Genomic DNA, 72,089 nt, shown 5'->3' on the forward strand with positions numbered 1-72,089 from the left:
GCAGATTAGAATCAACAACACGGTTAGGGATTATAACGATCCCATGCGATTTTTAGAGGGGAATATACTTAACCACGGCAGCGAGTCTCGTAGTTGCATCAGACATTTTTTTCAGCATCGGCTCATCTGTCATCCACTAGTGGCTGGCAACCATTCTATCTCTAGTGACGCGGTGCCGTGCACGCACCTACTACGTGCTGTCGAGCCGGAGTTAAGGTTTCCCTTAAAAAGAGCGACGAAGCCCCAGATCGGCGTTCTTAAAAGCATTTACTCCCACGTTTGGCTGTCGTCATGTTGTTTCGAAAAGATGATGATGATAGGCTGCCAGTTAGCTGCTCCGCGCCAGTACGTAAGTGAATTGACGTCATTGTCGATCGCATTTGGGAGAGCTGGCAGGGGCTGGGAGGAGAAGGTACAGGATTAGGGGTGGGTAAAGGGAGGCAGGAGGGGAGGGTGGGGGGCGGGCTTACCTCGTGTGAGTACCGCAGTCGCCGCCGATGCCCGCCGCGGGAAACGCTGAAAGGCAGATAGCCTGCCGGCACATGCTACAGTGGTATCGATTCTGGTTTGCGTCAGAACCTAGACGCGAGTGATCGGTGGGGTTGGTAAAACGTCTTTAAGCGCGTGCAGCCGCCTTTCACGTGAGACTGAATTATATTAGAAGTTGACGCTGACATTCGCATTTCACCGCACTGAGGCTACAGTGATACCAATTCATGGAATAATAATATATACAATCATAGTGGTAATACAGGTCTGGTAAAATATCAAAGGAAAAAGATTAGGAACAGATCAGATCCACAAAAACTAAAGCAATAGCCATAATTTATTTTGAAGATCTATATTGTTCCTGATATTTTTCATTTATACATGGTAATATGTATATTAATTCCACATCGAAACAACCAGCACTATCCATTTTAAAGACGGTCATTATCTCTAAATTTAGTGTTAACTGGGTGGTTATCCATTCCTCGCTAAAAAGAAAAGGAATTGGTTATCAAAGGAAAAAGATTCTAAAACAATGCAGTCAACATAGAATAAAGCATTGGATGTGCAAATTTTTTTATTTTCAATGGATTTGCATTGCTCCATATATTTTCTCTTTGATGAATAATTGCAGAAAAATCTCACATGGCTACATTGAATAATTAACCTTCATTTAAAAATCGTCAGTCCTACTGCTGGAATTAACTTTATGGTTTTCCATTACCACAGAGGGGTTTATATGACTATCGCTGAACCACACTAGAGGATGGTATATAATTTACTTTTTGCTACTTGCTACAAGGAAGTATAAGTTATTATCACCATTGATTAATGCAATTAAACGATGATGAGAAACAAACTTTGTAGTGTCCCACAGTTGAAAAAATATGAGTGCACCCATTCACTTAATGGTCGAAAAGATTCATGTGATGAATTATTCATGATGATCCAATGTATCTACTGAATTAACTGCCAAAGAGAGTGAGAGAAGAGGCAAGTCTCCTATAAATGTAAAGAGGCTCAACAACTAATTTTGCCACATCATGAGGCATTTGAGACATGATGGCCTGATGAGGACAATCATCAAGGATCTAGAGAATGCAAAAAACAGAAAAGTAAAGCCCTAAATTATTTGTTTTTCCAAAATTAAAAAAGATGCAATAGAGAAAAAATACATGAATATGAAAAGATTTTCCACTAGGAAAATATAGAGGAGAGATTTTGCAATCTCAGGAATGTTGGCTGATGACGATCCTATTAGAAAAATCGAATAAGAGACAAAATCACTGCACCATCTCAGTCTTCTCTCCCTGACAAGCTACATTTAGTCTCTGTTAACGTATATGGACAACGTTTCGGAGGTGATAGAACACTCCATTATCTCGGCAGATGATTCAGCTTCACCCCAAAGACGGAGATAGTGGAGTCATCAATTTTAACTGGGTCAAGCCTACCTTTTAGATTTGAGAAAAAACGGTCCAAATCAAAGTTCATGGGTTTCTAACACTGGAAGACAACATAAGCTTTCACATATCCTCAAGGAATAACTTTTTAAAATACCTTCACCCGCAGGTATAGCATAGAAATTTTCACAGCTTATAATTACAACCCTGGAAATTGATCTAGTATAAAGAGTTACCATTTTCTACAAAATTCAGATTTTACAATAGTTTCTGTGGCTGAGGTAAAAATAATAGGAGATATTACACATTGCTTTATCACACAGAACAAGTGTCCCATCCACTGTTCTAATGTAAATGTTGGCACAGCATATCTGGGTGATACTAAACTGGACTGCAGGGTCAACACCACCTGCCTTGTGTCATAGAGATGTTGGACTATTGATAGATTTGTATGGTGTTTAGCAGCGGCATAACTAGGAATATGCTTTGGAGGGGATAGGATGGCCTGGGGTGATGACCCCCAGGGGCGCAGCCAAACATTAAGGCTAGGGGGGGTTTTAGGCACAATTTATACTTAGGGGTGTGGGGGTATTGCATACCCGCCAGGGTAAGTGGAAGTTACGGGGGCCCTCCTCCAGAAAATTTTGAAGATTAATGGTTCAAAATGGCGAGTTTTACAGCTTTCTGAGCGATGTTTGATTAATCCTAACACTATTCTATTAGTAATACTAATCCATTTAGTAAACTGGATTAAATTAAAAAAATTCTCTAAGCTCTGGGGGGGGGGTTTTATCCCTTAAATATTCCCTCTATTATCCCTTAAAACCCCCCCCTCGCTGCGCCACTGATGACCCCTCCCCCCCAGGTTCGGGAAAATTTTTGAAAAATGACATGCCTAGAAATACATTTTACAGTATTTTTGGCACCAAAAATTTAACTTTAAGAAGATGCAATTATTATGTGTAAAAACTGGACAATATTTTTAATATTTTTATTTCACTGAGGCTTTGGGGGGGGGGGGGGGGTTAAGGGGATATAGTATATAGTTATGCCACCGGTGTTTAGTTACAATAAAACAGCTTTAGATAGCACATGAAAAACAAATAAGAATAAATGATGAAATTATACGCTAATAATGGAAAATAAATACCAATTAAATTCTTAAAACAAGGCAATAAGAAAAACTCTAAGCTAAATGAAGGAGTCTTCGGTGAATACCTACTGAAAGAGTACAAATTGGTAGAATGCTATAGTGATATATAGTCAGAAGCAACTGGAGCAGAACTTAACATGGTTTTCTCTTATTAATAACGAGGCTGATTTTTTTTTTCTATTTTATATTTACAAGGCCCATTTATTTTTTCTTGCCGAACCACTTTTCATCAGCTTCTCTTGTCGAATGTTGTAGATACTATGTTCACTTACTCATGGTCAAGATAATTCTCAAAACAATACCCTCTCTTGGCAATGCATTGCAGGAGGGAAAACTGGTCGCTTCAGACAGCCCAAGATTCATAGTTTCATATTTTCTTTGAACATGATAGGCTCATTTAAAGTCAAAATATCTCTCCCATGAAATTGCAAGTTGACTGTGAATTGGATATCATTTTTAATCACACCTAGTAAATTCATCTTCCACCACATCACGAATTCCACCATTAAATTCACTGAAACTAACAAGCGTGAAGCCTTTCAAATCAGTCAATGGATTACCTCTATCCACTCCCTCTGAAATAATATTCCCATTCCATGTGGTCAAGGAAAGACTTTTCATTAGGGGTTTGATAATTTCTACAATAGTTAAGGAAGACTGACAAAGGAACAGATGACCAACAGAGGACTGATCTTCTAAATAAGGTAGGGAGCCACTCTATATGTGGCCTGCTTTGCCAGCTCTCATTTACTGCCCATGAACCAATCCCATTCATACACTTATAGTCACCACTCATGACTTCTCTTTGAAGTTGAGACAAAAGGGACTCCTAGGCTAAAGTGAGAATCTTGTCTGACAATTCCCTGTGAGTCAAAAGACATCAGGCCAAATTTGGATGATGCAACAGCAGAGAATTCACCTAGTTTTCACCTTCGGGACATTGAGTTGTGGTGACTGATATTACAGGGCTGTTCCATCACCTTAAGATTAAGAATTAGGAGGATGCCAGAGCAAGCAAAACTGAACAGACAAAAATAGTCAACAAGGCTTGGAGTCCCTATAGATTTCATACAGCGAACTGTACAACAATGCACCGACCATGGCAGCTGTCCACAGTGCAGTATCAATACCAGCCATTTATTTTAGGTCACAAAGCCACAGCTGTCCAGAGTAGATCACACACAAAAAGTCATTGGAAAGCAGTGGCGGATACAGATGGGGGGTGCGTGCCCCTCCATTGCAGGTCCACCTGGATTGCCAAACTTAGCAGAACCACAATTGTGGCTTTTTATATCATAAGATGGCATTGTCTTTTATACGTGTATACTCACTTTAATTAAAAATTTCTTTTACTCTGCCTGTGGCTTGTTTATTTTTTATTACGATAAAAGTAAAGGCAACTCAAGATATCTTTTGTGCACCCCCCCTTGAGTGTTTTCTAAATCTGCTACTGCTGATATTACAGGGCAGTTCCATCACATAAAGATTAAAAATCAGGATGCCAGAGAAAGCAAAACTGAAGTCAAAAATAGTCAACGAGGCTTGGAGTCCCTATAGATTTCATACAGTGAACTGTACAGCAGTGCGCTGACCATGGCAGCTGTCCACAGTGCAGTACCAATACGAGCCATTTGTTATTTCAAGTCACAAAGCCACTGCTGCCCACAGCAGATCACAAAAAGTCTGATCATTGGAAAGTGACATAACATTGATGTTAAAATTTCTGCATGGTGGCTGTAGTAAAAACATTTTCTATGCTTGAACATTGATTGCTTGGGGTGAGGTTTCTCAGAGATTGTACTCCTGTCCCTTCCAAGGTGGCTTGCACTTGGTGGCCTCTGGGTAAGCCGTAGCACTCATTGCCAATCCTCAAAGCATGGATCTCTACCCCCACAAAGATAAAAGAACTCCCAGTTTACTCCTTTCTCAGACAACTTGGTGGTATGCAATGCCACTCAGCGACAATTTCCCTCCATTGAGACAAGTGGCTCTCAAATATTTTGCAAATGCATATATTTAAACACTGTTTATTGAGCAGGTAAAATAGAAACTTATATTGTAGAGCCACCTCAAGGGACACATTTTTCTAGGAATGATGGGTCTCTCCCTCCTGTCCCTATTTATAATCAACTTCAGGGGATAGCCAAGGACAGAGGCTGTAGCCCAACCAATGTTAAAATTCTAACAAGTCAAAAATGAATTTTATCTTTTTAGTAACCAAATGAATAGAAATATGAGGAAATTGTCAGCATTGGGAGGGTAATTAATGAAAATTTTAGTCATTACCAAATGAAGTTATTCTTCTATTCCATTGGTTTTAAAAACACTCAAAATAACAGCACTCTTTGGTGAGGGGAGAAAACATAGTCTTGTAATTTACACAGCAACCACCAGAGAGACTCGTCATCCGGTTCATGCAGCAGAGAATCTCCTTTGCTACTACCGAAACAAACCCAATGGAGCAGCAGTTACAACCTAGTGGTTAATGCATCAATCATGAAAGCACCTCTCATGCAATCAAATGAAACTTCACTCATTTTTGGAAACCCTGGGAAATGTAGCAATGATGCACCCCAAATTTAACTTTAAAGCCATTAACAGCAAAGACACCTATGTATCTACTGTCCTAAACTCTGACTGCAATACAATGCCTTCTTTTAAAATTATGTGTCACCAAATAGGTGCTTTGAATGACCTTTTGAACGGGAATTTATTATGAAAAATATAAAAATGTGCAAATAAAATTCAAGTTATACTTAAAAAATGTGGAATCAAGAACGGAAAGTTATGTTAGCATTATATTCCTGCTTGTCTATTCATTCTTAGCATGTAATGTATGCCCAAACTCAAGCATACACAGTTTCTGTGCCTACAGCAGGGTTATAGGTAACAGAATATATCAACCAATGGATAAAAAGAACACTTGTGCTCTAAAAGATTCTCTTAGGACATTCCATGCTCTCTCTACATCATAGAGTGACCCCAGAAACATTTTACAGCATTAATGCTCTAAGAGCCACTGATTCAAGGGTGCTGCCTTTGACCACAGAAGCTTTACCTAACAATGACTGTGGATATCAACATGTGTTTACACCTAGGCTTTCTACACCAGTCTCCTCTTCCCTTCCTCATTGAATGACCAGTTGGCCACTGTATAATTTAAGGTATTTCTTTAGAATACTGACAACATGGATCCAAACTTGGAACCTTACAAGGATTCTCGTTAAGGGATTTATCACTGGGCCCGTGATAATAATGAAGCATCAAATCCAAAATTGGTAGTATGTGAGGAGACTTCTATCTTCCGAAGTCACAGACTTCCACTCAGGCAATTCCCAGATTAAGATTTAAAATAGTAAGGCAATCAAAGATGCAACACAATACTTACATTTTATACATTCACTGATATTTTACCCACATCATCGAGAAAAATTTTGAAAATTTCGTAATTAGCAATCCCAAGGAGGATCGTAAGATTTTTTGGCTATTAAGGTAAGACAAGTTACCAATTAGGCTATCACAACCAGCATTTATTTATAAAAAAAAGATTCCATTTTTGACCAAAGAAAAAGCATTAGCGCATTAGCATTTATTTTGTAGGAAGTTCCCAAAAAAATGAAAATAAAAAATAATACATCAAATTTAATTTCTTATTTGTAGAATTCATGTTCAGATTCGTCTTTCTTAATATTGTTCTTGTACCCTTTCTCAAAGTCCTTCGCAAGAACTATGTAGCGATTCTCCCTGACCGCATGCATACCAGCCTGTAGAAGAGAAAAATACATATAAAAGCCATTGAATATGTAAATCATCTGTTTAAGTGTAAGAAACTTCATCAACCCCCTTGGCATTTTCAGGAATACAATCATTATGTTCTCTGCCTTTAAGCAGCAGTATCATTCATTACTGCCTTTTTCATAATTTAACATTGCTGTAAGAATGAAGCGTTAATGATTATTTCCAAGTTTAACATGGATTTCATAAGCCTTGGTGGCTATTAAGCATCAATACAAGCCAGAAAAATTTTTGGGCAGTTAAACTGGATTCGACAGGGAGGTTATACTTAAAATAATGGCCAATATATTTGGTTTTGAGCATTAGCTGGTAGTATGAAATTAGAGTAACTTTAGAGTAAATCAACATACATAAATAAAGAGAAAATTTTACGTTCTTACCTCTTGACAGATGGCATTGATATCAGCGCCTGAAATACGGTCTGGACGTGCCACATAGTCCTCAAGGTCAACTTCATCACTAAGGTTCATTTTAGTGGTAATTGTGGAGAAAATAAGACGTTTTTGCCTTCTATCTGGTAGGGGGAATTCAATCTTTCTGTCAAGACGACCAGGCCGCAGAAGAGCAGGGTCCAAGGTATCGGCACGGTTGGTAGCCATGATCACCTGATTAACAGAAGAAAATTACTTTCCAGTATTCTGAGAAGTTAGGCTAACTGACAAGAAATAATGATAAATTTTATGCATCTCACTAACCTTAACATTTGTAGTTTGGTCAAAACCATCCATCTGATTCAACAATTCTAGAAGGATTCGCTGCACTTCTCGATCAGCACCAGTTTGAGCATCAAATCTTTTAGTTGCAATGGCATCAATTTCATCAATAAATATAATGGCAGGAGCATTCTCTTTGGCCAGCCGAAAGACATCACGTACCATTCTTGGACCTTCACCCAGATATTTTTGCACAAACTCAGATCCTACAACTCTAATGAAGGCCGCTGAAACATTAAATCAAAGACATAATTTTAATAAAATCATTAAGGTAACACATAGTAAGTGTAGATGCCAAAGCATGAACATTTCATCACTTTTTAGCAAATGATAGGGCATTAAAATTGGAATATTTTGTACCACCGCCTCAAATATATGAAAAACAAATAATATTCAATATTTTATAATTTTGGGCCAAAGCTTTCTAAATTTTCCAAACTGCCACAGTCGGCTGAAACAGAAAGAAAAAAGTTGGGCATAACCTTAAAAATACTTTTTTTGAGCAACACAGTTGAAACTTTGCACATGCATCCTCAAATAACTTGCGCATAATACGCTGCATTTATACTTTTATATGCTTGTGCATAACTTGTGGGATCAAATTTGAACCAATTTTGCGAAAATTGCCCATCTCCGATTGTCTTGGCAAAATTACTGAAAGTGATATTTTAGTGGACACTCCAGATGGCAAAAGCCATCAATCCATTAAATAATACAGGTCCAGACTTCTTAACAACCTATTTCATAATAGCACACTAAATGTGAAAGGATAGGCCTTCCAAGGGGACAAGATGAGTAAGGAGTGTTTTACTGTCCTCCTATGTGCTAATAGGAGAGCTAGGAGAAGTTGCCATTGTTTGTTTTGGCAAATACCGTATTAGCACGAATCTAAGACGAACACGAAAGACCCCCCTTTTTTGGAACTCCACTATGGGAAAAAAAATTTTCTAGGGGAAAACGTTCAATGCGGGGATGTTTGGCTAGGTTGCCTATGTCCCAGGAAACGCAGGATTTTTGACGCATAATGACAGGAATAGTAGTACTTGATCGAGACACTTAGGTCTTATTATTGATTCGACTAAAAGTTTCTTTGGAGGGGCCATGGTCCGAAGACCAATAAAATTAAACTAGTGAAAATGAAACCTGACTTCATTAAACCCACACGGAAAACACTCGGTGGTATGAAGGCAAGCCACCCTGGAAAGTAGGGAACCAATCGTACGAGCTATGCTATCGCGTTCGGGGTACACAGAGTATACTGCTGAGGGTGAAGCATGGCCATATGACTGCGCCATGAAATTTTTTGTCCCAAAGATACCCATGTTTTTCTAATTAGCGTAGCGCCAGATGGGCGGATGAATTCGGATTGCTAGTAGGGAGGAACAAAATATCCTGAGAAGATATCCCTTCGTCAGTAACTCTGACAAGTGAGACTTATGGTATAACTCGTAAATTGACAACTGATAATAACCTGATATCCTGTTTTCGGAAAAAAATGCCGCATTAACTGCCGAGAAGCTCAGCTACGAGGATATAGAGTTTCCCCAAAAATCATTATCGTATTTTTCCAATTAGTTCCTTGCAAATACTTAAATAACGTTAGAAATACGTCGTGCTTGGTCTCGTTCTTTTTTGAATTACGAGCACATTGCAAATATTTCAGCCCAATAAAAGTATAATACCAATTGCCGAAATTCATTGTTAGACACCCTTTGAGCTAATAGGTGATTCATGCAGCGGTTGGCCTCCAGAAACCGGGAAATTTGAAGCAGGTAGGCTGAAAAAGGTCAGTGGGTGAGAATAGGGGGGACGTGAAACGCGTTTTTATTGTTCTCGTGTAACTTGATATATTTTTCGAAGCCAAGGTCTTCGTAACACGATCCCTGCGCTAGGTCGGACCTTTTGTTTGATTTTGGAGAAGAGGAAAGCGTCAGAGGTGTGAGGCGAGTGCTGAATGGAGGAGGATAGCGGATCTTGGGAAATGCGCTTATGTCACTATCCCACGGCTTTGAGCTTCTCCCAATGGTTGTTTCATTTCGTGGGGAAGATTTAATCTATGTGCCTGTCGTTATTAGCCATACATGACACATTGTATTTATTTCGTCTCATGTTCGTCAAAAGATGGATGCGGGAAAATTATATGTCGGGACCACGATCTTCAAACGATCATTGTGGGAAAGCGATACTTCAGAGATGCGAGAAAAAATTACATTGCCTATATGGAACTTTATTTGGAACCAGAAACGGCGAACGATGAATGCGGGAAAATGATCAATATGGGTACGATAGATCGGGATTCCACTGAATAACTTTTCTTTTGAAAGCGGGAGTGTAATAACTTCTTTTCTCTGCCATCGTAATACTCTGAAAGGCAACTGAATCGATCTCTCTAATCAGAGGCAAATCATGTTGCCTTCTCATCGTTGCTCTGAGAAAAATGCAACGACTTTGTAGCAGTTTATTCCGCGACGGCATTGAGGCTTTAACGTTACAATTTAGGTAAATTGTAACCAATCACACGAACATTTTGTGAGTTGATCGAGCTTTAACTTGAATGGAGCCGAACCCAGGGTAAAGTAGGCAATCTCGCGGACACGGCAGAAGTGCACCCGGCGGCTGATCGGCATGCACCGAATTTTTGCCTGCTGCCCAAAAATGGAAAATGTTTTCTTTACTTGAATGCAAAATTAAATATGCTAAATTACTGTTAAGCTATTTATGACGTTGATTTTTCGTTGTATAGCTATCAGGTGGCAAACTCAGGTGTCCATAATTTTTCCGACGTAAATTATGCAACCCGATTGACGTCGAGAATTTTGCATCCGATTGTAAGACGAACCCTCTTTTCTGCAGGAGTTAGGAGGAAAAAAAACCTCGTCTTAGATTCGTGCAAATACGGTATGTGGTCACTGTCATAAGAGAAATCTTTGCAAAGTTGATTGCACATATGCCAGAGACCCCTGCAGAAATTGGTTCTTCAGTGCAAATCTGCTAGGTGAGTAAGTGTGTCCGTCTTCTGTCTTGGATACATTTCTTTTTCTTACCCCTTTTTCAAATCCTTTTGTTCTTCACATTTCAATCACTTCTTTGCCTTTTCCTACCCAATACTTTTCTATTACTGCTACCACTCCTTGCCCACCAAAAAGTATGTCCCTATATGGAATTATTTTCTCAACTGCTAAATGGCAATAGAATGCTCATAGAATGATAGAAAATAAATCAAAGAAGGTGAATGTGAGAATGCAATATTAACCTGTAGTATGATGAGCTACAGCCTTCGCCAACATGGTTTTTCCACAGCCAGGTGGCCCATACATGAGCACACCTCGAGGAGGATCAATACCAATTTGCTTATACAGCTCAAAGTGAGTCAACGGCAACTCCACTGCTTCTCTGATTTCTTGCTTCTGCATATCCATTCCTCCAATATCAGCATACTGGACATCTGGTTTCTCATCTACAACAAAGAGGGAAAATATGTTATAACAGTAAAAATGGCTGGCATTCAAGGACTGCATGCATACTCAATGATGAAAACATGATGGACCAACAGAAGGACTCAATCATGATACTACTGATACTACGTGATTGGATCTAATGGATCAAAAGGAACAGGCTATTGTAGTATACAGAGAGTTGGAGAGGAAACTCTAGGGCCAAGGATTACAAAAAAGTTACTTATTATCATTAATGATAAGTTTTAATGCATAGGTATTAAAAAGTAAGGATTTAGAGGAATATGATGGCTTCATTTATAAGCATCATATTTGTGGAAGATTATGGAAGAAAGGGTAGAAAACTGGCATAAGTGCCAAGGATACCAAAGTTTAACAACCCATCCAACACACAGAAGGCTGAACTTGATCAAGAGTTACAGATAAACATGAATTCACTAGAGAAAGTGTCAGTAATTCAGAATTAAGATTAATAACAAGAAATAATTTTGGTAGGATAGGATTTAAAACCACCTATCTTGCTATCCTCAAAGAAATGGATATAGATACCATCCATCATTGAAAAAAAATTAACTGGATCACGGGAAAGATCCACAGAGAAAAAAATCATCCTTGGATATCCCGGTCAAGGCGGATGATTTTTTTCTCTGCAGATCTTTCGCACGATTGTGCATTACAGGTGACTCTCGTATAAGTTATCACCGTGGCTAGTCCCGGTATACTTTAAACTGGATCACATTTAGATGCAAAAATGAATGGGTGAGGAATTTGTGGAGAACACAAAATTTGAATGAAAGGTGCTGGTCCTGTTAGACCATCCAACCTCCGACTGCCCTACCCCGATTTCTGTGGCGTTGCAACATCTGTACAGTTATCGGCTATTTTTTCTATCAATTTGAGGTTTGAGACTTGCCCAGCAACTCCCTGACCCACACTTTGCCCATCCTCAAATAATTTAGGAATTCATTTCCATTCAATTCTCGAAGTAAATTCATGTGGGTGAAACTTCAAGCAGCCACTTCTTCGCCCATACCCTTTATCTTTTTCTTGATGTCATCAATGAGAACCTCATAGGCTAAAGCGAAATCTGTTTTTTGATTTTTCGAAAAATGTGGAACCATTGCCAACACAAGCCGAACCCAACTTCACTCCACGCGATCACGTGAACTGAGAAATATTTGGCAAGTTGGTCAGGTTGGGTGGATTGGTTTGGACGTCAGTAGAGCTGTCCCCACAGGGATGGTTGGGGAGTTTGGTCGTGTCGGGTGATCGGGTCGGAATGTGTGTAGTGCCTTTAAAGGCAATCCTGGAGCCCAACAAATTCACAGCATCAGCAAAATAAGCTAAGTTGCTCGGCCAGCAGATACCTTGGAATACACAGGAGGGTGTAACAACATCAACTTATGAATGAACTAATGCATTGGGGCTATTGATTTTCACTGTGAGAAGCTCAAGACACAAATAGCTCAATGGATAAAAAACAAAAAACAGAAAAAAATGGTTCCAACTATTTGAAAATAGATCACAATCAATAATAAGAAAATTGCAAAAGAGCATGTTTTAGAACATGTGTCTAAGAGTATGAAATTGTGACTAAAAACAATGTCAAGTAAAAAGCATAGAAGTTAATCAACTTCGAATATCCAACATCAAAAAGTCCCACCCCTGGTGAATGATCAGTGAACCAGGACCCAAGGAGAGCCCTCTGAGGGTTACAAAACACCAGGGGCGGGACCCAGTAACTTAACTGATAGGCCTGCGCACTCGGGGAGGAAAGTGGAAGGGAAGGAAAAAGGATGGAAGTGCAGCCACATAAGAGCCCAACGATGCCTAGGGATAGGGCAGGGAGAGGGATGGAAGGGCAGGACGGGAATACCCTCGCCGCTATAAAAGCGACCAGAGCCCATTACAAGCGAAACTATAATTTAATGTTTCTGCAGAAAGAAAAAAAATTTCCTATGAGGAAGGAAATTTCTAAGATTTTCCGTAGATGAAGGTAGAATGATCAGTATTCTTTGCTATTATTTTGTGGGAAAACAGGCAAGTTATTACAAATATTAAAGATAAAACAACTTGGAAAAAGGAGGCATAGACCCGAGGGAGAGAGAATACCATACGTTCACCTCAAACTTCTCCAATGAAAATCAATTACAGGCGGTCCCCGACTTTCGTACACAATGCGTTCCCGAAAACTTGTACGAAAGTCGAATTGTACGAAAGTCGAACCATTGACTTCCATACTAATTAGGGGTTACGTTCCAAAAGAGCGGAATTTACGTACTAAAACCTTTTTTTCACGGAATTCATTTCAATTGACTTAATTTTAATAATATATTAATAAAACTCCTCAAATCATCTAATTTATTTCGAAAATACGCAGAAAATGCAAATATAAGTTTAAAAAACAAGAACTCTGTTGGCTATCGAGTGAAACTTCCTCTTGGCGTTTAAGTTGACATTCCCCTTATTACGTCCACTATATATAAAAGGACATATCAAGTAGCATAAAAAAATGTATTCTTTGAACCCGCACTCTGGATACCTTTTAATTTTTACACCAAAATTCGATATTTGGCAGGTGACATTCGTGATCGCGTATATTCCGCATGTTATTCAAAAAAGACAAAATACAAACGAAATTCGGGTGATATTTCGTGCAATATCATTGCTGAAGGTTTACATGAATTATACAGCACTCAAACGAAAAAACACAATTAGAAAGAAGGTCTTACTATAGTTTTATTGAAAGCTATTCGATGATGTCTAGTCAACTTCTTTTGAAAAATATCTTCAATGAAGGCTTTCCTCTTCTCTTGATAAAGGAGCCTATAGCAGGCAGTCTCTCTCCCAAATAAATCACCTAGATCAGAGTCAATTACCAACAATTTCCTTCATTATATACGTTCATATTGTTCGCATATACTGCCGATACTGCAATTTGAAACAATTGAATGTTGGGATGCGCAATAAACATAGCAGGAATTTTAAAAAAATTACGGACCAGCGTCCGAAAGTCCGAATTTAGCGTACGAAAGTCGAGTGTACGAAAGTCGAGTGTACGAAAGTCGAGTGTACGAAAGTCGAGGACCGCCTGTATATCTTGGTCTTCGAAATCTCACTTAATAAATACTTCACTAAAAACATAAAAATTCATAGAACATAATGCTAACCTAATACATATGCATTAAAAGGTCACAGATATTGGTTATTAATGTCCATCAAACTTTAAAAAAATATAAAAATCAATTCTTAAACCCAATTTGACAAGACTTACCTGCCTGCAGCATGGAAATGGATGAGTCAGCTTCTGGCGGAAGAACATCCACCAAAGCATTACTATGCTTGTGAAGAGCAACACTTGCAGAGGTTTTAAGCAGTTCTCGATCAATAGTTGATAAAATTCTGACATAGTAATTAGAGCCTGAAAATAATAAAGCATAGAATGAAAAACATACCTGGCTGAACTACATATGTACGAGAGGGGAGAAAGAAATTTTCATCCAACAAATTTCCCAAATCAAAGTGGTACGATGAAAGCTCTATCTGTTGATTTTAGAGCCATTACTAAAACTGGTGACTAGCGGCTTGTGATTTCTTTAGTAGATATTATATAAATGAAACACATACTACAGTAAAACAAGGATATATGATAAGAAATAAAATTCAATTAAAAGTAACTCATTACACAAGAGCCATGGAGAAAATAATCTAAAAAACCATAAACTAAATTATGCTTGCCCACATTAAAGATAACAACATCTCTAATAGCTTCTGGGAGGAGTTAACATACTACCTTTCATTGATGGCTTTCATAAAATTATAGCAGCAAGGTAACATGTTGTCGCAAGACACATATAAATAGTAAATTAATTAGTAATACCAGTTGCTTTAGCCTCAACAAAAAAGGCCTGTCCTAACAAGTTACATTAACCCCTACGAGTTGATGTCTAAATGAACTTGTGAATGAAAGCAAAAGTGCACCATGTAACCACCCAACTTGTATGAATGCATGAACAGAAAATAGGACCTGCTCTAATTTGGATCATGCATTCATTCATGTTCCATTCAGGTCCACCAAAATCGTTCATGCATTCAAACATTAACTTGTATGCTTAAATGCATGGGGTAAACAGGCCGAAACATACATTTCCAAATTTACAAACTTTAAAGCAAAATTTAACACAACTTTTCCACCTTCGATTTTGATGCATACTTATTACAAAAAAACATTGTAATCATCTACTAGTACAGTTTCTATTTTGAAAGGTAAGATTTTTTAATGAATAATTTTAAATAGTCAAATTTAGAGTCAAAAATCAAATTTTCTCTGAAATTAATATGGAAATCAAAAATTTTTATGGACTATGTATGACATAGCTTCAACCTTCAAATTTTATTTGTACTTACTAAATATTTTAAATCCACATTCCTTCATTTCTGTTAGTATTAAGCCTATAGTAATCAATATTTCATATTTTTCATAAATTATCATCTTTGTGCCTTGTGGGATATAGCACCACTCAGGCTCCCAACTGTATCTATGTAACTAATTGATATACGCATTCAATGGAGAACTTGCACAGAGCAACAACCTCGGGCACCACACGAAAGCACGGTATAATATGCTTGGAGTAACAGACAATCAGTCGAAGCATATTCCATAGCAGGGAATAATTTTGACAATGCATCAACATGACTTTTCCCATTTTCCTAAACTATAAAAGATTAGGTAGAATTTATCACCTGTTGTACTTCCTACTATTCCAGTGTTCTGATCTACAGCTTCAAGGAATTGCCCAATCACCAATGGCACACTCTGAATCCGCTTCACCTCTTCCTGCGCATGTAAATACTCCTTTTTTAGGTTCCTCTGTTCATCTTTAATATACTCCTCCTGGACAGCCAAAAACTCTAACTGGCGCTGTAATTTCTAAAAGGAGGAAAAACTGTGTCAATGACCATCGGAGGATGACATGAGAAAGGGCTCACTGAAATTCATGGTTACTACTTACTTTATATTTTGTATATAAATCTTCTAAATCGAGCTCTTCATTTGACGTTGTAGTAGAACCTACGGTAGGCCGACTATCAGGGCTACTTTCCTCCTGTAAAAGATATAAATTAAAACTTGAAATTGCAAAGCCTCCAACACAAACATTCAAAAGCACACCACGTACTCCATATAACAACAGAATCAGGATAGTAATAGCGAAATCGATACATGTGCTTCAATATTTCAGCAATTAACCAATGACGGAATTGTAAATCATTTGAAATTTCTTACTTTTTCGGGTATTGCGACCACAACCTCTTCCATTTTAGCTTTCTTGTCAGTCATGAACAAATGAATATCTGATATTAGAACAAATGAAGATCTAAAACAAAAAGAAGATCGCCACGCGCTCTCCTCAACTTTTGTTTACGTACGTTTGTTTTTGTTTGGTTATTCTTCTTACTGTTCTTGACGGTGTTAAACTGTTTTGTTGTGATAAGTTACGTAAATTTCACGAATTTTAGGTTGTGAACATGAAAACTAGGTTAATTTTGAAAGAGATAGGAGTGCATTTTGTCATAAAATGAAGACTCGATTAATTTGAAGTTTCTACTGTATGCTAGTGGTATTGTATTTGTTATCATGGATGACATATGTGAGAGCGAAGCTCTTTTGCCCCGGACTTTGAGTTCTCGGCATAAACCCTGTCGCGGAGATGGTGGTTCAACTACCGACGAAGATGATTCTTGTGGGCGTAATCACGACTGGTGGGATGATACCAGTTCTGGATCAAGTTGTAGCTCTTATTCATGCTCGGATTCTGACTATGAGGATCACAGGTAACTACATGTAACTTTTCTTAAAGTATGAATAAGTTTCTTGCAATAAATAAATTCATATTGAACATAATGATCCCCGCAGGTCAGACATCGAATGGGAAACTTCAGTTGACCCAAGAGGTGACGTTTTTTATGTCGAATCAAATGTACCGTTGGTGCCGAACCTGAAAGTGTCAGAAGATCCAACTTCTAAGGGTTCATCATCTTCGAAAAAGAAGACTTCGGCAGGTAAATATTCATCTATGAATAAATGCCCTCAACGCTTTAGCTCCTTTTGATTATCAAGAAAGGAGGCCCTATAAGGAACTGGATAGTGTGGGCTCACCGCCAGCTGTTTTAATTCCTTTTCGTCCTCTTTTCAAAGCACTGGGTTAAACAACATACTTTGCAGAGGAACTTATCTATGTTCTGGGGCTATAATATATTCCATACAACTAGAGATGGGGTGTAACGAACATAAATTCTTTCGGAAATGAGAATTTTCAATACATTTGTATTTTGTATCGCATATCCAATCTCTGGAATCATCTTAAATTGAGCAAAAAAATACATATTTACAGATTATTTTTTGAAATACTTAGTTTAGACCAATTTCAATTATACCGCTTTCGATCGACTAACTGTTGATTATCATTAAAGGTATTACTTACTGGTTCAAGTAGACTTTCAAGGAGCATTTTGAAAAACCACCCTGCATGTCTCCCCAACCCAAATTGATCTTCTCTCTTCAATTCTCTGCAAGGCCTATTTATTTTCATTCCATCTATGAATCCTATCCTCTTCCCTTCCCATTCCCTCCTTACTTGGCAGTGTATTGAGGGCTAGAGCCATTGCCTGGGACATTGCCAAAGGAGACCATGAGGATGGGTCGTAAATGGCCTTCGGTACATCCTCAGTACAAAGAGCTTAGGCTCATTGTACTAAGGATGGAAAAATAAATCAAGTGTTTTTTTTTAGCCTTGGAACCTTCATGATGTCTTTTAAAAGACAAGAACCCCTCAACATTCTTCTATCTAAAACTGTTTTTAGCATCCCCTCCATGCTTTGTAGTCATTCTGTCCAGACCCTGAGTCTCTGTATATCCTATTTCAGTTTCCTCTTCTTGCCCCCCATGTCTAGCTTTTTGATGTTCCATTCTTCTGTTCTTTGATGCAATTTTTTTAATCAAACCTCACTACTTTGGTCTTCTTATTTCGCCTTACTTCTTTTGTCTTACTAATTCTTGTGACACATTCCTAGCATATAATGCATCCACCAGTGCCTGCATGCCACTCCCTGGCTGGCTAATCAATGCCTGATGATCTGCGGACTGCAATGAGTTAACATCAATCCACCCAGGTTGATTGGCTGTATGTGATCCATTGCCTAAAGTACCTATTAAGTATTCAGTGTACATATGTTCATCCAGTGGCGCAGCGAGGGGGGGGGGGTTTGGGGATAAAACCCTCCCCAGAGGTCAGAGCTAAGTTTTTAAGTTTAATCCATTTTACTTATTTTGATCAGTATTACTTATAGAATAGTGCTAGGATTTATCAAATATTCCTTAGAAAGCCGTAAAACTCGCCATTTTGAACCATTATACTACCAATGTTTTTGGAGGAGGGCACCAGCAACTCCTGCTTACCCTGGTGGGTATGCAATACCTCCACACCATAAGTATTAGTTGTGCCTAAACCCCCCAGCCTTAATTCCTAGCTGCGCCCCTGTGTTCATCTGTATACACTTATATCAGAATCAAATTTCTCTGCCTTATTTTTCTTGGCTAAAATTACGGTGAACCTCTTGTGATTGAAGTTGAGTGATGAATAAGACAAATAAGCTGTTTCCCCTAGAACCGAAATTATTCAAGATGCCTTAGGGTTTTTCTCACACTTTTATTTTTGGATTACCTCCTTCCTTCCAACCTATTCTGCTCTTGTAGCTTGTATTTTCTAGAGGCAGGTCCCTGAATTTCTTAATATGACACTGCTTATGTGTTTCATTGTGTCTATAATCAATAAAGAAAGCTTTCTCAATACGTATAATGTTGGTAGTAATTAGCTAGCTTTTATATTAAGAGAAATGATTATTTGATAAATTCTTTTATTGGCTTTCATGGTATTCTGTAATAATTTCAAGTAAAATTTCCCAATCAGTGGCCATATATTGTGGTTCATAAATGCTATCTTTACTTAATGGGTACTTATAATTTTTAATAATAAAATAAAAAAATTTCTTTGACCTTTGAATGGCGTAGCTCTTTATTGTACCGGAAATATCTGGTGCTTTTACTGTATGAAGTTCTCTCAGGTCTCCTTGTCCTTGGGATATGATCCTTTCCGTGTGGACAAGGAACATGACAGACCTTTAATGCCAGATACAATAGATTCTATCACCTATGGGAACTGATGAATTCCGTCATCTAGAGGAATCTTATCCAGTCAAGTATTATATTTTCCCTTTTAAAGTTGAAAGTAAGAGGTGTGCAGATTGACGATTCTCTCCATTTGTTACCTTTTCCAGCAAATACATAATCCAAAATGTTTCTTTTTAATCACTGATGAACAGGTCGCCTGGTCGGACTGATTTCTTACAAGAAGAGAGCAAATAAGAAATTGAAGGGCTGGCTAAGAGATGGTTGGAATTCTGCATCCAATACTAGATCTGAAAACTCTGCCCGAAATACAAGCACTCGTGGCAGTCGTCAAAGTAGTAGCGTGTGGCCTAATCGAGGGTCTGCTCAGGGTAGTGGAGGAGGGAACAAGGTGACCTTTCGTGACTCCCAAGAAGGGGAAGCGAGGGAGGTTGGCTTGCATGTAGACCCTGGCCGAAGGAACTTGGGAAGACGAGCTACTCTGTGTGAGACATTGCTGGGAATAGTGCCTGGTGTTTTTTCCTCATCAAATGCCACCATTAGTGAGAATGATGGAGAGTTGCAAGCACTTGTGGATGATCGCATTATGGTTGCCGGTTTTGTACCTGATGGAGAAGCTATAAAAAATAGGAGTATAAAAATAGGTAATTACCAAAGATTGTGCATGTTATCTTGAATACCTAATAATCATTGCCCTACTTCCGAAAAATATTTCAATTTCATTTCTTATGGCATATTTTTCAGTTAGTTGCTTTGGTACAAGTTAGCTTATGGATAGAATAGTAAAAAATGAATGGAATCACTCTTCATCAGATTCTCAATAATATCTTCCAGGATTGATAAAAAAACCCTCAAATTATGAAGTAACATACTTTAATAATCCATTCTCTTTCATTATTTTTGTTCTTGAGGTGAAGGGGCCATCGAACTTGAAAATTTTTTTAAAGAGCAAATTTTTTGTTTTCATATGACATAGGCACCACTTTTTAATTGGAGTTGTGTACATATTTACCTGTGTCATTTCTCTCACATGATAAATTTTTCCCTTTGACAAAATCTCTGTTTTTTTAACTAAATATTCGTTGAATCTAAGAAAAGCAATTATGCATGTTTGATAATCACCACTCTCATTCCCTCAAAATTATATGGCCCATTTAGCAAGAAACGTTTGAGTGTGTCTTATCTTTTTATCTTTGAGTGTATCTGTAGTTTTAAGTGTGACCTCTTTTGTTCTTAAAACATTCGCTGCTGAGTGGGACCCACCGGCAATGGGGGGGTCATAGGTGGACGTCATTCTGTGTGGTGTGACCTAAAGGTGGGTCTTGCCTATGTTTATCTTCTAGACACTGCCTAAATGCTGCATACTTGGCATCCTTCACTAATTGGAGTGGGTGGAAGAACTTGGGACGGACACCATTTGGGCCCACTGCTGATATTTAATACAGTAGAGAGGTTTAAGTATTCCGGGACTAGCCACGGTGATAACGTTTACGGAGTCACCCGCAATGCACAAATAGTGCGAAAAATCCACAGAGGAAAAATCATTCGCCTTGACCGGGGTTCGAACCCGGATCCCTCGATTTCTGCCCGAGTGCCAGTTAAGCTACCGAGGCGTCATTCTCCCCTGTGGAAATTTGTGGAATATACCGGACAAGGTGGTATGGACTGCTGAGCATATTATGCGATTAGCAGTCCAGGTCGTGTGCTAGGCGCCACTGCCGAAGAGCAAAGCCCGAACTTTGAACACAAGAGGTGTTCGCTCTAGACTTGTTTAAGTATACCGGGACTGTACACAGTGATAACTTTTACGGAGTCTTCCGCAATGCACAAATAGTGCGAAAAATCCACAGAGGAAAAATCATTCGCCTTGACCGGGATTCGAACCCGGATCCCTCGATTTCCGGCCGAGTGCCAGTTAAGCTACCGAGGCGTCATTCTCCCATGTGGAAATTTGTGGAATATACCGGACAAGGTGGTATGGACTGCTGAGCATATTATGCGACTAGCAGTCCAGGTCGTGTGCTAGGCACCACTGCCGAAGAGCAAAGCCCGAACTTTGAACACAAGAGGTGTTCGCTCTAGACTTGTTTAAGTATACCGGGACAATACTCGGTGATAACTTTTACGGAGTCTTCCGCAATGCACAAATAGTGCGTAAAATCTGCAGAGGAAAAATCATTCGTCTTGACTGGGATTCGAACCCTTATCCCTAGATTTCCGTAGAGAGGCTCTTTATTGTGAGTTCCTCTCAGTGATGTGGCTCTAGTTTGTAATACTTTAAGGCTTGGTACTTGGTGCTGCTAATTTCTAGGCCTTCAAAACCTGGATGTTAGACTGAGGCGTGTCAGACAGAGCAGCCTTGGAGAGGAAGGTGGTGCCATTCCTATTTTTTTGAAGTACATATATTTGTCAAACTCTATGCTGGAGTGACACTAGGGAGTAGGGTCTGATAAAACTCTCTGAATGTATGCATTTAATGTAAAATAACATGCTGACAGGTTTTCTCTGGTCATTAGTAATGGGCTAAATTGGGCATAGTCAGCTGTTTCATGTTGCACTGCCTAGTCTGGATAGAGTTTGACCCACTGGTGGGTCTCACTTAACTTTTGGTCACACCACATAGATTACCCTTTATAGATTAGACACATCAAGTCTTTTGACTTTAAATCCTATGTCCGCAAAATAGCGATGGCTGTAAAGTGGGGAAAATATTAGATTTCCCGTTGCCTTGGGAGTCTGTTGTGATCCACTGGTGTGTCACACCACAGCGAATGTATTAAGTGAACGGAGATTGCATGCTCCTGAGGTAAGATTAATTATATCATTGTCACTTCAACATTGCATTTGGTATGCAGGTTGAAAATCAAGAATTAAATTTGCACTGTAGTGTCATAGTATGTACATAATTGGTGAGCTAATGCGTAAGTAAAAATGTAATTTTTGAGTTTTCAGTGTAATTTAACTCTTTAATTTTTTCTCGATCTCTGTGATATACATAACATATATTATCTTTGACAATCAATAGTAACTTTCGATTGAATGGAACCTGGTCATACCCTACTTAATGCAGCAGGAAACTGCCCAATATTTTTTTGAAAACTATGTTACAGTAAGAGCTGATAGTGTAAAAGGATAAGAGTTATCAGGGAGAGGAAGTGGGCACCCCTCCAAGTAGGGACATTGTGGTAATTTCCTAATTCATCAATTCTGAGATAAGCAGTACAAGTTCCTGGAGAAGATTCACTGAGAAGCTTGCATGAATGCAAGTGACCTGCTTTAAATTAACCTTTTCAAGTTTTAATGTTCTCATTATTTGACGATAATATTTACAGCTGAGAAGATGTACATAATGAATAGTGTTTCCTTTAATTTTATTCTATTCCCTCAAAATTCATAATTAAAAGCACACTTAAACATAAATTCATAAATAATTATTAAGGTCATCATAAAATATAAACAACAAATGGTCATTTCCACATTTAAATATGGAACTATACTCTGACTATGGTTTTGGCACTTCATGTCATTATCAAGGTCACTTAATGACAGTTACCCTCCATTAATTAATTCAGTTCATGATTATTAAACAGTTAGTGTTGCCATGAATTTGTATGATGCTTATTTCACTATCAACATATGCATTCCAGGGGATTGGTTGAGGAAAATTGATGGAACAGAAGTTACATTCAAGACCATTGATCGCTTCCTGTCCAGTATTATTTCCTCATGCACGGTAAGATAAATATTGATAATAATAATTAATGTAAATAATAAAAACATGGTAATAAAAATTAACGTCAGCTGCTGTTCTGTTTTAGTATGTATTTTTTGATTAAGGTTTGCATAATAATGTAATGGTGCATTTCTTTGTGCTGTATCGCCGTAGGGGCCCGTGAATTTCGCGAGACGCGATATCGCGAAATAACGCGAAATTACACGAAAAAACGCGAAATCGGTAAATAAAAACGAAATTTCGCGTTTTTAGGTGGATTAGCAAAAAAATCACATCAAATGCGTCATAATCTATTGAAGCCTAAGCCTTCATTGTTTAACGCTGCCGACGTTCATTTGCTGTATCTCATTACTATTCCAAGGTCAATTGGCTCGTTTAGTCTCACGCATAACGCATCCGCTTAACATCGCGCACTGTAGTGATTTTTCCGCCAGAATTTGCCGTTAAATTTATCACAGCCTCTCTTTTCGATTCCCACCTATCAATCCTGAAATATTTAGAATGAGGCGCTTTCTCACCTGAAGAATTAGATATTATGAATTAACAATGTGTGGAAAGAAACTTAACGCGGCCGCGGAAGAGCGGAAATACAAGCTCACGCGCCCGGTACGCGTCAATGTCGAGCAGTAATTCCGGTGACTCACCGCGACGCATTAGACAGCGTTATTGGATAACTTGTTGCAGGAAAACCTTGAGTGTGGGTCTAATGTAACAATTTCGTTGACTTAAACACGGCCGCTGGCAGGGATCGGGCCGCCGTTCATGGCACGGTCCACAGCGTGGCAGAGAGTCGTCTCGTCTGAAAGTGGCCTGAATTTCACGGCGCTGTGACGTGAACGGCGGCCGGCGAAAAGTCGTTTTGTCAGAAAGCGGCCTCATTGTAGCACTGCCTGTATTTCACGCCGTAGACGGCACACCGCCAGATTGAAGTGACCACGGCGGCCGTCAAGGTAGTATGGTTATTTGAAAGCACAGAAGTGCTAACAGTGGGGGAAGGGAAGGAAGGAGCAGAAAGGATAGGAGGAGAGGGGGTTCTCCTTATTAGCGGATGGATCGTCGGATATTCGGCTCTCCACTGAGCTTCAATGCAAAAAAAATCATTTCGACATTGGCCAAATCTAATATCTAATTCTTCAGGTGAGAAAGCGTTTCATTCTAGATGTTTCAGAATCAATAAATGGGAAATAATTTTTCAGGTTTCTTTGAATCCGATTATGTTTTGTTAAGTGTTCTTCTTTCATTGCCTACATACTTGAACCATTCATATACCTTGAACCAATATAAGTTGAACCATTTCTTTCATTTAGTTTTATCAGAAATTTTGTACAATCAAAATTGTGTTAAATGTTATGCTTAATAAAAGTATAAGTATTCATGAAATCTGTACCATAAAATAATAAAATGCCTATAAACGTGGGAAAATTGTAGCATTATAATAACACCACCAAAATTTTCTACAACACCGAAATCACATGGTTTTAAAACGAATTTTAGCAAAAAATAAAACCACTTTCACGGACCTCTTATGTATTGGTAAAATGTGTGAGTGATTGGGTGCATATTTGGATTTTTAATATCATTATAAAGAGGTCAGTAGGAGTCACTTTAAAAAATTGCTGTGTTCCCAATTGTCTGGAGCTATTTATACTTTCTTACTTATTTTAATGCTCATTCTCATCCCTCTTAGGTACCTGAGTTGCTTTATGTGTTTATCTCTTTGATGCTGTGTACCACAAGTATATTATCTTTTGATAATGAAAAATTCCATTTAATATTTTTAGTTCTTCAAGTGGTAAAAGATTATTTGCTTAAATCTGTTATCGCTGAAACATAAATTGACAATGAAGTCCTTATGAAGTTTGAGTAACGATTGCTCCTAATACTTGCTCTAATAAATTATTTTCTCCTTTTTTTAGTTGAAGCTCACTCTTCAGAGAGTTGCTGGTTGTGATGTTACTGCAGATTTACCTCATGTTATGAAATCAAAGGTAATTTCCTTCCAATTTTAAGTAAGATTGAAGCGAATTAAAGTATACAAGTTTAATTCTTCATGTGTCAAAAATGAAACCATTTAGTTTGATGTCTGTCCCATAAGTCCTAGCAATGGAATGCCACATCTCCCCCACATTCTTGCATATCACAGCTTCTGGTGAAAAAAGTGGTGAGGTGTTGGATTAGGAAAGATACAAGCTATACTTGCCTGACGACAGTAGCTGAGTGAAAAATTTTCTGAAGTTGAGTTCAACATTTTTCTCTGAATATTTATCAAAAAATAATATAAATTTTTAGTTGCATTGTGCAATTAAATTTTGAAGTGGTTATGGGAAGTTTGGGATTTCATTGGGTAATGACGAATGCTAAGAGTATCTGTCAATAGCCTCAAGAGATTGAACAAGAGGTACTACGTGAGATCTAGGGAGCCTATAATCCTAAGGAGTAGTATTGGAAAAATGTGCCTCTGTAGGAATATTCTCTGGAAAATTCTATTGAGATTGTATCTTTATATTCAATAAATAAATTTCTTTTACGATCTGAAGTTTTGGGACAGACATTATTTGCCTGGTACATCTATCCTAAACAAATCAATTATTAATTTTCTATTCAAGCCTCTGGAGCAGTCCAAGCTGGTTCGAACACTTACAGGATCAGGAGCAGATGACATCCGGTCCATCATGATGGGTTTGCCAGTTGGACTGCTTTATCTGACATTCCCTTCGAGAGAAAGAGGGAAAGAAGCAAACTTGAGTGGTGAAGAAGATGAATTTAGTGATGTCATTTATTGCTATCCTCCTGGACCCCAAGCAAATCCTCTGGCTCCCCTCCGCGGGAGTTTTCTTACTCTGAATCAGTTGGTTCCTCAAGTCACTCAGTCTGCCCCTATCAGGTTGGTGTCTTCTTCCTCGGAATTGACCATAACCAGATTAATACTGAGTCTATAATATAAGGTAAAGAAAACTCATGCAAGTATATATGTAATCATTATTCATGAAAAGCTATATTTGAGAATGTTGACCAGAGCATATTTACTTCTTATCATTATTCTTGAAATCAAAATATAAATTGTAGGAAACGTCTTCATTATATACATATATGTATTAGCCATTTCTCATGAAAAATAGTTGCAATAAATTATTTAGTAAATAATTATAACGTGTATCAATGATACTCAGTTAATCAGTTTTGTTCATCTAGATTCTATTTCTCATTTTTTTATTGATGCATGAGGATATTCATCTAAATTTGGGGTTAGCTAACTGTGGTTGATGCAGCTATTAGATATAAGTTTAGGTATTATAATCGCAGACAAACATTTGGATGTTCCACAGATTTTTATTGACCTACCATGGGTTCAACAAACTATGCCATTCTTGCTTAGGTTCCCATGATGCATGGGTTCCGGGTTCTCCAGCACGTTTGTTGTTTATGAGTGACAACATTTTCAAAAGACATCCTGCTTTCGTCTTCAGGTTGAAAGTGAGAAGCCTTAATTTTTTGTCGCCTTAAATAGCAGGCTGTCCTTTTGCTGAGTACTGATTGAACAGCATTCTCTTCCACACATTGCGGATTGGATAGTCATGGTCTCATGGGTGCTCAGTTGATGCTTCACTTCCATACAAGATGGTAATGCATTGGTATCATGGCAGCATTGGAGGAAGGGAAGGGAGGATAGTAATTTTCCCATGTTCTTCCTTAACTTCTCAAATGTCTTGGACTTCGTAAGAATCTCCTCCCAGTATAGGATTGCAAAATTCTTGAGTAGGTTTCCATGGTAATGCTCATGATGAATGCTATGCCATTTTCAAGGTTTTCATGGAGATGGTTTGTGGAAAACTCGGTCGGTAAATAAAAATCTTTGGACCGTAAAAATGGTTGTCTGTGATTACAGCACCTGTCACATAGTTTCACAAATTATTGTCATACATATATTCCTAAGTTAGATGTAAGTTGGTTTAACCCTTTGGGTAATGAAAGTGCACATAGAGGAAATATGTTGCCTAAATTTTATACATAAATTATCTCCTTAAATATGAGTGAGTTTATGTGTCTCATATGTAAGTTTAGGTATTTGTGCCTGATATAGTTATACCAATATTAACATGGGGACGACAGGCATCTACAAGTTGTTTATCTGTGGTTGATATATTGTACAAAAATTCTCACATGGATCATATATTTGTTTATATTCTTGCAGCTTTCTGTAGTGAGGTGCTCATTCTGTTTTTTCTTTTGACATCTTTATTTTCTTCATTTGTGCAGCTCAACTATACTACTGAAAGGACAGAAAACTCACGTAGTGTATGCTTCTGAAGGATCAGAACTCCTGTTGGTCGCTGCTCCTGATAATTGGTGAGTATGAATAGTTCTTTGCAATTTTATTTAAAGTTTCTTTTGTATGTTGTGAGCTCTAAATTATTGTCCAGCAAAATGCTGCTGTATTATTTTATTCATTGCTTTCATTGATTATGTTTGTTACAGTTGTTCTATTCCTGAGGCAATATTGCTGACTGAGGAGCTAATAAGTGCTCTGCGTTTTAGTGGCCAAACACTTAACAGGTATGACATGCATCTAAGGATCAAAACTTCATGCATTAAGTTTTGTATATTTATCTTGCTTGTAGTCTTGTTAGGCGTGCTCTTGCTCATCTTAACACCTCTTGGTCCGGCTCCTTTTAAACTAGACTAGCCATTGGGGCCGGTCATATTATATGCCATAGGCCTCAATATATGTTCAAACTATTATAATGTCGATAAAAAAGACGTCAATAAGAAAAACTTTCACAAAAACAAACAGTAAAGCTACCTGAAGACGCATAAACCAGAACTAGGTCGAAATAGTTCCAAAAAAATCCGTAGAGGTCAGCAGGAGACTGCACTGCATGAAAATGTAAAAACGCGTTATCGGCACATAAGCGCTGGCGGCGGAAACACGTAAATACACGTATGCGGACCATAATGTGTTAATTTTCTCTCCGGACTTATCTTTTCATCTGTTTATTGTCGTCACCAAATCCCAAAACATGTGCACTAGTTAATAGAACATTAACTGTTGATGTTATTAGTTGTTTCAGGCATGACTTTATGGAATCTACTTAATGTGAAGAAAAGTAAAGAGAACTTTGTAATTCCAAAATAAATTGTTTGTCGTAAATATTTGATGTACACCCTAGGTTTCGACATGGAGTGTCATCATCTGTGGCCAGACCAGACCTAGGCTGTACGTTAAATATTTAAGTGGAATTACAAAGTTTTCTTTATGTTTCATAATGATTGTAAATTATAATTTCCTGGTAGTGCAAGTGGTAGAGCTCCTGGCACAACATTGAGAATTTCTGGGTTCAAATGCGAGCCACTCTTTTGATGGGAAGTGTGGTGGCCCAGTTATTTGAGTGTCTGACTCTAATTGTAGGGTCCTGGGTTTGAATCCTTGGTCATGACTTAGGAAAACCCTGTAAAATCATTGGAAATGTGAGGTCACCCACTGGCCTCAAAGGAATTGAATTGAAATTCACATGCCTATAGCTTTCTGGGGTGAGCTCTACCCTTTCCTATCCAAACCAACCCAGGGTGTCTACACTCAGTATTAAAAAAAATAGTTTCCAAATTTCGAGAAAATACTTTTTTGAGGGAAAGTCTGTTGCACTTTTCAGTTCACCTTCAACCGTTTGACGTGGCATACTTTTTAATTTTTTTTCAATCAATGGAGGGGGATTTTAAATTTCTATCTTTTCCAAAAATATTAATGTACTAGTCCAAAACTTTTTGATTTCCAAGATTAGGCTATTGTATGGCTAATTTGAAGATAAGTTTATCTTACTGTCACCAGTTTTACTTATTTTAAGGAGAATATAAATTATAGTCCAATCCTATGATAATCCTATAATGAACCTGGTTAAGGTCTTTGTTTTCAATTCTGTACAGACCGTAGACTTTCAGTGTCCCCTGTGGGTGTGCCTTTTACTGTTTTCGCTTTTATGATTTTTTTTAAATTTGAAGCAACATTCCACGAAGAGCTGTAAAATCTTTTTTTCAGGGCATTCTCTGACCCCTCCCTTAAGCCTGGATTAGATCGCCACCTAGACATGTTTTTCACCAGGGTTATTATTGGAGGGTTTTGGAGTAATACAAAGTTATCTAATGTTTGCACGGAGCTGACATCAAAAGCTAAAGTTTCCTCACCTCATCTTTTTGAAGAGATCCTGCCTGCAAGCCACTTCCTATCCATGCCACATGATGTGCAGGTATGTGAGTGATTTTTATAGAACTAAGTTTATAACTAGTCAAAATCGTCACAAACAAGAGGAAGTCTAAATCACCATATCCAAATTATTCAGATCTCATCATTGTGCTGCAATAGGTTGTGTAAGAACATTGCTCAAACAGCCCACTGCTCATTGGATAGCACCCTGGGGACTCTCTCGGTGAAAATGTTCCGCATGGTCAAATCTTCTCTAACAATACAATTCACAGTAATTTTAGGGATATTACACTCATCTTCCATTCTTCGAACACCCAGACATCTTTCACAGTTATGCATGTTCAACCTTTTCATCACAATTTTGGTTGGAATATGGTGTGAACAGGCATTCACATCAGTCTTATCATTGGTATCCCCTCCCTGAGCATTGTGTGTCAATAGTTAATACATGGTATAATCACCATAAGATTCCCTCAGTATGGAAGTTATCTGCGCACCATTTTTCTTGAGATTGCAAAAGGTAGAAATAACCAAACTTGTGAATTCCACTTATAGTATTAATTTTAACATGACCTGGATTTCAACACATAGTGTCATCTTCAAGTTAAATCACAGAGTTCCAGTCCAATACATGTTTTCAAAGGGTGTGGGCGAAAAAAGAATTGGAGGTGGGAGGGAGGGGAGGTGGTGGTGTTGATTGGTTTATTTATGGGTGTAGGGAGGGTTTGGTCAGTGAAATGGGAAAGAGGGAGTGGGTAGTGTAGAGGTGGATGGATGGTACATTGCAGCCAGGCCCGGAACCAGTGTGGGGCAGAGGGTGCCCCTAGTGGCAGATTTCAGACTGCGGCAAAATATGAAAAGTTTAATTCAAAAAGTTAATTAATTTTTTAATTTTAAGAATTAGTAATAATTATGAATTATTAAAAACTTATATTTATGAAAATTATTAATAGAAAACATACGGTGTGTGATTTCAACTACCACATCTAAAAAAATAGCTTACGGATGTATTTTATTTTAGTAGTGGGGGAGAAGGGAGTGTGGTAGGATCTGGGGAGGGAGGCAGCAAACTCATCTTTGCTCCCCCTGGCAAAACTTCCAGTTCCAGCCCTGATTGCAATGATGGGTAAACCGTTGCGTCCTTGTGCATCATTTGCTGGTGGCTGGCTCCTGGGTCACGTCACCACTGAGGGCCTATGCTAATGCTCCTCATGCAGTAAAGGAAGCACTGTTGAATGGAATGGGTGGGGCAAGGTTTAGTCCTGCATTTGACTACGCCTGTGTGTGGGATTGGAAAGCAACGAAAAGGAGTTGTTGGAAAAAATTTGATCGTTAACTGATAGGGCCTTATTTTGGGCGTGCTGAATATTCTCGGGTGCTTTAAGTGCATCTAATCTGTGTTCCTTATTCTCAAAATACAGGATCTCAAAATGAAAGTGTAATTTGCTTGTTACTCTATGTGTTTTGTTTATTTCCATCATGGAAAGATTTCACATTATAACCCTTAAAACTAGGGATGGGTCGAATAGTAGATTTCTCGAATTCGAATATCGAATTCGAATATCAAATCATTGCTCGAATATTCGAATACCTCGAATTTCGAATACCTCGAATACTAAACTTTGAATGTGAGAATGTTTGACTAGGTCGCCTATGCAGCAGGAAACCCAAGATTTTGGCGAGTAATTGTGATTGCCTTTAAAGGATTCAAACAGGAATTTAGCTGATTAATGAGAATATTTTAATTTTATGTAAAAAATAGGGTAGTTTCCTTCATCAAAGAAAACGAAAGGCATTGATTGTGATTCGTTACCTACCATTGGTGTATTCATAATATACAAATCATTTGGTTATAGAAAACCGGTCTAGACCAATGGCAATGGTCAATTTTATCCTCATTTGAAAAAGGCCACATTGACACCCATGTGATGCCACTCCACTTGACATCACAGGGACCTAGTTTCTACACGAGAGGATAGGAGTTTTACATCGCCTGAGGTTACTAATGCATGAATGAGGCACAGAGCTCAGGGAAACATGTCTTAGTAATCACTTATTAAAACTGGCTAAGGTCGGAAAGTTTTCTTCGTTTGATAAGGTAAGGTTTTGTAAGGTATCAGCGCTCTGAGCCTCGCCCAAGGTCACCTCACAAGGTGGGAGGGGGAACCAGAAATGCGTCACACGGACTTTTCCCCATCATTCCCACTAACGCGTTGCGTTTTCGCGCGCTTGAAAATTTTCACTTTTAATTTAATCGCGAAAAATAGATGTCGTCCAATAAAAATCTAAAAGCGTTTAATACGTACTCCAAGAGTATTAATATTTCGATTTAGGCAATAAAAAAGTAATAGGAAAGCACCCTATTTGAGCATTACGCCAAAATGCTAAGACCCCGTCGTATTTCTTCGTCTTTCCGGCATTTATTTTCCTGCTTAAAATGCTTAAATTAAGTCTTAAATATGTCGTGTTTGGTCTTATTCTTTCTTAAATTACGCGCATATGACTAATATTTCAATCCAATAACAGTGTAACAATAATTGCCGAAAGTCATTGTTAGACACCTTTCGGGCTAGTACTCATGCAGCAGTTGACCTCCAGAAAGGGGGAAATTCGAAGCAGGTTGGTAGAAAAAGGTCAGCGGGCGAGAAAAGGGGGTGGGTGCGAGACATGTTTTTATTTTTCTCGCGTAACTTGATATTTTTTTCGAAGCTAAGGTCTTCGTAATAAGATCCCTGCGCGAGGTCGGATCTTTTGTTTGATATCGGAGAAGAGGAAATCGTCAGAATAGGTAAGGCGAATGCTGAAGGGAGGGGGAATAGCAGATCGTGGGAAATGCGCCAATGTCACTATCCCACGGCACTGAGTTCCTCCCTGTGGTAGTTTCATCTCCTGGGGAAGATTCAAAGTAAGTGCTTGTCGTTATTAGCCACAAAGGACACATGTTAAACACCTCGCCTTATTTTTATCAAAAGATGAATGCGGGAAAATGGTCAGTGGGGGAGAAAGAGTGAAGGGTGAAACGCGATTATTATTTTCCGGTAACTTTATATTTTTTCGACGCTAAAGTCTTCGTAATAGGATCCCTGCACGAGCTGGGACCTTTTGTTTGATTTCGGAGAAGAGGAAATCGTCAGATTGGGTGGGGTGAATGCTGAATGGAGGGAATAGCGGATCGTGGGAAATGCGCCTATGTTGCTATCCCACGGCACTGAGTTACTCCTGACGGGGGACACCTGGGATTCTCGGATTTTTTTTACCCTATCAATTTCGGTTCCCCATGTCGAACTCTTTTCACCGCTCTAAACCGCGAATTTGATATAGTTCGTCAGCTTGCCTAAAACGGCGCTGCATGCACTAAACGACTAGAGTTCTCATTTTTCTGAGTCAACTACCAATGACGTGCGAGCGAAAGAGTATGACGCGAAATTCAAAGTATTCGAGGTATTCGAGACGGTACCTTTGGCATAACTATTCGAGATCTCGAATATCGAATACTTTCTGGTATTCGAGGTATTTGAGTATTCGCGGATACTATTCGCACATCTCTACTTAAAACCGTTCAATTTGGTCTACATAAAATTTTGTCCTGAATTGCTGGGCCTTCAAATGAGGCATTTTGTCCCAATAATAAGCATCTAAAATTTCTAAGATAAATTTTTCACAATTGAAATACCATTTATCTTCTATTTTATTTTATAGTATATACTAGAGATGTGCGAATAGTATCCGCGAATACTCGAATACCTCGAATATTAGTTAGTATTCGATATTCGAGGTTTCGAATAGTTATGCGAAAAGTACCGCCTCGAATACCTCGAATACTTTGAATTTCGCGTCATACACTATCGCACGTACGTCGTTGGTAGTTGACTCGGAAAAATGTAGAGATATGTAGTCATTTAGTGCTCACAGCGCCGTTTTACGCAAGTTGACGAATTACATCAAATTCGTGGATTTTAGCGGTGAAAAGAGTTCGACGAGGGGAACCGAAAATGGTCGGTGAAAAAATCCGAAAATCCCCGATTCCCCCCACCAGGAGAACCTCAGTGCCGTGGGATAGCAACCTTAGGGCATTTCCCACGATCCGCTATCCCCCTCCATTCAGCACTTGCCTCAACCACTCTGACGCTTTCCTCTTCTCCGAAATCAAACCAAAGGTCCCAGCTCGCGCAGGGATCGCATTACGAAGACCCCTGCTCCGAAAAAAATATCGAGTTACGAGAACAATAAAAACGTGTTTCACGCCCTCCCCCCTTTTCTCACCCACTGACCTTTTTCTGGCTACCTGCTTCGAAGTTCCCCATTTCTGAAGGTCAACTGCTGTGTGAGTACCGCGGGATACTTATATTAGCGCATTTCCCAAGATCCGGTATCCCTCTCAATTCAGTACTAGCCCCTCTCCTTCGAAAAAAAAGGTCAGAGCTCGCGCAGGGATCATATTACGAAGACCTTGGCTTCGAAAAAAATACCAAGTTACACGAGAACAATAGAAACGTGTTTCAGGCCCTCCCTTTTCTCCCCCACTGACCTTTTTTTCCTACCAGCTTCGAAGTTCCCCATTTCTGTGGAGGTCAACCGCTGCATGAGTCATCTATTAGCACAAAAGGTGTCTAAGAATGACTTTCGTCAATTGATGTTACACCTTTATTGAATTGAAATATTAGTAATGTGCGCGTAATTTCAAAAAGAATAAGACCAAACACGACGTATTTCTGAGTTTATTTAAGCATTTTACGCAAAGAAATAAATGTCAAAATAGGACGGAGACTTAGCATTCTGGCGAAACTCGATATGAGCAGCAGAGCTTCTCCGAAGTTGATGAGGTATTTTTTTCCGAAAACATATATCAAGTTACAATTTATGAGTGGTGCTATAAATATTTATTGTTACAGTCACAGACGAAGGGATATTTTCTCAGAATATTTGTTTTCTTCCTGATAGCAATTCCAATTCATCTTCTTATCTCATGAGAACTCCGAAAGATGGACTGAAAATAATTGAAGAAAATCCGGTGGAAAAGAGCTTGTATTTTGCAAAATGCCTCAGATTGTCAGCTAGCACTTGGCAGCAGGAGTGGGGGCAAAGCGATGTTAGTTGAATTAATTATATTATTAATTGTTTCCATAAAATTAAAATATTCATTAATCAGCTAAATTCCTGTTCGAATCATTTAAAGGAAATCAAAATTACTCCCCAAAATCTTGTGTTGCCTGCTGCATAGGCAACCGAGTCAAATAATCCAGCATTCATCATTTAGTATTCGAGGTATTCGAAATTCGAGGTATTCGAATATTCGAGCAATGATTTAATATTCGAATTCAATATTCGAATTCGAGAAATCTGCTATTCGACCCATCTCTAGTATATAGGTACTGATGTGAGAAGATTTAAATGGATTAACATCCTGAAACATATGCAACATACACGTGCTTAAATGTAATAACACTTGCATAAGCTTGTAGGAACTCTAAGGTTCGTACAAGGCTCTTTCAGGCAAACCCCCCATGAACCTTTCAACTTATACAAGTAGTTCCTCTCATTAGCTCACAAAATTAGACCTAAATAAGTTCATAAAATTTTCTGTTTTGACATCTTCCCTTAACCCCAAAATTACTAGAGTTCTTCCATTAAAAATGCCAAGCCAATGATGACAATATCTTGAAGAATGTCAGAAAGAATGGGAATAGACACCTGTAGAAGTGTACAGGCATTTAAGATTATGTTAGTTTCACGATTGTTTCTCATCATTTTTTATCCTCTTGGGTAAATTGCAATTATTATTATTATTATTATTATTTTATTGTATTATTCCTCTTGGGCAATTGAATGTTGAAGTTTAAGTTGCTTGGTAATCAAAAGAAAGTGGATTGAGTAACTCAAAATTTTCAATTTAATGCTGTTAATTCATTGGTATGTTGAAGGGGTTGTGTGAAGCTACGTTATCTTAAAAATACTTTTAGGCCAGTGATTCATTTGAAGTGAAAATTTGTAATTACAATTGGCATTTTCTCTTATAGAATCAAATAGATGACGCTTTAAACCAGTTGGAGGCTGCTGATTTTCAATGTTTGGTATGTTTGCATTGGTGTTGAATAATGATCCTTGTTTGAGAAGTGTTGTTACCATTCATATGTATTTCACATAATTCTTTTTTTATTTTTATGCAGAATGAAGAACATCATCAGTGCCAAAGGCTATTTAATATAGTTGGAAGTTGTTTATACTATAAGGTATAGTGTTCAATGCTGCTAATATTCTAGAGCATATGAATGAGATACCTAAATCTGTGTTATGATAATAATTGAATCTATTTTATAGATGCCATGAATTATGTTTTCTGTTATGTAAAATATGAGAATCCTTAGCTCAAACTATTTATCTAATTCTTATTCACAGGGCTTTCTTATTTCTTCACATCTTCCTTGTGAAGATCTTCCATATGTGCATTCATATTTGACTCAACTTGGCATTATACACCTCTGTCGCACAGAGCCAGTACGCTCATTAGTATTTTGGAAAGAGATATATTTAAACTCCTGTAATAGAGGCCTTCAGTCAAGTTCAGAAACAGGGGAAGAAACTTACCCAACCCCTGAGGGAAGATGGTTCCTATTGGTCGTTGGAAAAGTAAGCATACATCGTGTCTAAATTTTTGAATTTTGAATAGTGAGTGTTTTTGTATGTACCTTATGTTTTGCCTTGACTCTCATGATGATAACAAATTTGTGGTGTACTTTCTATCATATAATGTTGAAATAATTTGCCATTCTTATTTTATAAAAAAACAAGTAAAAATGACTTCCATGTCTATTTGCTTCTTATTTCTAAAAACTTTTGTTATATCACTAAAAAATTATTTTATTCAGCATTTTACAATGGCACATTCATATTTAAATTTTGAGCCATTTTGAATTTATTGCATAGATACGTAGAGTGGGACTTTGTTAAGAAGTTGTATTGTGTCAAAAGGTTGGAATAGTGATAAGTGCAAAATGTATGTAGAGTAAAATCTTCTATCTTATCTATGGTACGTATTTAAATTTAATTTTAGTCCCATCTATATATTTCTATTTTTTTCCTTTAGGCCATACTTTATAAGTCAATGTATGGAATATTTGGTAGACTTTTACTCTTTGGTTTTTGTCACGACTACCCCTTCTGTTCAGACACGAAAGAGGAATTACTCTAATTTTTTTGGTGTCTTGCCCTTACTATTAAGCCTAAGGGACTAATGCTGCTATTCTGGATGGAATAGCATTATGCTATTCTCCGATATTGCAACCGATGTTGCTATAATATGGGGTATTGCAACGCCTATGCTATTTGGTATTCAGAACGGTTGCAAATCGTATTTTTACTACACCGGAAGACATAATTCTCAGAATAGCATAGGCCCGTAGCAATTCACTATTCTGAACGGTGAATTGCAACCGGTAGGGTTGCAATAATATTACGCGGTCTTCGAGGCCAAGCTATTCGGTATTGCAACCCAGATAACGTGCGCATTGCGATGTCGAATTGTTTTTCTGAGGTTAAAGTAATCTAATCAAGCATTGAAAATTGGAATAATAGCCAAAAATAAAATGATATCTGCTTTATTTTAATTAAATAATAGTAGCATAAGTGATGAATATTTAACTAGTTAAGTGAATTGGGTAGAAATTAACATTTGCGCTTAATATATGAAGCACAAGCTTGCTTCATCGACAGTATGAAAACAATAACTATTAATGCAAAGAATTACTACGATTAGCCTAAATTTTACGTGTTTTATTCATAATTTTATTTCATCACTTGACTAGCTACTAAAAATATCCTCAATGTAGGCTATCAGGTCGATTCTTGAAAATTTTCAAGCTTGTGTTAACACACTAACTCGCCACATATAATAATAGTTATAGCTTTCAATGAAAACCATATATTACCATAATAATACCATATACTTTGATCAGCCGTTCATTTCCTCAATTGGACTGTATATACAAATACAGTGAGTCCTCGTTCTACGTCACCCCGTTTAACGTCGTTTCACGATAACGTCACGAAAATTTTGAGACCGTCATTCGTTTATTGCACCCACGCTTCGCGATAACGTCAAGTCTTTTAAATTTCGCGCGAAAAAAAAGGCGAAGCGGCGGGCGTTGCAGGTTGTTCGTTTTGTGGGCGGTAATCAGTCAGTCTAAGCAAAGTGTAAAACGGTGTGTTTATTCTTAATTGCGATTACGGTTTCAGCAGAAATTTCTGCAAAATGAATTCTTGCGTAGGCGCGCAAGGTTTTTCTTGACATAATGGTTTTCAGGAACCGAAAAAGTGATTTCAAGGCATTTTTCCGCGTAGAACTCGGAGTTTTTGTCGTCACTTTTTTCGCCGAGTTCACAATAATTTTGGTTCCTGTAACTACGACGATGTTTCAGCGATGATGATGCCCAGGCGACGGTCGCCCGGGCGACCACCATAGCGAAGCCAAAAAGCAAATACTGGAAGATACAAAAATGGAGAAGGATTTACGTCACTGCTGCTATAGTCGTCGATGAAGACAGGAACTCGTATTTATGCCATAGCTTGGCATTCGTAAAAAAAGACCCAGATATGATACGCTAAAATTTTTTCGCGTAGAAATTGGGAGGTCTAGGAGCCGATATTCACTTTTTACATCGTTTCTTATGGGATATTATGTTTCGATTAACGTCATTTCGTTTATCGTCACATTTTTCAGGAACGGTAAGTGACGTTAAACGAGGACTCACTGTACATGCAACGATTCGAAATTATTTTCCCCACTATTCGCTACCTTCTACAATTAAAACTTAAAATTTACAAACTTATAACACGGGCAGTCGACTTGAATTACTTGCTTGAAAACAAAGGATTTCTCCGAACACCAATAAAGTTTCCGAACAAATATGATTTGCCAAAAACGTTTAATGGAATATCCATGTACATCATTAATGCAATATATATCATGTGGAATTCAATACAAATTGTTTCCTCTATAGACAAGTAAGTTATTCACAAAATTAAGTTTCAGTATATCGGCACAGTTCAGGGTCTATCAAAAATTTCAGTGAGCACATTAAAATCAGCTGATACGAAAACAATAACTGACACAACAGCACTTTCCACACGATTCACTATTGCTAGATTCACTTTTTCACAGCTGTTCCATCCATCCTCAAATTCATCCTCCCTCTGCTTTTTCCAAATCTGCAGCTGAAATATCGATACTATTCCATCATATTACATGAAAGCACTGCGGTGACGTTGCCACCTACTTCATTTCCTAAAAAGAGAATGAATACTGAAATTAGGGAGTCATATAATATAAAGCTAGTATTAGAAACGAAAGCTTCTAGTTCATACAGTAAAGCTATATCGTCACGAGCAAAGCAATAAAAGTTGATACATATTTATTTTGACATGCAACGAACAGACTTCGAAGCCTAAGACAATTACGAAGAAAATCAAATATATTTAGCTTTCAATGATTACCTCGCATAGCAAATATCTCACGTTAAACAACCGATCGGATACAGGTAATTGATTCAATATTTATGCCCGATAAATCATCATTATCATAATCAAATTATAATCTAACCCACCTGTCTGAAGCCATTGTGAAATCTATCACTGCCACAACAAACAGCTGATTTCCTAAATGAGATTTTCAAAGGATATTATATAAATCCAAGATTTTAATATAATTTTTAAATGTAAATAAAGCAATTGTTTATAATTGCAAGTCAATATTCTGTAAAATACAGAAAATTTTATAAAATATTTTCTCCCTCATTGGTTGCGAAAACTGTTCAGAAAGTTTTTCATACGGGAAGAGCAAGAAATAGCATGCTGCTATTCCGAACAAAATTCGCTTCATTCAGAATACGGGGTCGTTGCAATAATGACCCGCAGAATAGCATATGCTATTTTATGCAACGCTTATCCAGAATAGCAGCCTAAGGCTCTTAATTACAGGAAGTAAAAGGAACTGTATATACTGAGTCTCTCTTGCCATGGATTGCAATTAAAGATTGGCGTGAAGAAAGTGGGGGTTAATGGCATTCCTTTTGATGGCAACAATACAGAGCAATACCGAATGGGAAAGTTGCTCCTGGTGAGGTTGATTAGGGCAGTTGCACAGTGGACTGCAGTAGTGGCCAACAGCATAGCCTCCCCTAACCAGTGGTATATCCCCTTATTTTTTGTTTTACTAGAATTTTTTATACTTTCCAAAAAGCTTATTTTTTCCTGTCTTTGAGCACTCTTTCTCCCCTACATATTATTTAGGGAATCTAAAACACTAATGCTCTACTATATACCTTCCCTCCATTAGGTCACTTTGGAAATTCTTTACACTTTCCACAATTCTCAGAATAATGTTGTTTTTCTCCTCCCCTTTGGGACTCCGTATTTTTAAGAGCAAAGATTTTCCAAAGTGACCTAATGTTGAGTTGACATCTCTAACATTCTATATTATTGCCCAATCTGTACTTGAGGCAAAATTAACTATGAATTTCATCCCCAGGGTCAGGGAATGCTGGTTGTGCTGATGGAGATGGGAGGATGCTCCATTAGGTATGTACTATTCAAAAGCCATTGTGTGACAGCATGTAATGAAATGTGTCATGCCATTCTTTTTCAAAATCATAAACACCCCTTATTTTTTTCATTTTTCAATGTTTCGCCTACATCTCTAACTATTCCCAACAAAAGATTGACACGTCAACCCTTTCACAAATAAGTTGGCTACGTAACAAATTCATTCTGTGATAGTCACAACTTCTTGGCTATTGCTCAGCCGTGTGAATGGGTCTCACTTGTTTTCACTATTGTGAGTGATTCCATCTTTCAATGAAAGAATCTCCCGGAGTGAGTAAAAAACAAGATCTATAATGATGCCACCAACTCAGGAGAAGTGAGTGGTAACTTTCGTGTTTTCCTGTTTCGAACTTATTAGGGAATGACTGAATGGGGAAGACTTTTTAGCCATAACTTATCTTTCCCTTCCATCTTCCATTTTCTTTTACTGATATACAGTTTCATGTTTGAATGAATGACCTTATTGGGAAAAGGGAACTTTTGTCCTAAATAGGTATGTAGGTGGCTGCCCCATTTATTCAAAGCGTCACGGGTCAGTATACATTAAGTATTTACGGAGGATAATGGATAATTACGAAACAATTTTCATAACATATGTTATGAAGATGTTCAGCAAAAATAGTAATAGGTTGTGTAATGCAAACAAAAACCTTTGTTTCTCCTTACACACAAAAACAATTTTCCAAAAAGGATTGAGATTGGAGGATTTCATCAAATACAGAACTATAATTACAAAATCAGTTTGTAGGTATTTTAAAATCTTTTTATGCCAAGGTGCGTGTAAGTATGTATGTATCACTTATGCCCACATTAGCACCTCTCCATCCTAGTTGATGGAAGACAATTCAGGAGCCTTTGTCCATTGAAAGTTGTCTAAAATAAGTGGCTGCTTCAAATATCTGCTGGCTCCAATAACTGATATTTTCTATGTTAAGAATTTGTGGTATATATAATTAAAATTTGTTAATTGTAATGAGAATTAGTTTCTTGTGGTTTCCTTGTGTATGATAATACATGTGACTCCAAGGTAATTCAAGGTCCCTGTTGAATTAATTTGCCCATTACAGCCATTATCTCAATGGTGGTGTCATCCATCACATTTTAGGGATGTTGGTCCAAGGAGTTGGCAGTTAGATGGTAGTTCTTACATCATGTAATTTATTGTTTAACTTTCAGTGAAGAAGGGAGTGTTCCACCGGAGCCTGATTATGTTGATCATGCAAAAACAACCCTCAATCACATTCATGAAATTGGTATTCCAGCAGTGTGTGATAGCTGGTAAGTTTCAATTGCTTGTGAGACCTAAGTATTAGTTAAAGCTTATTTAGTGGAAAAAGTTTTTTCTTTCATTGATTAAAATTTGAGTTACCAGCTGGATGACCCTAGTGGAACATCAACGTAGAATCCACATAGATTTCAAATCAATGCTACATTGATGCTACATGGAAGTAATGTAACAATGGTCCTCGATTTAATGTCAGTCATCAATGTTGATGTGCAACAGTGTTGTATCTACCAAACATCGATGTGTTTTTGATTGAAAAATGCAGCCCTTAAACATTTTTTATTAAGTTTAATTAAGTTAAGTTAAAAAAAAGTCCTGAATTTATTTGATATTTGGGCATAACATAGGTAATAAGTTTTTGTAAAATATTAAAAGGAAAAATACAGTGAAACCTCTATTTTACACTTTTGAATGGACCACTTACATAAAGTGCAAAATTGAGGAAATTGTAAAATAGAGTATCATTGCTTAAAGGTGGTATTGTTTGGGACCTGATAAAAAGTGTGCAAAATCAGGGAAAACGTAAAATGGGGGAATGTAAAATCGAGGTTTCACTGTATATGATTTATATCATTATACACCAAATATTTATCCTGCCTAAATACATAGGCACAAGACATCTCACATGATATTCACAAGATTCACCCTTACCATTCATAGCATGTCATGTAAGTATTGTGTTAATTGAATCTGAGATATTTGGCATAGAGTAATTTTAACTATGTGGATAGTATTGACGTTGGAAAATGATATAAAAAACATAATAGGGTGGTTTCCTATTATTTTTTTATTGCCTAAATCGAAAGATTATTACTCCTGGAGTACGTATTTCACGCTTTTAGATTTTTAAATGACGATATCTATTTTTCGCGATCAAATGAAAAGTGAAAAATTTCAAGCGCGCGAAAACGCGACGCGTAAGTAGGAATGAAGGGAAAAAGTCCGTACGACGCATTTCTGGTTCCCCCTCCCGCCTGGTAGGTGACCTTGATCGAGGCTCTGAGCGCTGATAGGACGCAGGATGCTAACGGGTAGCTGAGTACCTTCCTGTCTGGTAGCGCATGGCTTAAAAAAGGTTTATTAATACCTTATCAAGCGAAGAAAACTTTCCGACCTTAGCCAGTTTTAATAGGTGATTATTAAGACATGTTTCCCTGAGCTCTGTGCCTCATGCATGCATTGGTAGCCTCTGACGATGCATAACTCCTATCCTCTCGTGTAGAAACTAGGTCCCTGTGACGTCACGTGGAGTGGAATCGCATGGGCGCCAATCTGGCCTTTTTCAAATGAGGATAAAATTTGACCCTTGCCATTCGTCTAAACCGGTATTTCAAAAACCAAATAATTTGTGTATTATGAATACACTAATGGTGGGTAACGAATCGCCATCAATGCCTTTTGTTTTCTTTGATGAAGGAAACTACCCTATTGCTGTGGTAGAGAATCAAATGAGGTGAATATATAACTTTGACTAAAGGCACTTTCAAACTTACCTGTGAATACAGCTACCTAAGTTACAAGGCTTATTGTGTCCTGCCATCAAAAAATTATAACTGGCTAAATAGTTATTGGCACTATTGACATTTGGAGGGCAAACTTTTATTCGATTCAAACCAAGTTTTATCATTTATTTTGAATTTTTAGCTATTTTAGCTGTAAATGAAGACTGAATCTATGCCAAGGCAGCGATCAGTTGCTATCTCAGAATGATAATTAACAAAGTCCAGCAGAGAACCACAAACCCTATGACACAGGCTTGTAATTCCTGTTGTAAGCAAATGGTTAGTGTATTTTGAGATTTGCCTTAAATACACATATTTGTACCACTTTGCTCAGCAGTCAATTCATGGTGTATTGAGTCACCTGGAAAAGAAATGAAAGTTGCCTCATGCAGGTGGGTAGAATCACAATGATTGGTACACGTCAATTCTAAGGAGATTTAATGTTTAATTTTCAATGCCAAAGTACCCACATTACAGTTGCAAGGTTTCTTCATAAAGAACCAGCATCGACTGGTCAACATACTGTCAACATACATATAATGTGGTTATTTAGTTGATCAATGTCAATTGACGACAATTACATGGATTCAACATCAATGTTCTATTGGGGGATTTCTTTGTGAGGCTAATTGTTTGATGTGTGTATAGAATGTGCATATACTGATATACTATAAAATGAATATATGTCTAACTTGGTTCTGTTCCTTTGTATTTTGTGTGGAATAGGCTGACATCTGGTGGTTTGCCTAGAGTTGATAGCCTTGAGTCACTCATGAGGAATCTTTCTGTGAGGAAAGGATTCAGAGGGAGAAGTAAAAACAAGAGCGATGCATCTTTCCTGAGCTTCCGTAGGTCATCAGAGCCCACATCTCCCAAATCATGCAATTCCGGTGAGTGTAAATTGTTTTTAGTACTATATCATTGTAATTAAAACAAAGCAGTAGAGAGTAGCTATTTATCGGTTTTGATGAAACAAAATTCTATGACTAATTGTAACGAAATGTATAAGTTCATTCTGCAAAGCTACAGTTTTTCGGCTCCTTTCTGTTTTAAGAACATCCATGTTCTCTATTATGTATTGACCATATTTATCATTATGATACTAATAGTAGGTCCTTGTTTAACTTAATTTATTCATTCTTAATTCAATGCAAAATAACTTAAATCAGAGCATGAAATCTTACAGAAAACAGTATAAACTATAAATTTGATCCAAACTGTAAATGTAAATGCAAATGCAGTTCCTTTTTTCCCCAAGATAATGTTTTGAATCCCTTTCTTGGATATTTCTAACCACAGCTAACTCTAATAATAACCAAAATAAAGCTACCTAACTTGATCATTAACGATAGTGGTAGTGATAGGATCTGGAAGAATTTAGCTGATTTTGAACCCATACTGGTTTTTGTGATACCATATGAGTGGCCTTATATTAAATATGTATGTGGCTACCTAGGCTCAGGTACGATCATTTTCATGGTTCTTAAAAGCTATCACCCCAATCATTTCCAAAATTCAGTGGAAAGAAAGAGTTTGATCAGCAATTAAAAATTCGTGCTCAGTGTCATGGTTAATGATTATGGAGTGGACATCCATGGCTATCAACTAAATTTTAAAATTTTATTGACTAATACACCCATGTCTCGTATAGCGCAAGGGATGCGTTCCTTGGGGTCTTTGCGCTATACGAATTTGCGTTATACGAGAGCGTTTTAACATAGGGAAGATAGGGATGCGTTCCTGGTAGCATAGGTCTTGGGTATTGAATTTCCTCTAAAACATCTATATTCCCATAAAAAGCCTTAGAAAACATTATTTCTATAAATATTTATAGTTTAAAACATCTTTAAAGATAGTATTCACGCATTCAAAGACTTTTATTCACGTTAAAAAAAATTCTTACGTGCTTTCGAAATTCCATCCTGTCGTGCGGGTGGGCTAACATCTGCTATCTCAGGGGTTCGTAATGCGTTGCCGGCAGTTGATAATTTTTCAAACTAGTCTAAAAACAACTACGTGTCACCCAGGCCCTTTTGTCGCTCATCGAAATGACAGGAAAATACTACTTTAAATGCCATTTCATAGCTAGCGGAGTTTATGAATGATAAATCATTTTAATTTGAAGTCCTCCGAGTCATTAGCAGCTACGTGAAACAGTCTTTAAATGCCTTGAAACCTGACCCAGGTTTTCCTTCCCTGAAAATGAATGAACGAGAATGCATTCTTTTCCAAAAGAATATCGTCTCATCAACACTAAAAACTAGTTGAGGGGGAAAGGAGCCACTTTCAATAACAGCTTGGAGTTCATCAGAAAATGTTGTGGTGGCTGCGCTATCAACACTTGCAGATTCACCTGATATCGCCGCACTGAAAATACCTGCTTGCCGTTTAAATTCTGGAACCAACCGGAGCTTTCACTTAATGTCTCGGAGCGATTACCACTCTCGTCTTTTAGTACTGATTCACCATGAACTTTCCGTATGTGTAGACCGCTTGGTTGAAGTTGGTGCGGCTGAGGTCACTGATATTTTAGCTTCGTCTTTATTCAGAATAAGGCATCGTGAGTTTAAACTTCCGCGTAATATCGCTTTGACGCTCTCCATTTTCAAAGCAATTGACCTCTCTCAAGTCCTCTTCTAGGTTAATGGTTTTTCTTGATAAATTCTTGATTTTTCTACACGCATTCCTATTTTTGCCATATTCTCTTGGTTTTTACTCTGTATGGCTCTATCTAAATCACCTTCTTCTGCTGAACTGTATTCCTGAGACGCAGAAGGGCTATGACTGCGGGGAGGGAACGAAGCCATTGTGTTTAAGACTCTATAGCGGACCCTTTTATGTGTTGATGCTATTCATGCGCAACTCGGTCACCGCTTCATTTCTCCCCCGTGAATACCGATGACCTTGAAGGCTTCAGCGTAGACTCTCTACCTGGAAGTCAATCGCCCGGTAACCTACGACGGCAAAAATACGTCTCAAACCGTATTGCTGAAAAAAAAACTCATTTCCACTAGCCCCACGCTTAATTAACGATCTAAATTATTTATTATCATTCTGTTAAGGAGGCGAGATAAATCTTCGGTAGGCCGGCTATCTAGACCCAATGACGAGTAATACTTTTGGCAATTGCGCAGCAATGAATTTCGATTAATATATAAACAAAAAAGAAGATTTGAGGCAAGAAATAATATTAATATGCGTATATTGATAGAAATTTCGTGTGTACTTAGCGCAAGTTCACGTTTTATCACGAGAGCGTTTAAGATTTTTGATTAGGCTACACTGCGTTGCAATGTTTCCCCGAGGAACGAATTTGCGCTATATCGAAATTGCGCTAATCGAAATTGCGCTATACGAGACATGGGTGTACTCAGTTGCATTTTTCACTCTTTGACGGAATTTTTTACCTTTTTTATCTGTATGGAATATTTTGTATTTAACCAACTTGTACTGTGGTGTAGTATTAGACATTTACTTACATATGCTTGTATGTAGAAATTTATTTTTGCATGTGTGTAATATGAATGATGTTTTGCTGAAGTAATGACAACGCTAAAGGAATAAAGTTTGTAAAAGTTGGGCAAAATTAAATGGGGACTCTGTGATTTAATTCTTGTGCATTTTCAGGTAACTCGGGTACTTCACCTCATTCACCTCACCGAAGAATGGAAGTTACGTCCATTCTGAAGAGAAGAGACAGTCCTGGACTCCTTATGCCTCAAGGTAGGTACCATGTTTTTAAATTAATCCTTGAACTGTATCCAATTTACCTTTGCAATTTGTGTTAAATTGAGAACCAAAATTATATGTGTGCATACTTTGAGAATGAGCGAAACATAACACATCCAGAGTTTTTCTTAGATGAAAGTGTGGTGAGAATTTGCAAATTATGCTATATTAAATTTTTGTTCTGTGATAGATAGCTGTATGAAGGTAACTTGAATTTTTGAGTGACGCATATTGTAAAAGTGGATATTTGTAAAAAGCCGGTGATTGAATGTTAAGTTAACACTTCATGTTTTTTAAAATAATATTCGTGATGAAATTCTACATTTTTCAGTAGTTTATGTATTCTATAAAAGTAACCATTTTAATCGTTAATAGGTCATATTGATCTATAATTTTCAGTGTTGCTGTAACGCCTAGCAAAAATTTGAAAGCAAGCCCATTTTTTCAATTTCACTCTTTTTTTGTTTTTAAATCAAATCATGATTAAAGTGATTTTTTATATGCTCAGGAATTGAATATTTAAAAGAGCATACATACTATTTTCTTGAAAATTTTGAGTCCTCCCTTAGCATTTTTTTTTTACAATTTCTTCACTTAAATACAAAGTTAAAATTTCCTTGGCCCAGTGTTATTTCAGACCTTTTGATGATGCTAAGCATTGAAATATTTAGTGCTTAAATTTTATTCCTAAGTTTTCCCTGTCAAATGAGGTTTTCAGCTGGAAGTAAATGAGAACTAAGGAGAATATTTGCCTTTCTGCTGTAGAGGTTAATTGACATAATAATTGTAATTTATTTGTGTACACATTCATTGTATGAGACCTAATACATATAGTTAAAATTTTTGTACTCTTATTAGGCACAGTGAATTCTTGTGGTGTTGGTGGTGACACTACAGCTTCGGAGGACTCAGTCAGCATTGGTGGTACGAGTGCAGGGGGCAATGGTAGGGAAGGTTCAATCACTTATGGATTCGGCAGTGATGATTCATCATCAGTTGGAGGGTTACCTTCAAGTGGAGTAGTTGGAAGGAGGGCTCAGAGAGAGTGTACCGGAACCATGCGCCAGAGTTCTTCCACTTCATCCCTCGGAGCAGCACCCCTCTCGGTGTTCCCAACTCCACCATCACCCCTTGGGGTGTCCATTTCTTCGAGGTCATCTGTGTCAGATTGTGAAGATGATGATGACAGCTCAGGGTGTTCAGATTGGGAACTTTATAGGGTTATTATGCATTTCTAATCATTTTGTAGAAAGTTAGTTTTTTTTAAACCTTTCTCTTCCAGGCAGATGTAATTCATGAGGGTTAAAATAAATATCATTCTCTGCATCAATAGATAAAATAAGTCATGTGGAAAAAATTCTTGTTTATCTTTTATGAATACATGGAGTAAAATTTAAAGTAAATATTTTTCGACATCACACGAGTTGATGCATATTAGATAAGTACATAATCACAATTTCATCATAACATGTAATGACTTATGTAATTCTTTCTTATCAACACAGGGCCATAGCAGGAGCAGGCAATCATTTGATCTGGATGATTTGAAGAATACCATGTTAAATGGTGTTACAAATTTGAATCCCATCAAGTGAGTTTTTAAAAGTCAGCATATATGTGGTGGCCCTTTCTAGGTGTTCTTGTTATCCAATTGTGGTACTTAAACGTACTTTTACTTGGCATTATTCTGGTAGTAATCTATTAATACTTACTTAATTATTCACGAGGTAGTGTTCAAAATATGTATTACTCATACTGCCATGTTTGGCTTTAGCAGAAGTTGAGGCTCTTAACTGGTTGTGGCTTCATTCCCACTATTTTTTCTGTCTTTATCAACCAATGGCTGCAGGGTTACATTTGCCTCTGCATGTGCAGGTACATACCATTTTCTTAGAATTTTTATTTCTTATTCATAATTTATTTGTTCAAGTTTTTTACATGCCAAAGACTCCTAAAATTATTTTGCCTGCAATCCAAATTTTCTTCTTCGAGTCTTTTTTTGCTGGAAGAATATTCTTTTTCAGAAATGGCCCCTAAATTCCATTCTTTCACTTATGCTATGCATAGCATGATTTACTGAACACCAAGCGTGAAAAATTATAAAGTTTCTATTTTTTTTAGATTTAAACTCCTTAAATAATTGCCTGTTATTAAACCATCATTGCATTGGAGTGAAGTGGTTGATAATCTTCTTTTTTGTAGGTTGACATCTGGGGAGAAGAATGTTTTACTTTTCTACCTCAGTGTGGATGAATCTCAAGGAGTATTTGTATGCCCACCAAACTTTCCAGCCAATGACTGCTCATCCTCTATGCAGCATGTGATTGAAAATTTTCGTCGCAGCTGTCTGCACATCCACAATCTCCTTCAACATTCCATTGCCTTTAAGGTATTTTCAAGAATTCATTTTTTTTTAATATATACTATTTCAACATCATCACATCCAATTTTATCATTAATACCTTCATCCTTGGTATTTTTAACTCATCTTGGTGATAAAGTCTATCTGATAATAAATTTATTCTATAGTTGTACGTTATTTACTAGTTCAAATCTTGAGATCGTACCTTCTTTGCCTGGTTTGCTTTATCAATTAAAAAAAATGAAGTGCACAATATTGGTGGTCTTTATATTTAGGGATATTATTGCAATTCTAAAGTTGGTTAACAGTATCTAAAACTATCATTGAATGGGTAACATGGAAACAATGCATAAATTGTGTGCTATGTACATCCTCCCATTAGTATACATTACATCCGTCAGTATATTTATCTGTATTAATTTTTAGGACGTCAAGGGTCCTGATGCTTCAGCATCATGGATCAATAAATCCTTGGTAGCTGTTAAGGAGCATGGAGTTCTTTTTGAATGTCCTAATGTGCCTTCCCAGTCTGACAGCCTTAAGAAATCTTCTAATTCTCCTGCGTATTGGGTGGTTGGGTAAGTATGGCATTAACTCTATCTAATGAAATTAATTTTTGAAATTTCTGTTCCAGTCAATAAGCTCTGTTGCTCAGATGAGGAAGGTATCTTAACATAATGCACTACAGGCAGTCCCCGACTTTCATACACAATGTGTTCCTGAAAATGTGTACAAAAGTTGAACCATTGAGTTCCAACTAATTAGGGGTTGTGCTCCAAAAGAGTGAAATATACTTACTAAAACCGTATTTTTCCACAGATTTCATTTTCATAAACTAATTATTAATAATAACATTCCTCAAATTACATAATTTCATTTGAAAATATGCAGAAAACGTAAGTAAAAGTTAAAAAAACAAGAATTTTGTTGGGTGTTGAGTGAAACTTCCTCTTGGTGTTTAAGTTGACATTCCACTCATAACATCCACTAAAAATAGACATATCCAGAACGTGGTCTCGTATCTTTCGCATGTTACTCAAAAAAGGCATGCATAATTCGGATTACATTTCATGCAAAATCATTGCTGAAGGTGTAATGTTGTCGTACATGAATCTAGTCAACTTTTTTGAAAACTCTCTCCGATGAAGGCTGAACTACAGCTTTCTTCTCCTCTTGATAAAGGAGCTTACATCAGGTGGTGTCACTCTCAAAAAAATCACTTCGATTAAAGTCAACCCTGCCCTTGATCGTATACGTTCGTACAGTCCGCATATACTGCTATATGAAATACAGTAGAACCTCGGTTATACGACCCTCAGTTATGCGATGACCTCACTTATACGCCGATTTTTTTTGGTCCGGTGAATAACCCCATATGAACCCATGTATTTCCAACCTCAGTTATGAAACTTTTCACTTATACGACAAACTCTGTTACGAAACGTATTTTCCCAGTCCAATGAGATAAAATACCTCACTTATACGACTTTTCAGATAACTGCTCTACGAGAAGATTGCGGTACGCGCGCCGATTTTAGTCACAGGAGCAGGGGTAGTATGTGCTCATCACATAGATATGTCAATGAAGAATACTAAGTTTTAATAATGAGCGATGCTGTTTATTAGATATTAATTTTAACTGCAGTAGATGATCGTTAATTCGGAATATCTATCTCTAACGGAAGATTGTCTAGAATTTTCCAAGGTTATGTTTTCCATCGCCCCAGCGAAATAACACCTAAATGAGCCGTTAAAAATCCTCCCGTACCAAAAATTTGGCTTCCAAGGTCATCCAAAAGAGATTATCGTATTTGCAGTATAGATGTAAGTCGATGGTGATTCAACACGATGGTAAAAACAGCATGCATGGTCTCATTCCGCGGGCTAATCCCGCATCCGCGGGACGAATTGAGCCGGGGGAAAGTTGCTTACGCGGCGCGCCGATCAAAATTGACCTAACTTGTATCTCAGTGGGTTTAAATCAAACAAAGTTGGACCTTGAGTAGCTATTAGCTTGAGTCTGCCTGCTGGCAAGCGTTTATTTTTTAACTGAACGAGAGTTAGTACGAATGTCCTCTGAGAATAACTCGCGTCGTCAGTCGTAACGTAATCATTAAAGTCAAATTCAAAACGCGAAAGATAAGGCAGTTCCTTTTGACTCTGGAATGACTTATAACCATTATACCGAAGTACAAAAACAGTCTGGTGTTGTGATCAGATATGGGGAAGCAAAATATTACGTGAAGATGAGTCACACGGCTTGTGAGTCGAAGTTCCCAGTGCTGAATTCGCGTAAGAATGCCGACAGAGAAGCTATACCCGGTAGATTCAATCTACTATTGCTAAAATTTCACGGAAAAATTCTTTTTTAGTGCGTAAACATTTTTGAGAGGGGAGATTTTTTCGAGCTCTTAATATATTTTTGTTCAATCATCACTGACGGCAGTTGTGCGGTTATTTCAAATGCTCACTTAAAAAAAGTGATCTAAGCACCGGAAAAGTCTTACAATTAGTCACGGAATATCCCGGATACCAGTGGCGCAACTAGGAATATGCTTTGGGGGTGATGGTAGTACCTGAGGGGCGCCTCCCCCCCGAGGCATCGGGGATTCCCGGAAAATTTAAAAAAAGAGCATGCCTGTAAATATGTTTTACATCATTTTGGCTCCTAAAATTTAACTTTGAGTAGATGCAGTTGTTGTTTATCAAAGCTAGACTTTTGTTTTAAATTTTTTTTTTTCAATTCTCTACGGCTTTGGAGGGGGATCTATCCCCTCATCGACCCACCATAATTATGCCACTGCCGGGTGCTCCATATTATCTATGGCATGGTATTTAGAGGGAAGAAACCGACAGCTGGGGTCATTTTCGACATGAGGTAAGGGAGGGAGTATAGAAACCCTGTGTTGGAATTAGCCAGGTTGTAACAATAGGCTTAACCAGGGCTTAATGTTCCAGCTGCCGGACATGGTGTTGCACTGGAAGTTCCGTCCACACTACTTTCAAGCAGGGATACAGCCATCTCTGAAAACTTTCTGCCTCGGCCATGACATGAACCCTGGTCCATAGGGTGGGAAGCCTTCGTGATACATTAGTGAAATTTTGCTCCCTAGTTATGGGGTTAATTTGGATGACTTTTCTTAGGTATTTCATTTCTGTAATCTACAATCATGGGTTTGCCTATAGGTGGTGAAATGAATTTCCTGAAACTGCTTTTAATGAGTCAACTTTTTTAAAAAATTGGCTTATCTGTGAACATTTAGTGTCATCATTCCGAAATCTCTCCAGTATGATAGCCTTGCAGATCAGTACCAGAAATGCTAGATGTTCAACCGCGGATAATGTTGTTCAGGAATGTAGAATTATATTTCTCTTAAAGTAACACATCATCTGTGGTGTTGCTTGTGTGAAAATAAGATTATTAGGCTTCAATTTCTTGCCTCCAAATGAATAATTGCATCCTGGAAACAAACCGGCCCCTATAGGAAAGGATTTCATGCTGAATACCGAAAAACCTCACATATGAAACTTCCTCACTTATGAAACTTTTTTTGGTTTTCCGCTGAAAGTTTCATAAGTGAGGTTCTACTGTAGTTGAATATTGGGATGTGAGTGCGCAGTGAGTATCCCGGGAATTTAAAAAAATTACTTAAAGACACGTATGAAAGTCTGAATTTAGCATACAAAAGTCAAGTAAGAGGTATCTATTTGGAACCTACGAAAGTTTGAATTCTACAAAAGTCCAGTGTATGGAAGTCTACGACTGCCTATACTACCAAAGTTTAAGTTATGGTATAGCGTACCATGTATCATGGATACTCTGATGAGGAATGTATCTTGAATACATCTAACAGACTGCATTATTACCAAAGTTGATGCTGCATTGTAATGTATCATGTACATATCATGGTAATATTCGCAATGAACCACAAGGCGCGTGTTTGCGGTCTGAATCGAGAAAACCAATGCTTTTCTCATTGAAAAATATTTGTGGCAAGTTCACGTGTTGGTTAACTATCCGCTTTATTCGTTCTTGCACCTCAATAGATGTCAATTGTCAATGGTTGTTTGGTCAATTGAAGAGGCTACAGGACATCAATCAGTATGGAAAATACTTGAAATTAAAATGACCATGGAAAATATGGGAAACTGCATAAAATTTGGAAAATTTCAAGAATTCAGCACTTAAGATATCTTACAAAGCTCTGTAAGTTACCTGTGCAATTAAATTATATGTATTCATATTTCTTATTCTCTTTGTCCTTTGAAAAAACTTTTTCAGAAAAAAAGCCAACCTAAAAGAAATCACATAATCATGTTTTCCGTCCCATTCATGGATAGCTCCAGCAATCAACTGAGCACTTGCTGAAAAATGATCTTATGATGCAACATTACTGAGGGATGGCTTCAGCGATGGGAATCCTGATTGCTTTTGCCATTGCTCAACATGTCCCTTTTTCTGTCTCCGTACACCTCCTTGACTATCTTTTTGCCAATCAGAATGCATGTAAACGGTGTATTTGGCCTACTATGGAATGAAAGTGGTAGACTAAAAATTCAATACTGCTGGCTACTTCAGAGGTTTAAAAATTTATCGCAATTCATAAGCCCCATGGTTGTTGAAAGCAACGGCAGTCCTAATTGACGATTGCAACTAACATGAAGGCATTTACGATAATAAATCCAGTCACTGTCATATTAAATTTTCATGGATGAAGAACCCAAAAGAGATTGTAGCGTGTGTGGAAGCTTTTTGATCCAGAACCCCAACGTAAGACGTACAGAGGAAGATGAATATTATAAAGAGATTGAATCGGGGCAGAAGAACAGTGCATTAAGTCATTATTGAAGAGCAGATGCTCCATTGATGAGGCAATGAACATAAGCATGGTAATACATATTACTCCCTCTCACTTTCCCATGGATCTTGGCGTATAGAAGGGTATGCATCATATGTATCATTATAAACTCAGTTTTGTCAAATTAATTATCCCCTCTGGCATACAAGGTGGTAGTTTACTGTCAGTGGGCAGAAGGTGCAGGAATTAAAAGACTGTGTGTAGCATGTGATTCTTTTGTTGAACTGAATACAAGTAGCCAATGTCTGTTTGTATGTCAGTCTTTGTTTATAAAGGCCATGTAAATGCTCTCAACCTGAGGCGTGAAAGCTTCATTCCCTTCCTCGACATCCAGGTGATGAGGGGGGAATCAAGATGAGCACCGGTCTTCTTCACATGGTGTGTTTTCAGGGGCTGTTTAACATCCTGTTGGGAGTCACATGGACAGCATTGGCCAAAATTAAGGCTGGTTTAACCCTGAAAATAGAAACAAGGATATTTATTTTTCATTTGTGCTTAGTGAAATTCTTAAATCCTAGCTGAGCGCATGATATGGGCGGGTTTATGGATGCCATAATATGTCATTCAAGGTGTCGTCTCGCAAGAGGACATGCATGCATATGGTGAGGTCCTTGATTGTCCGAGAAACAGCATGGCATGAGGGAGGAATAAGTCGGATACAAGCTGTAATCTACTGTAGATAATCCATGAATTAAGTAACCTCCTAGGGATGGTTGAAGATGGGAGGCTGTAGATGAATTCCTTTGGAGCATTAAGTGTTTGCTGTGCAGCATCTCTGCGGCAGAAGGGTGAATGTTCTCTGCAAAGGTGCTGCTTTGGTCTTGAAAAGTGCAATTGGAAGGGCTTCTTACCACAATGAGTAGGGTTGACTCATAATTTCTGCTTTCAATAGTCTTTAAAGACGTCCTAATCCTCCTCCTTGCTGTTTGCTATGGGTTGGTATGGTGACCATTGAGTGTGGTGTATGCTTTTGTACATTGATAAAGGGTGTAATAGCTTTGACCCAAAATGATGGGCTTCTGTAGTTATGTGATCTGGGCAACAAAATCTAGATACATATCCAGCCATATCCAACCTCCGTCTGTAACATTTTCAGCCATGAGAAAGTACAGAGGGAAAGCATCTGGCCAGTGGGAGAAACAATCAATGGCAGTGAGGTACCTAGTACTGGAAGTCTCCAGCAGATGGTAATAGACCAATGATATCTAGGTACACATGTTTAAAATGGGCAGGTGGTAGTACGAATTATCCAAGAGGCAAAGAATGCCAGATAATTTATGCACGTTGACATGGCTCCCATACGTGACACCAGGTGCAGGTATTACATCGGATATGAAGCTAGACAAACTGTTCAGTTACGAGATAGGCTGGCATATTGGCACCTGGGTGACTGAGGTTGTCGAGAGACTTGAAGACCATTCCACCAAAAGAAAGTTCTACTCACAACATGGGATTTAAGTATAGAAGTAAGGGAACAATTTATCAGGCCTTACATTTGGAGTACGGTTGAGGGACAAGTAAGCGGCTTTGGGAGCCCTGGTTGAGTAGCCCTAGCCTCAACTACCTTTAGGACTGCTTTATGACTGAATAACTTGAATCTAACATGTAGATCATTGAATTATAATGGCTCATGAAAAACCTGACTGCACTTGTCAGTGAGAGTTTTTAACATGAGTCTGTACCATGTTTGATTCAGTGATCCTTGAATCTTTCAGTTCAATTTTTACGTCAGCAAAAGTATAATTTTATTTTCCTTTTGTTTTGTATCCTGCTCTTAGAGTATACCACTGTTTTATTAAAAAAATCTCTGCAGTGGAAGTGAACCATGAAATCAGTTGGAGATTATTCATGTTTGATCTTGATTATACTTTTTAAATTATGTGCCTCCAAATGAAATCAGAATTTATGCATGTGTACTTACCTGAAGAGCTTCAAGATTCCTGGCTGAATGCATCATAATCTTCTTTAAATAATCATATTAATATTATCAGTCTGAATTAAATTTGTTTCTTTGCAGGCGGCTATTTTTTTCCCCTCAGCCCAAAGAAGTGTATGTCTGCTATTTTGACTCTGCTCCACAGAACATGGTGGAAATAGCCTTTCGATTAGGGCTGAGTGTCAGTGGTTAGTGACGTCAATGAATAATGATCTTGAATTGGCTCTTAGGTATGTTGAATCTTTATTTTTGTCATGAAAGTGTGGCCTTAAGAGAGATGCAAAAAAGTGATTAAATTTCTTTTTAGTACTATGTTATTATTTCCAGCTTGTCTATTTAATTCTACTTCAATATAATTTGCTTCAAGTTTGTGGAACTCTTTCCTTTTTTAACTTCTTTTGTTATTTAATGTACCTGGAAAAATTTGAATATGTTTTTATTTTGTGATACAATATTATACCTATTGAAAATTTTGCATGATTTTGACATAAAAACATATAATGTTAGCAAGTGACTTCATGGAAAACATACGTATGTATTTGCATTCTCCGCCAATATTATCATAAAACAAAATCCCTTTTCTTTTCTTAAACTGACGATGAATTAGATCATAAATTTTTGAGCATTTGGTACTCATGCATCAGTTAAATTCATCATTTTTCTCCTTTTCAGGCTTGCCCATGAGAATTATGTAATTTATTTTTCTTGTAAGTGCCAACTGGCATGAATCATGGTTGTGGAATGGTGTCATGTCCTCTACTGATTACAGTTAGGGTGACCCTGGCTTCATTTAAATTGTCTATTTTATATTTATGTACCTCTTTGATTGAACAATTAAGGTTGTGAAAACAGTGGCTCTTAGTTGAATATATTTCCTAATGTTGTGTTGCATGTATGTTGTAGGAATCCAAGAATTTCGATTTTCTTCGAATATTAGTGATACTGATGCACTTTGATTCTTGTGTGAAGTGTGTGAAGTCCGTATGTGCCTCATCACTTGCGATAAACTTTGTACAAAATTACATATTATGGTAGAGTTATTAATTTAGTGAGAATATTTCAAATATTTTTTGCCATTAGTTATAATCACCAGTGTCCCCAAGTAGCAAAAGAATATTAAACCATGAATTTTAAATCATTCCGAATAATTTTAAAATGGGAATTCCATAAGATGACTAAATTCATGACTTTTTTAAGATTGTTAAATAATGTACATATTAGGAATTGCTCTTTTGAAGTTCATTACCATGTCGTTTCATTTTGTTGATAACATTTGTACGGATATTTAGGAAATAATGACTTTTAATTTCACAGAAAAATAATATGCAAATATCATTTCAAAATTGTTTTCACACATTTTAAAGGTAACATAGTTTAAAGTAAGTAAGATAGTTATTTTGATACGACCAACAGCTGTAGCTCTGGAGAAAACAATGGGTTCAATCGGAATTCGATTGAAAGTGAATTATATTTTGCATATTTTTAGAATACCAGGACTAGATCGAATTTGTCCTTTCGTCATATTTTCTAATGAAAATGTTTTTTGACATTGATTTTTATACCAAAAATATCATTATTTTTCTAATAAAAAATTATTTTTATGTTGATTCTTATAGCAAAAAAAACATCCTTGTCAATGCTATTTATGTATTAACTAACTGAATTTATGTCTTCCTGCAGTGATAGAAAATTGTTTATATTAATCATTTGTGTTGTAATTTTGGTATTACAGATGATTTTGGTGTAGTTTTTCACTAAAACTGAATCCCTTCTTTGAAAATGTTTGAATTTTGCGGTACGTATTGAAATCCATGTAAAAGTCTTTTTTGGCAGTTTTCGATTGGATTTTCAGAAATTTAAAATGAGGAATGGTTCTATATGGTTAGTTTTACGGCCTTCTGAGGGATATTTTATTAATCCTCGCACTATTCTATAAGTAATATTAATCCAATCAAGTAAAATAGATTTACCTTAAAAATTTCTGTGAGCTCCGGGGGGGGAGGGGGGGTTTATTCCCCTAAACCTTTAAAACCTTTAAATTTATCCTTGCTGCGCCACTGCTGGCAAGTATCACATAATTTTTTTTTCGGCGAGAAACAGCGTGAAATTGCGATCTTAATAAACTTAAATACCATTCTTAACTAATCTTTAATTCAAGTAATTAAACAAATTGTTTGGTTTTAATTAAGCCAACTTAATGAAGCATAGATTAACGTATTTACCCTAAAAATATGCATTTTGAACATTCTCATGTGAGATTAGAGGGATGGGGGAGGTGGTCAAGCTAAATCTCAAGATATCTCACTAAAGGGGGAGGGAGGGCCAAAAATTGCCAAAATCACGTCACATGGGCTCCCCATAAGTATGACACCTATTTAATAATGTTTACTGTTCCAGTTTGTTATGCGAAAAGTGTCTGAAACAATTCTAGCATATCATATTAAAAGGAGGCTGAAATATTTGCAGCATATTTTAAAACTGTTTTATAATAATAATAATTCATGGCTTCTTCAAGAGTTAGGCATATTTAAAACTTATGTTAAAATCATTTTGAGATAGTCATAAATAAATTTAAAGCCTAATAAAAGAGAGAGAATTTATGCTTTCAAAATTATTTTAAAATAATTTGAAAATATTCTTGCAATATACATATGTTAAAATATTTTTTTCATAAGATTTTGCTGCTTGAGTGGTTATGGTTTCCAAAAGTTTCATGTTTTCATTTGCTGATGGTGAAAAATTCTTCCCTGGGATATCTCCCCCCTATTGTGCGAGCATGAACCTCTTTCACTGTTGTCACATACATTTTTCATGTATTCTTTGTAGCCTTCCAAAATAATCTTGTTCCCTTGATATCATTCAAGTAAAGCATCAATATTGATTTATAGAGGGGTGAAATGGGGGAAATCACTAATTTTTCTTTTTAAAAGGTGATAAAATGCTCCACGTGCCATGAAGTGTCAAAGTAAAACAGTGCAAAGCCCAGATATGTTCAATTTAAGGCCTTAAAAGAGTCCTATTTTTCTCGAGAGCATGTATTTTATAACTAAGAAATTTTGGAGTGTGAAGATTATATGATGTGACTTTGATTGTTTTTAATTTAATGTAAATGCCACAAGTGTCTTGCATTAATCTGGGAGAATTTATCTGTAATTGTGGTATGGAGTGGTGAATGAAGACTGTATGCCTGCTTCTAACATCACTTGAAGCCTTTTCAGTACCTTTTCGGACCGTTGATGACGCCTTTAGAATGGACAACCTGTTTACAAAAGTCCCTTGGCACCAGATGTCAAGTGATGTCTCTTGACTTTCTCACATTCTTAGTGTCACCCTCACTGCTTATCAAAGATCAGTCAAGAAACAAAGTGGAATTGAGGAGAACTATGGAATCTCCACATGGAAAGGCTATATGAGAGCAAGGTGAAAAATTCTCGGCCTAATAATAGACTCAAAAAATTAATGTATTTTCTATATAACGTCCCTTGACTTCAACACACTCAGTCCGGTGTTTCTCAACATCAGTATTCCTTCCTAGGAAAAAATGTATGGAAGGTTGTGAAAATAAGCATCTACTATCCTCTCAACTTTTTCATTGGATGAGAAGCACTTCCCAGAAACTAATTTCTTCAAGATTAAAAATAACTCACATATGGGTGTATGCCGCGTGTCGTTATGGAGATTGCCCCGACGTTTCGCGACCGACTGCCTGTCACTTTTTCAAGGGAATAATGCTGGGATTGGTTTTTGCTGCCTTTTTATATTTCAGGTGGGAGGGGTGGGCGGAGGGTGTGAGGAGTTAGGACTGGAGGGGGAAGATAACGAAATGTTGCGGATGACTGGGTTCCAAGTATTGCTGATTCTTAATCCGGTATCTCTATTGTAGTTGTTCTTGTTCTTATTTATTTCAATGGCCTCGCGGATAAGTCAGGTTTTAAAATTTTTTATCCTCGCGATGACTCTTGATTTTTCGAAGTCGATCGCATGTCTGGTGGCTTCGTGCTCCGCTATGGCTGACTTTGAAGAGTAACCCAGTTGAATGGCCCGCTTGTGTTCTTCTATCTGAGTTTTGACTGTTCCTCCGGTTTCCCCGGACGAACAATAATTTCTTCAAGTTTGGGAACAAATGTGAGGGTACGAAATCAGAAGAATAGGGTGGATGGCCAAGCAAATCATACCCTTAATTTCACAGTTGTGCCACCCTCAATGCCTTCCTGTGCTCATGTGCATTGTCTCGGTGGAGGATGACTTTCTTCTTCAAACCAGGCATCTTCATGCAAGTTTTGGCATCCAGCTGGTCAAGAAGGTTGAAGCGTATTTACCCTTAATTATTCTGCCCTTTGCAAGATAATAGAACAATAGGACCCCTTTTGAATCCCAAAGCATGCTTGACATGAACTTTGCAGTAGATGTGGTCAACTTTGCCTTCTTTGGCACTGAACCTTCTACATAGAATACCACTTCTTTCTTGGCGGGTACGGTGCGAGTACTCAAAAATTCGAGTCGAGTCGAGTAGTTGGTACTCGACTTTGAGTAGTATTATGAATACGAGTAGTATTACGAATGCCAAGTCGAGTCAAGTAGTTTTGGTCACAGAGCTGTTGATGCCAGTGAGTGCAGAAATGTACCGACAGGAGGCGTTATCATGGAAATCATGTAATAAAATCGTTTTTAAAGTCGATAAGTCGTTCTAATGCCTTAGCCCAGGGGTTTCAGCTTTTGTATGCGTAGCAGTCATCCACTGTAGTAGTCGATGTGGGTGCCGAATTCCTTTTCATCAGCCGCAGAATCATTCACCTTACCCTCATATATGGCCAGGATTGGTTAGATTGCTTTCATTCAAATTTGTAGTCATGAAAACATTATTGAAGGTCTAATTCAAATTTCAAGGTAACTAACAAGTATTTTTTGTAGCTATAGGTATGAGCTATCTGTTAATGGAAGATGAAAGAAATTTAATTTTGTTTCACAATTTAATTCATTTTGTAGGATAATAGATAAAGGTTTTCCTCCACTAATGCTTTAATCATATTTTGTTGAAGTATTTCTTATATGACGTATATTTTTGTTAACTGATATTCTGTGTGAGAATGTCTTATTATTGTTATGACCCATTTTGGCTGAGGTTTTGACTTTAGTTGAAAGACGTTAAATGTGTGGTTATTAAACTTATGTTTACATTTTTAATGAGCCATATATTATTTAATTACTATGAGTGTGTGATATTGGATGTGGATTTTTAATCAGGAGTTCATGTGAATGCAAATAAATTGTTATATATATTTCATAATCTCTTTTAATGAATTTTTCTTTCTTATTGACCATCATGTGTGTGAGTTTATTTGTCATGTGTAAGAATAATCTGGCATTTCTTTGTAACGGATTGAGATTTTATATATTGATGCCTTGGAGATTTTAGCTGACATGTGAACTGATATGATTCTACAGTTGCTACAGGGAAAGATGTCCGATGACAGCTTCAGGGTGGATTGGGACATTGTGAACCTTGGGACCTTTACCACCACCCTTCACAACCTCATAACCCCTAACGAGCCTCGTAATGTTGTCTGGTATGGCCGCATAGCTTTCTCCGTTTAGTCTCTAAATGAGTTACTAACCCTTTATACCTTTGCTCAAACAAGATACTTGGTAGCAAAGCCCCTCCCCCCCACTCGTCCTCCTTGGTACTGTGGCTTTCATCTGACTTCTTTCGCCGTGGCGACTGTTGTCAGTGTTGGGTCTGGGGCAGTGGCATAGTGAGAGGTCTGGAACCCCCCTGAAATATAAAAACACAATTAATTTGCTATATCATAAAAGATAACAAAATATTGAAAAAATCATGAATTCATAAAAGATTAAAAAAAATGAAATTACACATTTCGGTTATGAAAACTGTTAAAATTAGGTAGTTTAAAACCCTCTACTTAGTACCATGTTTTTCAAAAATTTTTCCCCAGACCCCCCAGGTTTTGGCCCCCCCCCCAAACAAAATTGCTGGCTACGCCACTGGTCTGGGGCCTCTTTGAGATAACTTGTTGCTGTGTTTCATGACCACTGAAAGGTATCTTTTAGGAAATTTTCAGCCTGTGGCCCTAACTGGCATTTGATATTGGATAGAAGGCCTGGAAAGGTTGTGGTAATGACTCGTTAAACATTTGTAGTGTATCACCTCAAATATCTTTCATTTCTGCCTTTTTGGTTCCCGGGATATTGCAACAAGAGTGAGTGCCCGTCACCCAAGTCAGACATTTGGGTGGTGTGCGGGTTACATTTGCTCAATATTTGTTGATCATTCTCACCCGTCGGAAGCATAACTTTAGATGGGTAAACTTGAAACTTCATCAATATAACCTTGAATGCTATATTTATCACTCTTTGTTACCAAAACGGGCTTAGTAGCTGTGTTATATTCTCCTTAGGTGCCTCTATCTAAATTCAACCTGAATGTTGGCAAAATCTTTTACTTAGAGACCGGGATGAGGACCCCTTTGATTACCCTTGATGAGGGCAGGCATGCAATATTTGAAAATTACAAGGATGCATTATTTGCCAATAAAAGTTTATATGCGAACTGATATACTATAGTATTTAAGATCTAAATCACCAGTTGCACACAGTGAAACAGAAAAGATTGGCTCTCTCTTCAAAGGATATGAAGAGGGTGGTATTTCGAGATAGAGTTTGCAACCTTCCACATGGTCGGAAAGAGATAAAATTCAAGGATGTATGGCCCATGTGAATAAAAAACACTTATACATTTTATATTGATTGTTTCATTTATTAAACATACATATTAAGTACAATTATGTCAAAAATGGCATTACAGTTCCCATTTATTGTAGGTTTGCTTTCCATTCACCGAGCCACCCCTGGCCCATACATGGGCACATATCTAGGTGCAAATGGTGCTGTAATGGTTTGCATTACAACCACTTGATGTGGAAACATTCATTTAAACAAAATCGAGGAGGAAGATATCTGGCATTGAGAAAGATGCGCACGAGACTTTGGTGAAGTTGAGTTAAAAAAATGACATCGAAACAAAGAAGAAGGATGGGAAGGGCATCTTGCAATGCCATCTTATAATATAAAAATGTTAAAATTGTGGTTCTGCAATGCTTGGCAATGCAGGCGGCCCCGCACGGGGGACAGGGGGAAGTGTGTGCCCCTATATGTATTTGTCACTAGGTGGAAGCTTTCATGTAGGCAAATTGTTGTCCTTATTAATTAAATAAGTAATGAAAACCTGAACCTTTCCTGATGTTTTAACCCTCGCAATGCCACTGGCGAGAAATGCCAGATGTATTTAAATTAATTTAATGTCTTCGATAAAAAATTTTACGGGGTCATTTTTTGGTATACCAGTAGGCTTTTTTAATTTTTTTGTTGCATTGATTTCTACTGAATTATTGAAGTTGATCAGATATGGCTATGGAGCAAGTGCCAAATTCAGAGATGCGCTTCAGAAGAGGCAAGAAACTGAAATGAAAATGGTGACGATGAAGAGATTACGGAGGGAAAAAGAGAAAGGAAAGAAAGTGAGCTAAATAAGTTTAAAGCTGACAATTTAACTGCAAAAGAAAAACAGGAAGAAATTGAAAAACAAATTTAGAAGATGGAGGATTGAAAATCTTTACTTCATTTTAGCAAAATTGTCAGGTGTTACCTGAATTATTAATTACATGTAATTTAATGCTAGTTTCAGAGGATCGATTGACTGATGTTCTTCTTTCTCTGTATGTACTGCGTCATTTTTTTAATTTATTAAGTCTAGTTAGAATACCTGTTAATAAAAATACAATTCTAGGACTCCAAACAGAAAATAAACATCTATGAGATATCTAATAGACATCTACCGTAGATATGTATTAGATATATTATTGTCAAAATAACAGCATGTCAAATAGATATTTACGGTAGAGGTCTATTAGATAAATATTTATCCATATGTAGATATCTATTAGATGTTTATAATTTTTCTAATAGATGTCTCATGTGTAATAGATATCTACCTATAGATCTCTTAAAATAAAATTTATTTGCAAGCCTCAGATTTGGTCGTTTAAGTTCTTGCGAAACCAAATTAGACGAGTACGTCACTTGTCTAATTCTCAACAGTCAATGAGGGAAAATGAATGGTACAACTTGTATAGCTTATTAAAGAAAAAAGAAGATATAATTCAATAAAAATTCTGGTATTAAAAAATATTGTGCACTTTCCCTCATAATTTTAATTTTTACATGGAGAAAGCCATCAATGAAATCAAAGAGAAAGCTTTGGGTGTTAATATCCACAGAGAAAAAATAGTATGATGCAATTTGCCGACGACATAGCTTTAAGGAAGACTTTGACAAATATGGAAAGAGCAATGGCCAGATATCAGCTGAGAATCAAAAAAAAAGAAGACTAAGATATTGGTATGCAGCAAAAGAGAGGAGGCTAAGACAAATGTTAACCTAGGAAAGCGTAAGCTTGATGAGGTGGAGAAGTTTTCTTATCTGGTAAGCCGAAATACCAACGATGGACGAAGCAAGAAAGAAATAGTAGAATAGCGCCGGCGAAGAGGGCTTTCGACAAAAAGAAGAATCTGCTTACAGCTGAGAGTGCAAGCATAGAAGTAAGGAAACAATTCATCAGATGCTACATATGGAGTATGATTCTCTAAGGAAGCGAGGCTTGGACGTTGGCAGCAGCAGAGAAGTCAAGAGTGGAAACATTCGAAATGTGGTGCTACCGAGGAATGATGAAAATTAAATAGATTGACCGTGTGAGTAACGAGGAAGTGCTACGAAGAGTGGGAGAAAAGAGAAGCCTCCTAAAAACCTTAAGCGAAAGACGGGACAACTTAATTGGTCACATTTTGAGGCATGATGGCCTGATGAAGACAATTATAAAAGGACAGGTGGAAGGGAAGAAGGGCAAGGGATGGCCCCGAATGAGTTACATATAGCAGGTTATAAAGGATATATGAGAGAAAAGAAAAGCAATAGGTCGCTATGAAAATGTCAGTGGATAGGAGAGAGGAATGAGGCTGCGTTGCGAGCTCCTTCAAACCAGTCTTAAATTGTTGTTGACTAATGATGATGATGATGATTTTCCATCATATATTTCCTCCAGCTTGTTGTAGAATATTTCCTCTTTATATTTAGATGTATATTTACATAGCTCTGGTATCGGACATGTGAACATAGTAGCTGGTATTTATCAGCTGGCAATTATTAACAGAAGGCAGAGAACCCAGGGATTTCATGTCTTGAAAATCATGGGGGTTTAGGTAAAATTAATAAGGAATAAAAAAATCACCTCTGCTTTGAAAGTTAACAAGTGATCTTTCTTTTTTCTCTTGCGTGCAGATGTTTCTTCAATTGTTGAGCAGCCCATTCTCAAAATATTATGCAGATTTTTGTGCAATAATTTTAAAATGTCAATCCATATAGTTAAATCACCAAATTTTTCTTCAATGTCACTCTGATTCAACCCCAAGGATGGTTTTGGAAGGTGAGGGTAGAGCTCACCTCCGTGTGGCATTTCACATATTTAGGGCATTTCTTTTCTTTTCCTGGGCCGCGTCACAGATTCAGGTTTTGGCTACAAGCATCTTATGGCGTCACCCAAGACCAGTCACATAGCCAGGAGGGGAACTTTGGGGGCTTCAGCTCCCCCGAGACTCTTTCTCTTGTGGCGACTACCTGCCATACATCCTCTGAGGAGGCTACTAGCCCTTGCGCACCTATCCTATGACACTTCATTTTTCGATGATAATTACACGAGGGAAGAATGAAAAAGAGGCTTGAAAATCAGAGAGTAATATCAGTATTATGTTTGTGGTGAAGAATAGTCTCAGGTGCAAATGGAATTGACTGCCGGGTTTCTGGACAAGTAGAGGAAGAGCAGACTGTCCCATTGATATGAACCAAAGGCGTTCAAATAATTTTATAGTTAATTCCTTTATGACAACAATCATCCAATACGCTTATATATTCCCATATAAGAGTATACATTTTAGGATCGGAATTTTACTTAATGTATATTTCAGATGCCCCCAATTACTTTCCCTTTACGCATCTCGTGCCCTACATTCCTCCAATGATGCCTTGATGGCGAAATTGATGACTGTTGCGGCCAGCATCGAGGCTTATGATCGTGCGTCAGCTGTGATAACGGGGGAATAATGGCTAATTACTAGTGATGACGGAATTTCACGCGATAAAATTGGGTTTTCATACGGTTATTGGATTCGGATGGCGACGCGTTTCCACGTTTAAAGTTATAGCATCCTTTCCATCGAACGCCGCGATTGCGATATTGGGTCATTGGGTAAACATCGATTAAGGATCTGTTTTTTCACAATGCATGATTCTAATGAAGTCTGCTCAGGGGCCGTATTCTGTATTTCGTCGGTACCACACCGATCGGTTTCCCTTGCAAGCCCACCGACTGGACATCATTCCGTACCGACAACGGTTTCCGTACCGACGACGGCACTTTCAGCGATTCTGTAAGGTCGTCGGTTTCAAACCAGTCGGCAGCGTGCATCGTAGCGGCGTTCTTACCCTTGCACCCAGGTGGCCTCACACAGCAGCAGCAAGACGTCACACGGGCTTTTCCTAGAATTCATACTTAGCCGTTGCGTTTTCGTGCGCTTGAAAATGTTCACTTTTCATTTAATCGCGAAAAATAGATATCGACATTTAAAAATCTAAAAGCTTGAAATATGTACTCCAGGAGTAATAATCTTTCGATTTAGGCAATAAAAAATAATTGGAAACCACCCTATTGCCATAGCGGGGAGTGTGGTAACCTTGTCGGTAGAGTGCTTGGCTGTTGATCGAAGCGTTTCGGGTTCAAATCCCGGGTGAGTTCTTTGGACACCCTTTAACCAAATCCTCGATTTGGTAGATGGACTAGCCTGCTCTGCATGTGAATGCCACAGCCAAGGGGCTTTATTTCTTACGGCTGTGGCTTATGTTAGTCAGGAGTTGAGCTCTATCTTCACCTGTCCATAATAACCTTGGGGTTAAATTAATGAGTGGCTGACTTGTCGCAGTCATAATTTTTCGTCTTCATCTCCAGATATTAAGCCGCTAATAGGGAATCTAGGGCCGGAACTAGGAGTTTTGTCAGGGGTGCAAATATCAGTTTGCCGCTCCCCATCCTAGATCCCCCTTCGCTATCCTCCTCCCCCTCCTCCCTACCACTGAAAAGTAATACATTCGTGAGCCATTTTTTTGTGATGCGGTAGTTGAAATTACACACCGTATGTTTGCAATTATGAAGTTTCATTAATACTATTTTTTAATAATTTATAAATTATTGTCGACCCTCCGCCAGTCGCGTCACATTTTGGAACGCTATTTGTCGCGCGGCGTCTCACAGACGCCATTTTGGAATGGCTTAACAAAATTCATCAAAGTAGAATAACTTATTTAACTACAACCATCTACTAAACATTCATTGAACACTCAATTTCATGACTGGACAACAAATTTATGCATGATAATGATGGAGATATTTGTATTAATCAAACACTGAATACTACTTATTTTGACGTTTCTTACACTTTTTCTTTCATCGAAATCATATCAAATTGATTATAATAAAAATTCATGGTCTTAAGACGCATACACAAAATTTAATGGCTTAAATAGTTGTTGGTTTAAATTATAACCGTATTTAAAAACTTGGCGATGAATATCACGAACTTATTACCATGTAACGTATTACAACTCAAGGCGTTTACCAGACTCCAAAAACAACCAAATAATCAAACTTTTACACATAAATGTGACAAAACATGTAATCATATTGGTGACTATTTCAGAATCATTAAGTAATAAGATACAAGGAATATGAGTTCCTTAAACATCAAAATACGATGTGGACAAAGAAAAGAAAATGCCCTGGCTTCTGGTAGACGCCAAGCGAACAACGGAGGGTTAAATAATGTAGTTAGAAAAATTAAATAACTTTTTTGAATAAACTTATCAAATATTGCCGCTCCCTAAAATCTGCCGCCCGCTGCAATTGCCCTCTCTGCCCCACCCTAGTTTCGGGCATAGGGGAATCTGATAACTATCCAACGCATTCACGGATCATTACCTGCTATGCTTAATCTATTTTTGTCTCACGCCATTATAACATAAGCAATCAGCTTAACGTAGCCGCTTATGATCGAGGGACTCATTAGCGCGAATCGGGCTTAATAAATATTCCGATGCGCCTCCTCGTTAAACGCCTGAGGCCGAACGGGCAATTAAGGAACCAACACTGCCATGATCGCCGACTGTTCTGGTTGAGGGAAGGGAGTGCTGAATCAATCTAATCAGCGTATGTATGATGATGGATCGGTTTCATATGATCAAAGCTCATCCACCTATATTCGCGATGCACGCGGTGGAAGCTTCTGTTCTATCTAACATGGGAGTTCTCTGCACTATGCTCTCGCAATGCTTTCATTTTCCTAACATAGTGCGTGCCTGTGCAGTAGGCCGGCCCTTATTTTTCAGAATTAAGAAAAGTTATGTTTTCCTGGTATAAAAAATGATATAAATGAGGTTTATATTCACGTGACAAAATTTGGTTACCTACTTAAAAATAACGGCAACCCGTGCCCCAAGGGCCCTAAGTACTGGGGTCCTTCAATTGAGTGTTTTGGGGCTATAAAAGCGCTATCCTTATGGAGATTATTAAAGTAGAGTTATACAGGGCCTAATTTTAGTTCGTTTTGACCTATCTCTAAGCGTTTACGAGATATCGCCCGTCGTAATGCGATCCACCCCCCCAGGGTGCTACCCCGCACCGAGGCGTCGCGGTGCGCCGCTGAGGTACGACCCGCATCACTTACTATCGCATTACGACGGACAATATCTCGTAAACGCTTAGAGATAGGTCAAAACAAACAGAAATTCGGCCCTCAAGAAATTCGCTATCACGTTTATCACAAGGATGACGCTTTCTCAGCCCCAAAACCATAAATACTCTACACTGAGTAACAGTCAGTTCAGATCACATCATAGTAATATAAACTCTATGCCCAAAAAACTCAATCGAAGGACCGCAGTACTAAAGGCCGATACAAGTACGTGATGTAAGCACGCGGAATATGTTGGTTAATGTTAATATTTACATCTGTCGTTTTGAGAGAAAGTGATATATTGATTATTATAAATGAAGAACTATACTAAAATTATATTTAGGCTGGTTCCCATTGAGCCGTCCCTCACTATGAGCAGGGCCGGCTTAAGGGCCGAGTAAATCAGGTGACTGCCCAGGGCGACGTATCTAGGGGGGAGACCAAATGCCCAAACAGTAAAATATATAAAATTTTGTTACCCGATTTTATAAATTTAATATTTTGTATAAAAATGTCTCATGTAAATTTATTTTTATAAACTTAAACCCTCGTTTGGTATGGAATATCCTACGTTTAATTGAGAGGTATTCCATGTCAAATCCCCCGGTAGGAGGGCGACACAACAGCAGTTTGCTCAGCTAAGTATTTTCCCTTGAGCCGGCGCTGACTCTGAGGGTGTCGGTGGAGCAGCATAGCGGGTGGTGTAATCCTCCACCGCAGTACCAGGCAAGACAGAGGTCAAAAGGGGCCTATGGTACCTGAGGGCAAATGGGCCTAAGATATAAAAAGCGGTGTTGACCCGCGAGCATTGGGCATTTTTGTGTTGGTGAGGCTTCCGTCGAGTGCTTGACGCTGAACGAGCTGATCCCGAGAGACGGACCCACGCCACCTTCTCGAAGACCACCGCTACCTCCGCAGCTAAGGTAATGTCGTACTCTAACTCCCTATCTTCCCTTATAGGTGTTCCACAAGGAAGCGTAATCGTCCCCCAGTTGTTCATTATATAAATTAATGATCTCTGCTCCCGCATTAGTGGTAAAATACGTTTATTTGCTTACGACGCTGTCATCTATCGCGAAATTAGTGATCACTCTGATTATGAAATTCTATCATCGGAATTTGGACAACGTTCATTTGTGAAGCCAAGAGTGGGGACTCGAACTTAATCTGAGCAAATGCATGATGGTACATTTCTTGCGGAATTCGTCCAACCATAACCATGTTTATGCAGTGGATGGTATTAACATAAAGGCAACAGACGAAGTGAAGTACCTGGGAGTTACGATAACCTCGAATCTCACGTGGGGAACACATATAAGGAATATTTGCGGCATAGCCCTGAGGAAATTAGGATTCGTCAAGCGTATTGTGGGAAGATTGTCGGATGAGAAAGTAAAAGAAAGGTGCTATTTCGCACTTGTCCGACCGCACCTTGAATATGCAGCGAGCGTATGGGATCCGGCGCAGAAAGACTTGATCCGCGAACTGAATAAAATACAAAGGAAGGCTCCGCGTTTCGTCATAAACTGTAACGGGCGTACAGACAGCGTTACCCAGATGTTAAGCGAATTAGGCTGGGAGCCGCTGGAGACTCGGAGGCTGCGCGCTAGGCTTAGATTGCTTGAACAACTGAGAATGGATATCTTTAAGAGCGACACAGAGAACATAATATCAGAGCCACAGTACATTTCCAGGTCCGATAGAAGCGATAAATTAAGAGAGATGTTTTGCCGAACGGATAGACATGGGAATTCGTTTTTCCCCGAACCACAAAGGGCTTTAATAAACGCTAGTCCCAACTTCGTTAGAGTTCTTCATTTTTTTAATCTGTAAACGGCTGGTGTCCTAACATCCCCTTCCGCACGCCTTTTAGACGGCTAGGGGGGTATTATATAGATGTATTTATCGAGTCTGGTTGCTTTTCTTGAGCTGGAAGCAATTCATCGGGGGTTCATTATCCTGGCCGTTCTTTTTTGTTAATACATTATGCTCCTTGCACACAGGCCTATTTTTAATGGTCGGTAAAAAAAAAACCGGCCGATATTTTATCGGTGGAGCCATAGAGTTTATATTACTATGGTGGAGCGCTGCTTGCACATGTGCCGGATTTTAACTTGCACTTGCTTGGTTGTCGTGATCCACAGTAACAGTGGCCGACTGCCACCCGGCATTTTACCGTTACCGGTGGGTGGTCAGGAAGTGTGCAAGCTCCCATGCACTCCCATTGTTCACTACAATTGGAACTGGGTTTTGCGTCCCTTATGGTTTCCTTGGGTCTTCGCCTTTTTCTCATGTTCCACCCCCTCAATGATGTGTCTCATAAATTCCACCTTCCTCAGGGTATGTCCTTGACTCTCTTTATTGAGGGGAGCTTTTAAAATCGCATCGAACTACGTCTTATCAAGAAAATTAACTGATTAAACAAAAAATTCGATTTGACCCGCTAATTCCGGAAGTTTCGAAATGTTTGTTGAGTCTTCAGGATACGTTTTTGAATCGCAGCAACAAACGTTCACTCATTTGTGTGTAAAGTTAGTTGTGGAAGTGAATCATTCAAGAAATTTACCTTTAATTCACAATAATAATAATAATATAATAGCGAGAAATTTTCTATCATGGGACGAGTCATTAATAAAGGTTATTTCATGATTTTTATTCATTTTGTGTCGAATAAAGTATGATTGTAAGTCGATTCCTTTTAGTTTCATTTGATTCGCCCCGTAATTCATCAAAACTATTTCAATCGGATTGAAATTTAATTTTTTACTCCTAAAAGTATTCGCCTCAAATCGAAAGTAATAACTTTATTTGATCATTGTTATCCATATCAATGATCTTCAACATACTATTATCTATTGTGCGAAAAATTACACATGAAAAAAGTATAAATAAAGTTCTCTTATCTATCTCACCATGGCACGCATTAATTTCAGCAAACACGTGAATAAAATATTCATAAATTCGTCAAAATATTTACTTATCTCGACAATTTATAGTTTCTTCTAGTATTATTTGCACAGTTTGCCAGAAATGACACAGTGTTACCATTGGGCGTTCGATTGTCGAATGAACTTAATCTGGATCAACGTGATCCTTGAAGCGCCAGGGGAAATGCAGAGGACGCATGGGATATAGAATTTTGAAAGCGCGAGGTCACTAAGCGATCTCCCTACGTTGCCGATTCGTAATCAGCGCGAGAATAGCCTGGCTAATACGTGAGTGACCGGTGGGAACTCGGAAGTCCTTTGAGACTCCTGAGGTTGGCGCCGGCATTCCATTAGCTAGCTGCAGCCAGCTAGGCTGTCGCGTATCTGGCGCGGGGGTCACGAACATGTAATATTTGCTCTTGTTTCCTTCGATTTACACGTGATGCTCTTCGAGGTAATAAGCCATCTGTGTCTAAGAATTTCATTGAAAATTATTGGCTCAGCGTAGTACCTGACCTCCCCCTAATGAATCGGTGACGTTCACACGGTGACATCCTGAGGGTTTAGGGTGTCGAACCCTCTAAAATCTGTAATAGAAAAGGCGATGAAATTTACATATTTATTTTTCTGGTCTGAACGAAATTAAGAGGATGCAAACGTTCACGTTTTCGTATTCGTGGATGTTTTCGAGTTGTTCATCATTTCGTGGGTCGTTTGAGTTCCTGCATGCAAACTGCTTTCAAGTGATAAGCTTTTTATCACTCTTGAGACGGTTTAGTCTTCGTTTTTCCTTTGTTGTTAGAATTTTTCGCGTTAACTTCATATACTTTGCCGAACGCATCAATTGCAAAAAGTACCAGTTTTTCCAAGCCACCATTCCACTGTCTCGAAACTCGATCGTTGGGTTACGGTGCTCCATC

At 37.9% G+C, this 72,089-nt stretch overlaps 2 protein-coding genes across 2 annotated transcripts; one reads left to right on the forward strand and one right to left on the reverse strand.

The window, feature by feature from the left end:
- Nucleotides 1–6,619: 6,619 nt before the first annotated feature.
- Nucleotides 6,620–16,370, reverse strand: LOC124153629 (26S proteasome regulatory subunit 6B). The gene is made up of 8 exons (XM_046526921.1): nucleotides 16,293–16,370; nucleotides 16,021–16,113; nucleotides 15,752–15,938; nucleotides 14,283–14,429; nucleotides 10,807–11,010; nucleotides 7,536–7,780; nucleotides 7,221–7,445; nucleotides 6,620–6,809 (listed from the first exon to the last, which is right to left on the reverse strand). The coding sequence occupies exons 1-8, from the start codon at nucleotides 16,344–16,346 to the stop codon at nucleotides 6,696–6,698; spliced, it is 1,269 nt and encodes a 422-aa protein (XP_046382877.1). The 5' UTR covers nucleotides 16,347–16,370; the 3' UTR covers nucleotides 6,620–6,695.
- Nucleotides 16,371–16,394: 24 nt separating this feature from the next.
- Nucleotides 16,395–57,300, forward strand: LOC124153628 (protein inturned). Its single transcript, XM_046526920.1, has 22 exons — nucleotides 16,395–16,840; nucleotides 16,923–17,068; nucleotides 19,388–19,837; nucleotides 22,841–22,926; nucleotides 24,843–24,914; nucleotides 25,533–25,810; nucleotides 27,184–27,273; nucleotides 27,403–27,480; nucleotides 28,958–29,165; nucleotides 35,140–35,193; nucleotides 35,290–35,352; nucleotides 35,519–35,749; nucleotides 39,645–39,694; nucleotides 40,895–40,996; nucleotides 43,232–43,395; nucleotides 46,133–46,228; nucleotides 47,093–47,454; nucleotides 47,740–47,825; nucleotides 48,437–48,623; nucleotides 49,023–49,174; nucleotides 55,473–55,621; nucleotides 56,064–57,300. The coding sequence occupies exons 1-21, from the start codon at nucleotides 16,644–16,646 to the stop codon at nucleotides 55,582–55,584; spliced, it is 3,264 nt and encodes a 1,087-aa protein (XP_046382876.1). The 5' UTR covers nucleotides 16,395–16,643; the 3' UTR covers nucleotides 55,585–55,621; nucleotides 56,064–57,300.
- The last annotated feature ends 14,789 nt before the right edge of the window (nucleotides 57,301–72,089 follow it).

Source organism: Ischnura elegans, chromosome 2 (genome assembly GCF_921293095.1).
Source record: "Ischnura elegans chromosome 2, ioIscEleg1.1, whole genome shotgun sequence".
Classification (NCBI taxonomy): Eukaryota; Metazoa; Arthropoda; class Insecta; order Odonata; family Coenagrionidae; genus Ischnura; species Ischnura elegans.

Bases quoted from the DNA above. Each gene is read 5' to 3' on its own strand.
- LOC124153628 (XM_046526920.1), top strand. From the start codon at position 16,644: ATGGATGACATATGTGAGAGCGAAGCTCTTTTGCCCCGGACTTTGAGT. The intron at 22,927-24,842 runs GTAAGATAAATA...TCCTTTTTTTAG, and splicing joins GTATTATTTCCTCATGCACG to TTGAAGCTCACTCTTCAGAG. The intron at 39,695-40,894 runs GTATGTACTATT...TTTAACTTTCAG, and splicing joins ATGGGAGGATGCTCCATTAG to TGAAGAAGGGAGTGTTCCAC.
- LOC124153629 (XM_046526921.1), bottom strand. From the start codon at position 16,346: ATGACTGACAAGAAAGCTAAAATGGAAGAGGTTGTGGTCGCAATACCC. The intron at 14,430-15,751 runs GTGATAAATTCT...TATTATTTTCAG, and splicing joins AATAGTAGGAAGTACAACAG to GCTCTAATTACTATGTCAGA. The intron at 7,781-10,806 runs GTTAATATTGCA...TTAATGTTTCAG, and splicing joins TGTAGCTCATCATACTACAG to CGGCCTTCATTAGAGTTGTA.